The sequence below is a fragment of the Epinephelus fuscoguttatus genome, linkage group LG22, assembly GCF_011397635.1.
Source record: "Epinephelus fuscoguttatus linkage group LG22, E.fuscoguttatus.final_Chr_v1".
Taxonomy (NCBI): Eukaryota; Metazoa; Chordata; class Actinopteri; order Perciformes; family Serranidae; genus Epinephelus; species Epinephelus fuscoguttatus.
In genome coordinates, this window is record NC_064773.1 from 26,786,255 (window position 1) to 26,858,343 (window position 72,089).

Sequence of the window (72,089 nt, forward strand, 5' to 3'; positions counted from 1 at the left end):
CTGAAGAGTAGCGAAATTAATTTGACATGCCCAACTGGAAAAAGAAATTCTCAGTGGTTAACCACTTAACAGTTAACTGAAATTTTCTAGCGACTTTACTGCGCAGCTTTTGCTTTGCTTTGCCTATGATAATCTAAATATACATGAAATTTAGTGCATATGTTTAATCAGTAGTAAGTATAAACTAATTTCTGTCCATATTCCAATGGAGCAAATTGTTTATTTTTTAATTTTACTTTAGCGCTTCTATAGTTCTTGAGGATTTTTTCTTATTATTCTTACAGGCATATGGCTGTGTTTGACATGAAACTTTGAGTCTTGTGGAACCTGTAAAATGTCAGCCAGCACTATATAAAAATATAAAGGTTGCTTTGGTCACGCACACACACGCACACGCTTCTAATTCGGTGTCCTAATTCATGTCAGCAGGCTCGCTCCGCTGACAGACAGTGGCAGCATGCATGCAGGTCTGCAGCAACATGCGCCAAGAGCCATCTGTCCTGTTACAGAAAGAGCGGCGTAGATTATGTTGTCCAGAGAGAGAGAGAGACAGAGAGAGGGAGACAGAGTGTGTGAGAGGATGTGTGTGTGTGTGTGTGTGTGTGTGCGTGTGTCTACGTGTGTGTGCTAGAGAGAGAGAGAGAGACAGAGAGAGAGAGGGATAGCGCATTACGCACACCCTGATCCTCTCCACACAGAACCAGTGTGGCGCACAGACAGGCGGCAGCCCTCACAAAGTGGGAAGTTTTCGCCAAAGGATTCTGTCAAAAAATTAATCACCTTCATGTCGACTCTGTTGGATACTAACCTGCCGATGCTATGGTTACCTTTATTACGGTAGGAACTGTTCTATTCATTTTTATTTGGTACTTCGTGGAGCATTTTTGTCGCTTAAGAACTCTGTGGTTCTTGACGAATCTGACACAAGTGGAGTGACAGAGACTGACCCAAAGTGTTCAGTATGTTCAATTGACTTTAAAAGATGACAGGGACTCACAAAGTTGTACTTTAAATGCATCGAATTGTGCGATGAACAGCTATGGAGCTGCTGGAGTTACAACTTGCATAAACCGCTTTCAAAAGTTTTGGAAATAACTAAATTTGGCACCACAGACGCGTCTGAATTTAGTGATCCAAATGTACACTTTTCGTACAACCGAGGAATTGCATGACGTGTTCAGGGACTTATTTCTTCCTCTAAGCTTGAGCTTTGTCAGGTAAAACACAAGTAGAATGTGAGACGCAACGCGCCGTGCGCTGCCTCAAGGCAAACCAGTGCGGACAAACTCACTTCTCCTACCCGTCTCTCTCCCTCTGTGCACAGGTAGGCGAAAGGGTTGGGTCTCTCCCAAGCTCGCTTACGCTCACAAACATTAGAGACTCCTGCTGTTTTCACATGCACCCGGGAGCCTTGCGCTTTTCAAAGGCGTGTGCGGCGCGTTGGAGGGAGCGGAACTGGCTCAATGCGCACGGGAACGGTTCAGATGTGGTTCAGCTTGTATCTTTGGATTACCGATGCGCTAATTGAGCCTCGGCTCGCTGTTAGTGGGAGTGAAAGCTGATATGTCACAGTTGACTCCGAACACAAAGGCGGACTATGCATTGAATGGGCCTTCTTTCCCTCCCTTCTCCTTGCCCCGTGTGCATGTGTGCACATTTGTTTGTGTATGCATGTAAGCTATAGCCTACATGCGCATGAGGTGGAGAGAGTGAACGGCCCCTGTGCGCGCAGTGGTCCTATTCAACCTCTCTTGCAGTCCTATGCTGTCTTTTTGGACAAATGTAATTAAGTACATTATCATGGTTTGGGATAAGTGAGTGTCACGGTAATGTAGGCTCAAGTTAAATACTTATCCGCTTGGGCAAACTTTTAAGGTTATGCCAAATAAGATGTGAAAAATCCTCACTTTATGGGGCTGAAATTTTCTGTGGGGACTTTGGGTTAAAGTGTGTTTTGCATTAAGCTGAGTGCATGTGTGGAAACTCGTTATATCTCCCCAAAATGCGCAGGGGTAAGTGTCCACGCCAGACAACAGAATTTGAATGTTTGGAGCTGGTAATGGGATTAGAGCCAAATAGCCCAGTAACCCAAAATACTCATGCTGCGTGCGTGCGTGCCCGTGTGTGTTCAGTCTGATAACATAACGTCAATAACACGTAGTCAATTCTGCGTAATGGCCTTAAAAGTGCTGCGGTGCAGTTGGCTGTCTGACATGACATGTGGTCTTTGCAGCTTTGCGTAATGGCGCGCATCAGTGGGCGTCTTGAGCCTTTGGTGGATGCTTTCCTGCTGCTGTGGGAGTCCGCTTATGTGTGTGCGTGTGCGTGAGTTGGAGCATGTGCATGTGCATGCGCGCAGAAGCCGCTGGAGCAGCTGTTGCAGCGGTGGATTTGACGCAGAGCCCCTCCTGACATGCAGCACAAGGAAATTAGGACGCAAGGAAGGAGATGAGAGAGGAGAGTTCCATTCTGCAACTCCCTTTATGGGCACTTGAGTCAAAAATGGCCTCCCAGGCACCCTGAGAAAAGCTTTCTACTACAGCTGTGGGCTGTTGCGTGCATGTTAGAGCCCTCAGTGCAGTGCAGCTGCAAGGACTCTGTTTGTCAGAGTTCATTTTGTGTTTTACTGCGGGAGAGAAGAGGAAAATTAGGAGCGAGGGGTGTGAACAGAGTAGGGGCCGGGCTCGTGGGAAGAACATAAAGCAGATAAGCGTCAAAAGGGGCCAAAACAGCTCCCAGGTGGTTCAGTAAACTGATAATGTTACTATGGAGAGTTCCTGTAGTCCCTTTCGGCGCGGCATTCCAACCTTTTCGTGCCTTTGTGTGCATCCAACTCTCCCCGCCTCTATCTGCTTTGCTCTTTCTCTCTCATACCTGTTTCATTTGTTGCCCAAATTTATTTTACTCATGTTGCTGGACTTGTCTGGCAACACCAGATTACAGAAATAAACAACATCAATCTTAGCCTCAAGGTTTACAAAGCAGTTTAGAACTATGGTTGCTGGTTTAAATTCCCAGACAAAAAGGGGAAATGTGTGCGGAAAAGACAAACAAGTAACTATTGAAGTTGTGAGAATTGCCAAAAGTCAGAGACTAAAATATGTATTAAATGATACACACTGTATCTTGGGAAACAAATAAGGAATCTGGTTAATGTTCACTCTGTCTGGCGATTGAACGCTACGGCTTTTGGTGTTGAAACTGACTGTGATTGTGTGGAAGCTTGGTGGTGTAAAAATGTGGACCCGTCATGAAGGGATTGTGGGAAAATGCACTTTCCCAGAGGTTTAAAGAAACAACTTGTTTTAATGTTAAAAAAAAGTGTATGGGCTGCCTTAAATCTTTGAGTTGAATGAATTTAAAAAGACATGTTGAATCATTGCAAAATTATCTCAACTTGTCTTCTCAAATCCAGTCAACTTAAAACTTTAAGGCAGCCCAGACACTAACTTTTTTAAGTTAAAACAAATTGTTTCTTCTTACAGTGTGTGAGGTTATGTTTCCTTTTTCTTTGTCCTGTTTAATTTGTAATGTTGGTCACCTGTTAGAGCATCAACCAGGCCAGGGCAGGAACTTCACCGGCTGTTGTTGCCCCCGATCTGGCCTCGATGCCCTTCTGAAAGACGTATGCTATCAGCCACTGTGGCCTTGGTGCCATGCTCTCTGCCTGTCCCCCCACCCCCCCAGCCCTTCCTCTCAAATCGGCCAAATGTGTACTCAATTAATCAACAGTAGGGTAATGTTCAGTCACTCCACGCACCAGAACACACTCTGACACAAACTGGACCGTTTGTAAATCCAGAGTGCTGTTGGAATATACCAGGGGTGTCCAAACTTTTTTGAATGGGGGCCAGATAAAAAATCATGAAAATACCTGGGGCCAACTGATTCTCGCATCAAGTGGGATTAAAAAAAAAAAAAAAGTGAGACAAATGCAACCATTTTTATCTCTTAATGAACTATTACTACTTGATGCCTGTCTACAAACCGTATGATAATCCTATTATTGTGAGGTGAAGTGATCTTGCTCGATTAACCATTATTGTGTAAAGGGCCACATATGGTATATTCTGAAAGTCAAGCTGAGAGCCAATTAAAATTGGTCTGCGGCCCACAATTGGCCCCCGGGCCAGACTTTGGACATGCCTGGAATATACCAATGGTTATGGTAAATGGACGGTACTAGTTTCCGTTTCTGGTCTTTCAACCAGTCAAAGCGCTTTCACGCTACGTCACATTCACCCATTCCAATACCCATTCACACACTGGTGACCACGGCTACCATACATGATGCCACGTGCTACTCAGTAAGCATTCACATACACTCACACACCAATGGTACAGCCATCAGGAGCAATTTGGGGTTCAATATCTTGCCCAAGAATACAACATGCGGACTGGAGGAGCCGGGTTGTCCCGCTCTACCTCTGATCTACAGCCACCCCGTTATTCAGAGCACCGTACTTTCTGAGCAGCAGTGCTCACTCTGTTCACGCTGTCTGAGGAGACAGAGCAGCAGAGCACCAAACGCAATGAATGTGCTAAACTAAACCACTCGTTAATTCATGTAAAAATAGAACGCTCTACTTCTTCGAACAACAGCTCTCTCATTTCAGTGTAGTGTCAGGTCGAATTTTAATCAACACGTGTTGTGTGGTGTGACCAACAAAAATGCTAGCTTGAAAGAGCTCTTGTTTTGAAGTTTCTGACAGGCTGATTGTTGGTACTGTGGATGTGAAACTCTCAACACAGATGAAAAGGAAGAGCAATGGCTAACTTGTTAACTTCTTCCACCTTTAGCTCAGAAAAAAAAGTTAATTCAGAACATTGTTGATTAAGTGTTATTAACTAATATTACTGACTATTTCTCCATAGGAAACAATTCCATACTTAAAACTGAGATATATATATATATATATATATATATATATATATATATATATGACAAAATATGTAAATTACATACAGTGCTTATTCAATTCAATTTTAGTTAAAAAGCCCAATATCACAAATCGTAATACAGCTAACGACATCCCTCTGTCCTTGGACCCTCACAGTGGATAAGGAAAAACTCGAACAGGAAAAAAAAAAAGGTAGAAACCATATGTCTTTGTCACACATACATGCTTATAGATGTTTTGTAAATAGAAGTCACCATATATACTTATATAACTCATCAGACGGCGTTAAAAGATGTTAAAACTTCTTTCTCTAGAAGTGTTACAGAGTATATTAAAAAGACATTGATGCGTTTAGAAATGGTCTATTTAGTTTGTTTAGGTGAAATCAAAATCACCTTTTTTTTTTTTTTTTTTAAACTTATGGCCTTGATTCCCCAAAAAATTGCCACACACAGGTCAAGTGTCCTTGCACCTAAAATTACAAGCCTGGCGCGTATGAAGAACACTTTATGAGGAAACTGTGGTCTTTCATTAATTCATTAATTTGGATTCATTTGGGTTCATGTTTGTGTCTTTGAACCTCCCTGTTTCAGAAATCTGTTCACTCAACATGTGATGTTTTACATCTCTTCACCTCTCCTCATGCTGTATCATTACGTGTAATTCAATTTACACTTGACATTTCCTCATTCTGAGTAATTTTTTTTTTTTTTTTTTTTTACAATTAAATCTTCCCTAAAACAGTAAATACAGTTTGATAATGTCACTGAAAACACAATGTGACAGTTTGGCCAGGAGAAGATGGTTAATGTTTGAAAAGTGTGCTGCAGAATGAGTTGGAATCTGAACCTGCTGGACCAATTAAAAAAAACAACAACAAAAAAACATGTCAACATAACAAAAGCATTTGAGTGGCTGAGTATTTGTTTTTTATTTATGACAATACATGCATTATTTTTGTTTATATTGTGCTGACATGGTGCATATTACTAAATAAAGTTGCGTTTAATCAGATGACCACAAACTAAAGACCTTTACTTACTGAAGGTGTTTTTATTTATCTTTTTCTCGTGCAATTAATTCGCATGTTAACCTTTTTTTTTTTTGACTGTTGTTCTTGTACTTTCCCACAGAACCCTAATGTTAAGCGACGAAGAAGCAATGTATGTTTTTTTTTTGTTTTGTTTTGTTTTCCAGGGGGCATTTCGGTCCCCAGATTTTGCTGCAGAGTGAGTGCTCTTCGCTATTCTGCTTAGAAGTTGTGAATTTACAGCTCACAGCGACTAAATACGACACCTTCCCTGGCTTTTGTTTGACGTCTGGTGTCAGCAAAAAATGTTACACATTTCTGATCCATTGTTAGCACAGTTAGCCAGTTGACTATATCACGCAAATGCCTCCATCACATTAAACATCCCGCTAAGCACATTAAAAAAATGTATATGGTAAAAAATTAAACATTAAATATTCATACTGAACAGCCAAATCTGATTCGGCTGACATCATTCTGAGTCAGGTGCTGTTCTGTCAATGGGGGAACTGCCCATTGGTCCGACAGCCCATTGGTCCGACAGTCCATTGTTCCGACCATATTAAACTCATTGTTCCGAAGTCCCGCTGTTCCGAAATCATCATGATGCCCTGTGGTTAAGGTCTGGTTAGGTTTAGGCACAAAAACCACTTGGTTAGGGTCAGGAAAAGATCATAGTGTGGGTTAAAATGAAAAAGAAAGTGACAAACACATAAGCTGTGAGCCTGCTTCGCCTCAAGCCTTTCCCAGCTGACCCAGAGCCGGTCGCGGTGCACCATCAAGGTAGAAATACACCCGCCGGGAGCCGTTCAGCACCGCGGACTGTCGGACTAATGGGATGTCGGACCAATGGGCTGTCGGACCAATGACATGGACCCGTCAACAGAACAAATCACAGCATTCAACAAAAACCAAACAGCTAATTTTTACGACATTGAGCCCACATTCTCAAAGCTCTCAACTGGCCAGTGAACTACAACCTCAACTCCCTTTATTTTTCTTTCTTTACTTTTCTCCATATATATAGTATATCAATAGAGTGGTGCAGAAAGAAGTCCTAAAACCCGGAGCTGAGTTAGCATTTTAGCACTCACTGTTCCCCTGTCTTAAAGTCAGTGTTGTTTTTGTTGTTTTTTTTTGAATGGTCTTTTGGTGAGATGTCTGAAATAAGGTCTGTGGTTCACACAAGCTGAAGAGACTTCAACATTTTGTTTTACGACATAAAATATGTGTTAAATATCCTAAGCGTAAATTTTAAAGCTCTTATGTGTCTTACAAAAGCCCGTTGCTAACAAGTTACTAAATGAGACTACAGAATGTCATCACGCTGAACGTGGCTTTATGGCTTCGTTGTTATGGTGGTGATGTTGAAGTCATGTGACCATAGTCTAGTTTATTTATAGCTTAATGTTGTCATGTTACTTCTAGTGATTGCATTTACACCTAAAAAAAAAATCCTGAAAGTTTTTTTTTAAGATTATCTTGCTGAACAATACATGAAAGTATCATAAACGTTTGAGCTTATTTTTTGCACTAATCCAAAATCCAGTGGAAAAATCCCATAGGCTTTTTGACGAGGGAACCAGTGTGATGCTTACTTCAATGTTGGCCCACAAAAAACATCATCCCTGCACCATTCTATCCCTGTTTAATTTAATAATACATCAATGGATTTTGTTTCTCTGTTTATCCGTCAGTTTGTCTGCCTGTCTGCCTATCTGTTTGTCTTTATGTCTGTACATGATGTACTTTGTACATTGTATACATCATGTACATTTCCTCTATTCCAGAGGGGCGGTATCAACGGCTGTCACTTAAAGTGACGCAATTAGAAAGACAGAAAACCAATCAGAGTAAACGAAACGTGTGACGTAGGCTAGCACAACGCCACTTTAAACAGACCAGCAAGCAAGTGCAGCGTGCAGCGGAGATGAGCTGTGATGATGTCTTGGAAAGAGTGTTGCCGTCTTTGCCAAAAAAATATGTTAGTAAAAGGTGTACAAACTCACTCTGCTCCTTGTCCCTCCTATTCTGATGACCTGATTTCAAATAACCCACCACAAAGTAATAAATGGTTGTGATTGGCCCAGTAAGCCAAAACTGATGCCAGAATGCGCGTTTATGATTCCATGGCCAGACTGATCTGCGGAGCGGAATAGAATGAGCTTGCGAGATCAGGATGGTTTCACCAAGCTAATGTTTTAGCAGTCTGAGAGAATGGAATGAAGTGGATATCTCACAAAAATAGTCTCTTTGGTACAGGATTTCCTCCCCCTTTACACCTGATAGTGTTTTAGTGCTGAGCTGGAGTAAGGGATGGCAACAGAGCGAAGGAGTTCTGACATGACAGTAACTTTGGAAGATAATTACCTGGTTTGTATAACTTAGGCTTCTGAAACCTCACATTAACTTCAGATAAACTTTACAATGCACTCAAAGAGAGCTGTGATTTTTGTCCCCAACCACTTACTTTAGAAGCACACTGGAAAAAGATATCTTAATGGCCAGTACGGTATGAACATGAATAATTACAGCAAGCAAAACCGCACTTGACTAAGACAGAAAATGAAGGAAATTGTGAACATTTAGCAGAATTCTATAACCACACTCCTGTGACCCTAGGATCATCTGATGGATTGATCCAGATCCACATTGATTATTAGGCACTTTTATCTTCTAGCCATGTAACAGCCGTGCTGGGTTGAGAAAATCTAGTCTGACAAGTGCAAATCATCTGGTCATGAGCTCTGGATCGGATGTTTCTGCAAAGCATTTTAAATAGAAACACTGGCAGGGGAAAACCTTGGTGGTTGAGAGTGAATAAAACACTGGGATTATGAAATTACCTCAAACTGCCACAGATGTTTTGTATAGTTAAACCTATGACACCTTCAAAAAAAAAAAACACCAACAGTAACTTTTTTACATCCCTGCGGTCCACCCATTTCCGCCCATCACTCCGCAACTCCAAACATTTATTGCAGGTTGTTTCTGCCTTTTAAGACATTGAAGGGTTTTGTAATTAAAGTCAAGTGGAGCTCAAGTACTTTTCGAATAGATTTGTGTCAAATGTGGTGTTTGCAAGACTGCTGGGGTCAAGCACCTTAAGGGTTTGTATCGTATGGCCTTTCTTCCAGCAGGATAGTGAACATGAGTAACATTTACAAAAATTCTGGGCACTGAAGGCCTTTAAATGTGAACTTAAAAGCTAAACATTAAGATGTTCTGTGAGTAAACTGCACGTCTGTGAGGCTTCATTCCAAAAGGATGAGAGAGGCTAAAGATATTCAGCTTGTGTTTAGGAAGAAAGTTTGGATTTCTTTTCGTACTTCTTTCACTCTTCTGTGTGGGTCAAGCTGTTCCCTCAATTCTATATGGTCGCACTTTCACAGGCCTGCCTGCTCCGGGATGGTTTACACATTTAGCTGAGTGTTTATACACTGCACATTCTTATGGCTAGTTAGAGCAAAACACACCGTAAGGATTTGGATTAGACGGCACTCAGTGCTCTGTGGAAACAGAAACAGCACAGTGCAGAGCAACTCCGTGCAGAAACATACTTACACATGACAGGGCATTCATTAAGGGAATTCATTCCTTTAACCTGTAACCTAAACACTTAACCGTGATGTAAACAAGTTTAAATCTTAACTAAAATCCTAGCACAGAAACAAACGTGTCCCATGTTGTCTTTCCCACAATTCCCTGAAACACAGCAGATAAGAGATCATGTGGCTTTCAAGGTGAGGCTGGGCCTTCCCAGCAGTTCAGTCATATGACAGTTCAGCCCTCCTCTTTCTCTCCAATCTGACACGGTAATCTGCCTCTCTGTCTCAACGATTTTCTTTATCTCCCTTACATTCACTGTCTGGATCTTTATGTCCCTCAGTTTTCTCCTCTGTCTTTACATCGTATCCCTGACCCCCCCTCCCAGTGTGGTCTTCTTCTAAGAGGTAGACTCAGTGACCTCCTGATAACATCCCCATCCTGATACAGCTGATGACTGATAGTGACAACTGGGATTAATTACCGTACCAGCCTGTCAGTCGTTTACGTATATGCCTCTATAGATTTGGTATCTATCATCTAAATCTACATATATTTACATATATTTATGTAGTTTACAATTTAGTGATAGAAAGATCGATTGAGCAGTATCTGTTATTTCATACCTTCCTTAAATTTGTTGAGGGTGTATGTTATATGATGGCAAATGTACATGTTTTGCTTCTGTAGGTGGCAGGAGTGAAAATTAGTCATCCTAAATATTTGTTGTGTCATGGTTTCAGAATGATGAACAGCTGGAGAACAGATACAAAATACAGACTCTACAAGATGAGGTTTTTCCTTGGCAAGTATCGTGTTTTTCTCAAATAGATTTTAATTAAGTCTGTTATTGTGAAATAGAACATACTATATCTGCAGTTAACAGGAAAAAATCTCCCTAGGGGAGCATAACCCTGGACCCCCCCCCTAGATGTGGGTTGAGCCCCAAATGTTTACAATGGCCCTTTTACACAAAGATCATGCTATATGGGAGCTACAGAGTCCCTTCATTTCTCCTTTGCATTTTTACACAGAGCCACACAACAGTGCCATCATTCCACTCAAGCGTGTTGTAATTTACTACATCCCAGCATCCCCCAGTCAAAAAAGGTGTGACAGGCATGACTTGTAATACAAGAGCATGGGCCTCTCATGTGACATATGTGTTGGGAGCACTTTCGAGACAACAACAAGGGCATAACATGTCGATTACAATCATTTACCTTCTGTTATATGGCGTCTGATCTCATCCCCTGCTCAGAAGGGCAAGGAGCTCCTGAATTTCACAGTTTTCCCTATTTGTGGACATTTACGGTCGGCATCCTTCTTCGAGTTAGCTTCTAACTGCTAGCAGCTGCTTCTTAAATCTCTCACAGTGGGTCGCCAATATAATTCGTAATCAAACGAACCTGTTCCATTGATGGTCACATCTTTGCAGCTTTACGTTTTACACACACCTTGTTTCGGGGCTATTACTGCCTCCATTCCTGGCTCAGAGGCGAGACAAGTCTTTTCCCCTCTCCGCGGTCATACCTTGTAGACAGAATAGTGAGGCAGTATAATGGTGCGATATTCCTGTCTTGAGCAGGCAGTGTAAAAGTCGCAAATACACTGTTATACATTCTTAATCTGAAAAGTAACTTGTGACTACAGATGTCAGATAATGTAATGCAATAAAAAGTGTTTTTTCCCCATTGAAATGCAGTGGAGGTATATAGAAGTGTAAATCAACATAAAACAGGAAAACTAATAAAGTGAAGTAAAATTTAACTGTAATACAGTACTTTAGTAAATGTGCTTTGCCTACTTGTGCTCCTGTTGATAAGTCTGTCTGTCAGATGGATATCTAATCAAGTTAGCTGAGTCAGTCTATCCAAAGTGCTACTGGATTATATCAGATTTAGATCTGGGCCTTTATGCCAGTAAGGCGATTACCATTTTGTACTTATAACTATGAAACTATGACAAAAGTCAAGTCAGATTTATTTAAGATTTGTCAGTTTCAGCAGAGATTTACTAAGTCTGATTGATGTCCTGTTAATCTGCAATGCTTTCCAAATCTGCAAAATAAAAGACCATTGCATAATTGGCTGAGACGTGGATTTATTCTGTTTTGACCAACTATTTTTACTGTCTTCCACTTCTCTTACATCACTTCCATGAAAAAGAGGGGAAACCCAGCTTGTTCTTAAATGACTCTTGTGTTTCCTTCTTATCTCACACTGATGATTCCTTCACAGTTGTAATACCACAGAGGCAGAGAGTGTGGATCCCCTCTTTGATAACAGTCTGTAATGACTTACTGTGTCCCACATGGCTCGTCTGCAACCACCTGTTGTATAATCACAGCTCAAATATTCAAGAGCGGCCATCTTCATGTTCCCCTTATAGAAAAAGATGCCTATAGGTGATACCTGTGTGGACTGATGTGTCAGGCTAGTGGCCACCTTTGATATTTGAGCTGACAGATGTTCAGACTGCCTGAGGGTGAAACTTGCTCCTTAGAGTTTAAACCACACACACAAACCCAATCTCAACTTGTCCCCTCATTTGGTTAAACTTTAACCCTAACATGAGACTAATCCTAACTTTAATCTCTACCTTTAAACCAAAATTCTAACCCTAAACGTGGCCCTTGAGGAAATGAGGATTGGAGTTGAAAGATATCCTCAGGCATCCCAAAACACATATATCTATAAAAAACATGTATCAGTTTCAAATGGGGTCTTTTGCTCGAGTATGAGTATTTTCTAAAACATAAAGGGACACTTAATCCTTTAGTTTGCTTGCATAGTTTTCATTTGCTTTGTTTTGTTATTTTCTTGCCCCTATGTCCTTGTGTTTCAGTCTGTGTCCCCTCTCTACATGCACAGGGTTTTTGCAGGTCTGTGAATGCAACGGGTGGATAAATATTCAGTCAATCCGATCAGAGCTGATCAGATCAGATTGATGGATAAGAGAGGCAGCTGTTTGTGAAAGAAAGCAAACTTTTAAACCCCGCGCCACAAAACGTTAAGTTTCACTTTCACTGACGCTCTGCTGATCCATCTGTGCCCACACACTCTGAGCTCCAAGAGTGTGGGGGAATTAATAATCAAATATGAAATAGCATAACTAATTAACGGTCCAGTTCCAAAACTAGAAAATCAAAACATGGCGGCAGGTGTTTTAATCGTAGTGGGCCGCACAAATAAATGAATGTGCAGGGAACTCTGGTGTGATAAGTCATATTGTTGAGCTTGAAAACTGCTTAACCATCACATACAGTCCTGACAGGCAGTTTATACATAATGACATTATTAATGTATCACAGTATGACATTGTATTGCCTTCAGACCTTTATGTAACTGGAAAAAAATGCTTGTTAATGATGCACTTGAAAGCAAAGTGTGCTGTGCTGTGCGGTGCGTTCATGTGCTGGCTGGAGGCTCTGAAATCTGAGACTACAAGTTGTGAGAGTTTGTGGGGCGGTGGATGGGCCACAGAGGTATTTAAGTTGATTTCCAAAAAAACAAACCTTATCTCTCTTTATTGTTAAGGCAACATAGGTTGAGGGAGAAAAATTATACACACATCATGTAGGTGCAAAGCTTTCAAAATCCAGCATACATGAAGGAACAGCAACGGCTGCACATGTACTCCATGCCACAAGTTTTATGGAGATGTTTCGATCTTTCATGGATCTTCATCAAGTCAAAAGCTGAAATGCTGCAATGTGGTGCCTGCATGATGTTCCTACTGAGTATATGTATTTCCTTAACATTATCTGTACTCTCAACATGCTCCACTGGCATCAGAAGAAACACAAGTAGTCCATCTTGAGGTATCTCAGTCGCTGCCATAACCTTGATAGGTAGTTTAAGGAGTATTCAGAGCCTGTGCATGTAGCCATTGTAAGTATGGTGCAACTCCTTACCATAGAAGTGCTAATGGGGGTTGACTCAAGAGCTATTTTTGAGCATTTTTACTTCTTTCACTGCGTTTGACGTGTCTGTTTCAGCAATCTTCCTTTCATCTTAATATGGCCATTTGTGGTTTTACAAGCTCCTCTACTTAAGTACAAATCATTTTATTTGGAACCACAATATAAACCAGATTTTCAAGTATTATTTTGTTTCTTGTTAACTCAAACAATGAGCAATAAATGCTGAAATGGAGACTAATTTTAGAACTAGCTGGACTTTACTGTCGCAGAGCGGCACTAAACTGACAAGAACCTTATGTTAAAACAATTAGTGAAACCAGAGGGAAAGAAAACCGCATAATATCGCCGTGATATTGAATGGCACAACTCTTTACCACAGTGCATGTGGCAGGACAGTATTGGTTAGCTGGTTTACATCTAATAAGCATTGCAAAACACAAAGGGAAAAAAAGGGATTAGATGTGGGAAAAGCACGACTTCCTTTGTACTAAAAGTTCATTGCATGCGGCACATAGAGCTTAACAGAGCTGTTACTGTAACATCATGTGGATGCAAATGAAGCCTTCATTGTAAATTCAAATAGCAGCATTTATTCAAATGTAGGGTATGTAGGTAATGTACGGTAAACAGTGTCATGGACGGTAGGTGTCCAATGTAACAGCCTGATTAGTTAGCTCTTTCCGGTGCGTGTCGGTGCTTTCCCATGAAAAATATCCGTAAAATTGACAGTGATAAGCTGTAATATCATGACATAAAAAATATTTCTTGGTAGAATTTATTGGATTACTGTGGTTTAAACAAGGGAAAACTGTAATACAAATAAAAAAAATAAAAACAATACTGTTAAAATTACAACATAACAGTATTAGAATAATGTTTTTGTCAGGTATATTTTTATATTGAAAGAAACCATACTACATTTTTCAAATTCTGTCATGCTCTTAAGATAATATGTACAAATAAAAATAATTAAAACTCACAGTAGGTCAATGTGAAAAAAAAAATGAGAAGCTTATGAGCTCTTTTTATTGCCTCCATGATAAAAGAACTCATGAGCAGTGTAGCTAATAACCACTGGATTTTAAAACATCTGAGTGTTACACTTGAATGATTCTTAAAAATATGCACTTTTCTATTTATGATCCTTAAGATACAGATTTATAGCAGTCAAATGATTAAAGAGATAGCTTTTATTTTGGAAAGAGTTTTTTCAGCAGGAAAATGATTGGGGTAAATGAGTGCTACTTGGCATCAAACATTCCCTGATGATACTCTAATATTATTACTAATATACTTGTGCTGACGTGGAGCACATTTCAGTCCCTCGGCCTAAGGGCGCACCTACTGGTTTCTGTTATTTGCATGAAATGTGATAACTTCTGCGACAGAACATGTCTAACTTGGTAGGATGCAAAAATGTGTTTCTGATGGTGGAGACAGTATCTGATAAACAATGACAATATTTTTTTGTATGCGTACACTTACACACTCAGTCTATGGCATTCATTTATGTTTGGCTGTTAGGTGTCAGCTTTTGTCTTCATCTGCCTTTGTGTTTCCCAATAATTTCCGAACACATATTCAAACTGGAGAATTAAAGCACAGTGATGGTGGCCTTACACTGAACAATATTTCAAGTGATTTCGCTGTTGCAGAAAAATTTCTAATGTTGTGATAAAACCATGAGAGATTTACCCTTAGTTGGTCTAGGCTTTCATGATCTTGCTCATTTGGTGTAACTTTGTCATCAGACTCAGTCTGAGCTGTCTTAAGTCAGCCTACTTCTCATCTTGACATCTCCACAAGATCAAACATGTTTAATATTGCAATGATATTTAATATTATCATAAGTTTTTAATCTTGGCTCATGCAAATACTGAGGTTTACTGATGTGAACATAGTCAACAACCAATAGCTGTGCTCTTTCCAGCACCAAACAGATGGCAGCAAACTGGGTAGACAGTAAAGAGGCTGGTAGCAAGTTTAGGCGACAAAATTCAAAATGTAAAGTTCGTACACAAATACAGTTTATCTATGGATGATAATAAAGCTGAATTGACTGTTGACATATTACCAATTTTATCTTGTGTTTCTAGAGTTATGTGTTTTTGCAAACATGTACGGAATTGTTAATATGTAAAATTTCTTAAATGAGTGTGGTGTAATATTTTCCACCAGGAGCAGAAGGCGGAAAAACATTCTAAAGGAATCTAGTTGTAGTCTTGCAAACATTTTTGCAGTGACCCTTCAAGATCCCCAGTCTTTGCATAATCTTACAGAGTGTGACTACAAACTCACATGTTCTTTAGATGTGAGAAAGTGTCAGACTTTAGTCTTTTAAAACTCTTTACAAAATCTTTTAGTAAATGGTGGACATCAGAGTCTCCAGTCATGGAAGCCACTCACAATGATAATGCTAGCATGTTGATGTTTATTGAACACCAACATGCTAAACACTGCTTAGCAGGTATAATGTTTACCATCTTAGTTTAGCCTGTTAGCATGCTATCATGTGCTAATTGACACTAAATACAATGCACAGCAGAAGCTGATGGAAATGTTGTTAGTTTTGCAAAATTTAGCTGTAAAACACTCATTCATTCATTCATTTTCCATAATCTCTTATTCTGTTGAGGGTCACAGGTGTGCTGGAGCCTATCCCAGCTGACATTGGGCAAGAGTCGGGGTACACCCTGAACAGGTCGCCAGACTATCACAGGGCTGACACATAGAGGCAGACAACCATTCACACTCACATTCACACGTACGGCCAATTTAGAGTCACCAATAAACCTAACTTGCTTGTCTTTGGTTGTGGGAGGAAACCGGAGTACCCGCAGAAAATCCACGCTGACAAGGGGAGAACATGCAAACTCCGCACAGAAGGGCTCCCCCACCCTTGGTTCGAACCCCCAACCCTGGGTCTGAACCAGGTACCCTCAAGCTGTGAGGTGACATTGCTAACCACTACACCATTGTAAAATAGTAAGATAAATTTAAAGTTTGACCTGATGGTGCTCCACGAAAGGTCAGGGGAGTAAAGTTTCTAACAATCCGTCTCATAGATCTCAAGATATTTTAATCAGAAAATATGTTATGGTACAACTACAGTAAGAGTCTAGGGATCACCAAGGTCACAAGATTCACTACGAGGGAGGCATGAATGTTTGTAAAAAATCCATGGCGGTCCATCCAATGGTTGTTAAGTATTTCACAGTAAACCACAAATGTCAACCTCATGGTGGCACTAGACAAAAGTCAGAGGATCATCCAAGTAGGATTCCTCCAATGGGGACCATGCAAGTCTGTACAAATGTTCATGGCAATGCATCCAATAATTGTTGAGGTATTTAAGTTTGGACCGTAGTGGTGGACTAACAAACAGACATTTCCATCCCTCTAGCCATGCCACTAGCATGGCTTCAAAAAAAAAAAGTTTGCACATGCAGACAGTTCACTTTGGTCCATGTTCACTCTGCCCTGCATGTGACTCAGAGCTTGGTGTGAACAGAAATGAAACTGTACTTTGTATTTCACTTAGGACATCTTGTCTGTGTGTGACTGCGTGACAAAGCAAAATGCTAGTCGGATAAAGTGAAACCTGAACTAAGTGAACTTCAATTCAACTGAGCAGATTTGTCATAGTTTTAGCAGCTTTAATCGCCAGTGTTAGCACAGAGGAGAGGACAGAGTAATAAAAAGAAAGTCAAATAACAGCTTGTTTTTGGACAGACTCCTCACTTCAGTCTGAATGGGTGTATTGTAAACACAATGGTTATAAACAGAAATGGATGTGGGTTCTCAAATTTCTCTGAACTTAATCTTGCCATTATTCAAATTGCTTTGACGGGAGATGGACAGATGATAAAAGCCAGGCCGTGTGATAGTTTTATTTTGAAAGCGCCTAAGTGCTGGTTTGGACTAAGAACGTTTGCAGTATTTTATGTGAGGAAAAAAAAACATTCCAAGGCCGTTTGGATCCATCTGAAAACAGATATCACTCTTGTGAAGCGATAATTCACTTTAACATCAGGGAAAATAGGTGCTAGAAGATCGGAGTTGAAGAAAACATAATTTAACGCTGTGGGCAGTCGTCTTGCTGCCAAAACATTCATAAAACCCGCATCTTAGGTATCTAAGTGAAGACAGGTTTATTTTAAACACCTTTTCATAGTTTTATTTTTGAATAGTAAAACATCTGATTTGACATACTGAAAACAGTGTCAGGTAGTGTTATTTAAAGTCATACAGGCAACCCTTCATGTCTTTAAACACCTTGCCAGCACACAGCAATTTGTGGTACAAAGAAAAACATTACTGTGAGCAGATGCAGCACAGGGTGGCTGAGAAGCAAAACTGCTGTATTTTAGAAAACCTTCCATTTGCCAAACCAAAATAATCTACAGCCAAAAAATTGATAGGCCATCAGTCATCGAGCTTGTGATGCTCTCTGCCCTCAGAGATCAAAAAGCTGAAAGTGCCTGTTGTTTAGCAAAAGTTTACTCTGACAATGATGGAATGAACAAAGCTGAAACATATTGTCTTGAAAGGGTAATGGGTATTCTCAGGCACTAACTCATTGTATGATGAGATTTAGATCAGGATTTGTCTCCTGGATTAATAAGAGATCAAAGGTTTTATAGCCTTTCATCATACACTAAGTTTTCACCTGGTTCTGTTTGGGTGCCATGGCACTGTTCCGACAGCCCAAAATTCCAAAATATGTTCCACTGGAGCCAAAGCCCATTTTTCTCCAACAGCCTGTTATCTGAAATACAAATGTACATTACTCTGAAATCTCATTTCTCCGAAAATGCATAGTCCCTGCCGTTAGTTTGAGTTTTCCAGTGACGTTAAAGCCACCCATCCCTGCTGTTTTTACAGATACTCTGTAGTGTTTGTCAGTGACGTTTGACACACTGATCCCACACTGCAAAAACTCAAAATCTTACCAAGAATATTTGTCTTATTTCTAGTCAAAATGTCTCATTTCTAGTCAAAAAAAATCTCATTACACTTAAAATAAGACTCATCACCTAAAAAGTTACTTGTTTTTAGGCAATTTTCACTTGTTTCAAGTAAATTTTCACTTGAAATAAGCAGAAAAATCTGTCAGTGGAGCAAGATTTTTTTTCTTATTACAAGCAAAAAAAACTTGGCGGGAGCAAGATTTTTTTTTTTTTGACTAGAAATGAGACATTTTGACTAGAAATAAGACAAATATTCTTGGCAAGATTTTGAGTTTTTGCAGTGCAGGTATGTTTCACCACCCTGTCCCTGCATTTCCAGCAAATTTTGTGCCACCAAACGTGGGTGTTTTAATCCAAAAACACGACCTTTTCCTAACCATAGCCAAGTGGTTTTTGTGCCTAAACCTAACCACGCATTCACTATAACACTGTTGACAAATGTAACGTATCCGTGGTTTATAGGAACGGTAAATGCAAGTAGTTTTTCTGGTGACTAGGTAATCTAACCACAGGGAGTGTGTGTTCTCAAAGAATTGGGACCTCAGAGCAATGGTTTTTGTTTTTGGGATAACAAACTGTTGGAGAAATTGGCTTCCAGTCCAATGGGACATTTTTAGGACTAACAGGACTAACTAAAACCTGGTATACACTGCGATTTTGGGCTGTCCTAGACAAAAGTTGACCAACGTGAAAGAAAAGTTGCGACATCTGTGGTCGTGGCACTAAAACGGGGGTCCTCTATTACACAGTGAAAGAGGTTCAAGGATGGCCGCTGTTGTGGTCTTGCGATTAAAGACAGCCTGGGATAAAATTCTGACAGTGTCAGAAATTTGGGATGGCCATCTCACTGTGTGACAGTTGTATGGATCTACATCCACGAAAAAACCAATAGAAATGCAGCATGAAATGACGAATTGATCAGCGCCATATTGCTAAATGCTAGCAGATGATAATTAATACACTTTGAGCTCTTGGTGAAAAATTGGCATGCCAAGTTGGCCTCTTTTCCTATGCCATGACCACCTCCACATTTCTCCTTCTCACTTTTGCGACACCCATAAATGCCACTATATCAAGGGCTTCATTCAGGTTTGTTTAAATTTTTCTCTTACCACTACAGTGATGTAGATGCATGATGCATACTGATGACCTTATGTTCTTGCATTTTGATGTTGATGGATGTTGTCATTGTGCAGTCTGCATACATCAAATTTGATGCTGTACCCAAGTTTAGGCATATTGCAGCTGCACTAAACTTATAAGATTGCTAAAATCTCACAGTCTGTAGGAGGCTCAAGATGGGACTAATGAGATTTTGGACTTGTGGACTGTCGGAACAATGGGCGGTCCCTGTTGAATGAACACTCTGCATCTCATTGTGTGAAAAAGATTTTTTTTAAACAGGAGCCAAAATGTGAAATCTTACTTGAGCAATCAGGAATGACACATGGAGTGGGACGGAAGGCCCAACATGTGAGCTCATACTGCTTTCTATACTGGCAAGAAGGTAAAACAAAGTAGATGCTACCATTAAAGTTATGACTCATTGGAAGACCTTTGACTCCGAAATAGCCGTTTTGGGAACCTGAAACATCTTGAAATATTGATGAATATCAGGCAGTAAATGTTTTACACTGTAAACACATACATGTATAGAGACATATAACATATAAACTCAGGAATGCTTTTATCCAAAGTGCCCGACAGCACAGTTAGTGCAGGTGTTTTTAGAACTAGCAGCCCCGATGGAACACATGTACGTATGTTTGAGCGACTTATGACGACCTACAGTAGCAGCATCTTCACCCAAACCTTTACATTCTCTCAAACAAACAGAACACAAAGTGTGAAACATGGTAATCACTTAATTTCTGCCATCTGACCAACTTTGCTAACCATGAGAAACTCGGGCGATAAAACCTTTTAGGACTTTTGTCAGATGACAAATAGTGCCTGGGAGAACAAAACAGCTGAACAGATCCTATCGTAAAGAAATTCATCATGACATTTGCTCCGGAAGCTCAGTAATTGTCTGCTGTTGTTGTTGTTTACACCCTCGTAGGAACTTACTCAGGCGATTTTTGGTCATGAGCGCTGCATGTGACACATTGTGTTAATGACTCGTGATCCGCATCTAATCTACCATGCTTTGAGAGCTAATTAATGGTAATAACAAGATGGAGATATGCAGATTTAATTTGGCTTTCTCCCTCGTTATCAAGAACATCATGCTCTGTGCTAACGCAAACATTGATGTCAAGAGTTTAAAAGTGTACTGTTTCCCTGAAAAACAACGTATAGAATCATACAAAGGAAATGCGCCTCGTCATTTATGAACCGCTAAAATTGTGTGGCGGTATATTAATCTGCAGAGACCCTGCCCTCTGCCTGTTTTTTCTTATTTTCTACGTATTTTTGGGACATTCCTTGGCAAAATGTGCAAGTGAGGTCAAAACTTTATAAAAAGGTAGTGACCAGGTGCCAGACTACAAGCAGAATGCATCCGAGGCGAAGCTACAAAAATGACTGACACCACACTGAAAAAAAGCAAAAATAGACTTTTTCACTGGAATTGCATTACAGTGTTAATATAGTTAAAAACATTGTTTCTGGCATAGGGACATTCTGCAAGATCCGGCAATAAAGCAGAATGCAACTTGAAATTTGCACCTAAACTAGACCTACAGACATGTGCATCTGAACAAATGGCAGTACAACCCAGCTAAATGCAGGGCTTACAATGGTTAAGTCCGGAAGCTTTGGCGGGCTGAGATCGCCTCTGGCAATGCACATTAGAGATCTTCAGAAGTCTACCCAGACCCTAGAACACGAGACCGATAACATTTAGGTCCACGTTTTTTTTTTATGTTTGGTCAGGTCCGGGGCGGGTCCCATTCCATTAGCTTGGTTTCTGGGTCTATTTGTCATTATGTGTAATACCCGAGTGGATCTGTGACGACTCGTGATGATCACGAGAAAATGCTTAAGTGCAGTGCGTGTAATTTGTGTGATGATTAGGCTAATTTAGGAGTACATTTCAAGGGCAAAAGAGAAGTGGAAAAATACAAAAACGTTGAGCAGTAGCGCCAGCAAGTCGGAGGCAGAACGGAGAAAAGATGGATAGTTTGCTTGGCAAATAAGATGTTACAGCGGCTCACAGCAAAACAAAAACAAATAAATGACAACAGAATAAAATAAAAATAGTCATTTGAAAAGTTATTAAATTTTAGTAATAATTATATATAGCAAAATTGGTAGTAACAGTATGTTACATCCAACATGATAAATATGTTGATCCGTTGAACAGCATTTTTAGCAGCAGTTTAAATTCAGAGGTTTGTCCGGTCTATATTTTATAGTAATCTCTCCTCTCAAACATGCACAGGGTTGGGTCTATTTGGCAAAAACAGGTTGGGTATATATATTTTCTAACAATTATTAGTCATCAATTGGATCTCAAATCAAACTTCCCGTGTCCATTAGGGTTCAGGTCCGTCATTTTGTACCCATGAAGACCTATCATGCAAACTATCAAGATCTGCTCCAGTCTTAGCCCACAAGGGTCCACAGAGTCTGTCAGAACCTTCCCTGATAAATTATTTTGCACCTTCTTCATAGTTAAAGTGTCTCTGAGTTTATGTACCATACTGTTCTCTGCAATATGCTAAAATACATTCAGCCAGGAGCTTTTTGGGGGTCTTTGAAGCTCTGGAGCTCAGCGGCAATTGCCCACTTTGCCCATCTGGTAATCCAGCCCAGACCCTTGGATCATTAATCCAGGAAATACTACCATCATACACACACATACACACACTTACACACACACTGAAGCAAGGTCAAAGCCACTGTTGAGCCCTACAGTCTATTCCTGTGTCTGTGATTCTATTAGGCTAGGCACCGGATTAGCTTCCCTGATCTCTGCGGCTGATTTGGGTTGGTTATTATGACCCATTACTGCTCTGTCTCTCTTACTCTTACACACATGTAGCACATCTCTCACAGAGTGTTCGGATCACACACTTCTCATTTGTCAACCTGCTGCTGTGTCCCGCCTTTGTTCGCGCTCTGTGGAGAAGTTGTGGATTTCAGCGTTGGTGTGATATGATGCTATACTTGTGTGTAACTTCAAAGTGATTTCAACACACAAATGTTGAAACAAAAGTGCAACAAAAGATGCAGGAACTGGATGAAAGAGCACAAACACTTTGCTCCATGTGAGTGTGTGTTTGTGTTTGCCAGAGTGGACCTTTTCAGATGTAGGGCATAATGAAGACCACATCTAAGAAGTAAAGCATTTTTTTCCTTCACCCTCTGAGCAAATCGCTGAAATCTATCACTGCGGTCAGTCCTGCTGTGTCTGTCTGACCTGTTTTTAAGAAGGAGATGGATAGAGGCTTCTTTGCTCTATTTCTTCCTCTCTCTTTCACATGAGGGCTAAACAAGCGTGTGTCAACACTGCTGCACTCGTTTATCCAATAAACCGGGCAGGGACAAACATGTGCCACCGAGTCTGCACTTCAGCAGCTGGTTTAACTCATCTGCTGTGTTTGAAGCGTGAAGGCTTGAATAAACAAAGGTGTGTTTCAGTGACATGGTACTTGGTATGATGTTACCTGCATACTGTTGCCTCTCAGTGGGACATGGCAACCCGGCCATGGATCAGCATTGCACTTTATCTGTACATTTAATCCAGACTTAAAGCTACACTTGGCAAAACCTTAAAGGGATACTCCACTCAGTTTACATGTTAAAGTCAATGTACAGCTCACAAACACTACACTATTCAGACTATGAATGGATTTGTCAAGTGACATCACGAAAGACTAGAGTTTGTCTTCACCTGTCAAAGACAGTCTCACAGAATTATAATTTTGTTCATTTATTTTTTAACCTGATTCTTTATTTGTAAAGCCCAACAATTCTCAGACTGGCAGTTGAAATGCAGCCTCTTTTTTCCACGCCACACACATGCAATTAAGGGGGGGTAGCCCAGGGTTGGCCATAGTATGACTACACTGGAGCAGTTTGGGGGTTCAGTGCCTTGCTCAAGGGCACTGCGGTAGTGCCCATGAGAGTGAACTGGCACGTTTCCAGCTGACAGTCCACACTCCATACTTGGTCCATATGGGGACTTGAACCAGTAACCCTTTGGTTCCCAAGCCAAGTCCATACAGATTGAGCTACTGTTGCCCAGTATTTAGTTGCATTATGGGAAATGTAGGTTTAAGATTGGGACTAAAGGTCATGATATCTTGGCCCCTACTGGTCCAGGTCCAGTGTGTAGGATTTAGTGGCATCTAGTGGTGAGGTTGCAGACCTGAAACTTCTAACGTGTCCCACCAACTATGGTGGGTGACGTGAAAATGTCAAAATGTGGATGGCCCTATCCAGAGCTAGTGGGTTGAACTGTCTGTTCTGGGCTACTGTAGAGGCAACATGTTGGACTTTGTGTGAGAGAACCCACTGTGTATAGCCTGGTTCCAGACCATAGACCCTGCCCACTCAACTGAGTAGGCTTGCATCTCTGGTCTGGCATACTTCAATGAATTTGCGATTTATCTCGTCCAAACGCTGCACGGACCAGTGAACGCTGGGGGTCTAGCGATTAGCCAATCAGACCCACGCTGATGTCAAGCTGTACGCCGGTGGGTAACTGGTGAGGATAGCAACAATGGCGACCGCTACAGATCCTACAGACCACATTAACGATGCTATCAAGGTATTTCGCCACTACTCGCGTTAATGAAGGACCGAAGTAAGGAAGCTGCTAAACTGGATTTAACGACGACGGAGACATTTTAAACGGGCAATGCTTGCCCCGAGGCATGGATACTAGTGACGTCAGATTCTGGGTGAGTCGTTGATCTCTACTGATTGGTTAGGGAAAAATCAAATTCCCTCCCCCTTGTAAATTGCCTTCAATGAAAGCCATGTCAGACTGAAGGTTCTGGGAGCTTCAGTCTGACACTCAGGCTACACTGTGTATGTAGATATAAACGGCTCATTCTAAGGTAATGAAAGCACAATTCTTATTTTCAGGTAATTTGCACTAATGAAAACACAGTTAAGAATATTGTATTCTATTCTGCCAAAAGAAGCTCCTAAATCCTAGACATCGGACCTTTGACCTAGAACATAAATTAGGATTGGATCACAACATCCCTACTTTGCACTCATTTTCAGTCTGTGTTGTGTCACTTTTCTTTCCACAGAAAAAGCTAAATAAGCCATAGCTAAGAGAAAATTCAATTCTTTCAAACAGAATTGAAGATGCCTTGTGGAGTTTCTCAATCACATTCAGTATTACTAACGAAAACACACTGTGTGCATCCTCAGGCCCGACACGTGATGAATTAATTTCCTTCCTCATTAAACATTTGCAAAGGCATTTTTAATTTTTTTTGGCCTTCATTTTTATAGCTTTATCTGAGCTGACGACAAATGAGAGGGAGAGAGGGAATGACTTGACTCAGAATGGAGACATTGCGGTTTGCAGGCGGTGTCTTAACCACTCAGTGGCGCTCCCAAATTTCATCTGAATTTTGAAACCTGCGTCAATGTTTATTTGCCTACGGTCTTCTTCTTTCCTGCCTGTCCTTCCTGTCATTGCATCTCTTGGCATGTTGTAGATCAGTTAAGTAATGTTAATGCATCGGTGTGCATGTGGGCCCCCAAGCACAAGAACAAACAGGTAAAAACATTGCTCCATGGCGCTACTAGAGGTAAGAAACTCTCCAGGGTGCCTTTAAGTTACCTCTGTGGTGGACTTCATATGTTTCTCCCCTCACTGACCAGCAGGTTTTGTACTCAGTTTACCTGTGCTAAAGTTCAAGTGTTAAAGTTCAAATCTCTCAGTTACAAATTGTTGCCATTTGGAGCAACTAGGTTTATTTTCCCTGAGTTGTGAGGCGAAATCACACAAATGAATTTGAGTGGCAATTCTAAAATGTTAATCTTGTATTGTACCACTGTTTTACCTTGGTTCATTTGAGACCTATCATGGGTGAAAGCATGATTTATGAGGGGGTCAGTCCTGCAGGACAAATCAAGTTTGTTTGACACTTGTTATTGTGGGTTTTAGCTAATGGATGGACTTGCTGACAAACCGTAACCAGCAAGCCTCTTGTCCTGCCGGGACATCTTCTTGGCTCACCAAGACAATAAGTAACAGAACTTTCAGAAAGCGATACCCATGATTGATGATACGTTTCACTTGCTCCACTCCATGCAATTGCCCATTACTGCACCCAGTCACATTCAACTTTACAGATCAAAGGGGGATCACATTTGTAAACACTAACTCTTTAACTTTTCAACATCTGTTGCAGTCACAAGTATAGACACCCACTGGAAAAATTCTGCAAGCACTAAAAACCCTCTGTTCAGCTCTGACTTGTTGCCTTTAAAGTATAAATGATCCACAGTTTGTGTGATTTGATACGTGCATTGGTAATAGTGATCATATCTTTAGAGAATCAACAGGAATATTCTCTCTTTCTTCTCTCCCTGGTTATGCAGTCAGACTCGCAGCAAGGTGTGTGTTCTTGTTTGTTTCTCTGTCAGGTAAAGGAATGTGTACCTGTAGGTATGTACATATGTATGTACATGTACTCTGTGTTAGAACTTAACGCCTGTACTGTGTGTACACACACACACACACACACACACACGCGCGCACATGTGCGCTTTGACGTTAACATGTCATCTTTCCCTCAAAACCAGCTTTTAACCCACATGGCTCAATGCTTTAACACCACTTTCATTCTCTTAAAACATACTCACAAACGCACACCACACCAAAGACGCTTGCTTTTGCAACCACACATGTACACAAACTAGTTTGCTGGAGGGATAATGCTGATGACTCACCTGGCTGGAGACAGCAAAACATTTAGAGGGTAATTCAGTGTTATGATTGGAATTCTGCCCTTCCCTTCACTTACCTTTACACCCCGGGGCTGAAAAGAGAGCAAGGTGGGAGGTGGAGGAAGACAAGGAGGATAAGCCGCCTGTCTTTACAGACTTAATCACAAAGTGGGGTTTCAAATTTACTCTGTTCAAAAAAGTGTTAGCAGTACCAGTTAGCATTTTAGGAAGAACACTTGTCCTCTTGCAGAGGGTCAGATGAGATCAATACTTCTCTCATGTCTGTACAGTCCCTAAATATGAAGCTACAGCCAGCAGCCAGTTAGCTTAACTTAGCACAAAGACAGGAAACAAAGGGAAACGTTTAACCAAACCAGCACTTGTAATTAACATGTTACATCTTGTATGTTTAGTTTGTACAAAAACTCATGTGTAAAATTGATGTGTTGTGGTTTTACAGGTAGTTACTTCTTAGCTAGGAGCAATACCTTCCTGGAGTCTTGTTATAATGGTTATAATGGTTGCCAGGCAACCAGTAGAAGTGACTGTCCTTGGCCAAGAGATAGGCACATAACTCACCATAAAACCATAACATCGTGCTTTTATAATATGCTTTTTGCACAGTTTAAATGCTAAGCTAAGCTAACAGGCTTCTGGGTATAGCTTTGTATGAAAGTCGTGTCAATTTCCAAATCCAGCTCTCAGCAAGAAAGGTTATGAGCCTAATTCCTAAAATGCTGAAGCATTAGTTTGACACTGTAAAAAAGGGAACTGTAATGTTTAGCAAGATGATGATGGGGTTAATGAGAGGTAGGCTACAGGAGAAGGGGACTGCCCATTGTTTCGACGGCCAAAAATTCTGAAACCCCATTGGTCCAAAAGATGTACCACTGAACCGAAAGCCCATTATTCCAATGGCCCCTTAAACCAAACACCCATTAATCAGTCAATACTCCAAAATCCTGTTTCTCTAAAAAAAAATACTCCCTGCCTTCAAACAACCATAGTGCAATCATGTTCATGTTCACGAGAGGAGTCCGCATGAATGTCTCCCCATTGTGGCAGTCATGATCTTTTAAGTGGAAATTTTTTGAGCGCTCTGAGTTCACGAATCCACATACACAACTTGCCATATAAAAACAAGCTCAGGAGTTCCATTTGAATGCAGCATAAATTTCAGAGCCGATACATGAAAACTTTTCATTTCTTGACAACACTGTGTTAGCGTGTGGTTAGGTTTAGCCAAAAAAAAAAACAAACCCTACTTTTTTAGGGTTAGCAAAAGATCATGTTTTGGCTTATAACATCACATTTGGTTGCATAAAACCCACCAGAGAGGCAGGGATGGGTCCGTGAAGAACAACCGAGTTGGGTGGCTTGAATGACACTTGCAAACACCACGAAGGGTCCCGTTTTCTCCAAAACAGGACCTCGGAGCATTGCGCATTTGTGTATGGGACAAGGGCCATTGGAGAAATGGGGTTTTGGTTTAGTGAGACATTTTTCATACAAATGGGGCTTGAAAATTTTGGGCCGTCGAAACAATGGCATGGTACCCAGGAGAAAGACAGTAGGAGAAGTAATAAGAGATTTAATTGCAGACAGCGGGTGTATATCCAAAAGTCAGTCTTTTAAAATGTAAAACTGTCATGCTGAAAGAGTTCCACACCATGACCTTGCCACACCTTTCCATTATTTATAGCACATTAAAAGCACTTCCATTAGTTTGAGCTGTATATGTATTGGCTTTCTGAATATTATTTTCCATTCAGGTGTCTAATGTAACAAAATAGTGTGTCATTTTTTAAACTCCTTGATAATCTCTTGGCTTGCACCACAAGTTTCCCTTGTGTGGAATCCAATGTGTGAAAATTCCTGGGTGTTTTAGGAATTCCATGATCAGTGGAAAACCTAACTCATCTGTTTTTTCCTGATTCCCTCGCTCCCTCTCTGGGACCAGATGGTAGGGAGCTGAGATTAAATATCCAGATGGATCAGTTGCAATCAACTGCCTATTCCTATTGTATTGTCTCGTTTACACATGCTGAACATTAGAAATGTTTTCATTCAACTCTTAATGAGTTAATTTTACAAGAGTTTTGTAAATGATGCATAAACATCACTTTGACTTGAGCTGCATAAAGACACCTTGGCCTTCCACCATTTAGCAGTCAGTTCAGGACCACAGAAGCCAATTGTAAATAGTTGTTTAATTAAAAGGAACCAAACAGCATACCATTGATTCCAAGCATATCTGCACCGATTCAACAGATGTGCCTAGCAGTGTTACTCACGTTATTTCTGTTTGTGTTGATACCTCCTGCAAATCTCTTTGGCCACTCATGATATCCTCTTAAGTGTTGACATATCTGTTCAGTTTTTCTGTGTTGATGAATTATAATTTCCAGTACAAATTCTTGGCTGGAAACTGAGCCGCAGACCGGATCTCACTATCCGTCATTTTCACTCTCTCCCTCTCCGTGCCGTAACATCTGGAGTCAATTGGACAGTATTAGGGCTCAGACATCGTCGGGTGAAAATCCCTCTGGAGGATTTGCTGGTTTGGCACACTGCTCGCTAAGCCCCATCACTAAGCGCCCTGACTGCATCATCACCGGGGTCTCCACGGTAACTATGGCGCACACCGTCCATTGCCACCTTCTCAAATTTGACACAGTTGTGGTTTCCTAAGCCGGCAGGTTCCAGGTTGGAACCAGAAGGTCTTAACAAATACGTCAGGGGTGTATTCTTAGTTTTAGATAATCTTGCGTGATATTGATTATTAGTGCAGCTGGTAGGTTTTGAGTCAGGGTTTGACGTATATTACCTGATGTAATACGGATATGAAAGACCCTTTAATCCCTATTGCCACATTATTGTAACTGAAGCCCCACTATGTTTGGACTAAAGCAGTTTACGGCCTTTCAAGGAAACAGGCCACACACTGCTGGTGGTCCAGACTGGACAACAGTTTTGTCTTTTAGCTCCAGTATGTGTTTATCAAAGTCGGGTCAAGGGAACCTCGGGCAGTGATGCATGTCATTGGGGTCAGAATCAATATTTATAAAGAAGGCACGGGGCATTTTTTAATGATAGCTTTATTTTGTGATCTCCTAAAACTTAGCTATAATTAGTATTTAATGTATTCACTTTTTGACAGATAATCACATAATATTCTTTCTACAGTTCTTATTCTCCTCTTATTTTTTCTTTACTAACCCTTGTGTTTGCTGCATTTTGGCTTCTGTCTCGTTTTTGTATGTGTTTTTGTATTCAAGTTGTTGTCAAGACTTCATCAGCAGTGACTGTAGTGAGAGTTTAGTTGTTGTTTATCCTCAGCTTTCTCTGCTGTTCAAACACCCTGACTATTTGCTGGCTCAGTATGCAAAATGAAAGATGGCTGCTGACTTGTGTTTTATTGACTGTACATTGTAAAAATATAGAATTGGAGAAAACTCAAAGAAATAAGACAACCAGTTATTTACTGTTTACTTTAAGAAGATATAGTGTTCTATGTTGGGGTCATTAACTTAATCTTAGTAGTGTCAACATTTTTGTAGTAGACAAACTTAAGAAATTAAGTTGCGCCAACAACTATTCAATTGTATGACCAAGAGTTGTGAGGCTAGATTTCTAGATATTTTTTATTTTTCACCAGTAAGACCCTGAACAGACAGAGCATGTTTTAGCATCCTGACGTGGCTTGATGTATTTGTTCCAGGTGAAATTGAGACGGTTTGTTTGCTGCTGTCGTGTTGCTGTCTGCCTTGCTTTCTTTGGCTCTATGCGCCTCAAATTTTTGCAGGAGTGCTTCAGGGTGCTTTCAGACCTAGAGTTTTCTTGCTTTGGTCCCAGTCAGGGACTAATTTGTTACAAAGTTGCATGATTTCCTAGAATTGGTTCGTGTTCTCACGGCAGCATTTACAAGGGGACCAGATCAAATGCCTTGGTCAGAACTTCCATATTTTCTAATGTAACAGTGGAGGGAGAACTACGCAGGTTGATTTTAGCGCTGGTCATCGTGTACTATATTGCTGCCATTGTTCATTTTAGTCAAACCATACAGTTTGAAAACGAGGCACAGCTCCAACTAGAAAACAATGTTTTGATGCATTGGATGTGCTGAATATACATATTAAGGCAGTACAGGAGGAGGTGCACATTAATAATCCTCCAGGACTATAACATGCTCATGCTTGTTTAACCCTAAAAATGCATAATGCGTCTGCAGCTGGTTCGGATCGAGGTCAGAACATGTTTTCACAACAAACAAACTGCGCTAGAGTTAATTCATAACAGGACCCAGACCACCTCTTCGAGAAGGTCTTGGTCCGGTTGTTTTGGTGCACACGTGAGCGTGATTGCTGTGTTCACACCTGCCCAAAAGAACCACACTTTGGGGGCAAACAAACTTGAGTTTGATTGAACCGAACCAAACAGGGCAGGTGTGAAAGCACCCTTAAACGCCTTGAGCTGAAAGGAAATCAACTCAGGGTGGAAACGCACCCAACATCATTAAGGCTTTTTCCCCCTTTTACGATCAAATGAACTGAGAGGTGGGCCTTCTGTGGTAGTCTGTACAGGTGTGTTTTGGCGTTTAAGCAGTTTTTTGACTCCACTATGCACCACACTGCCTCATCAGCCCAAGCTAAACATGGATAAGTGGATCATGGTTTAAAATCTGTTATATTATGAAGGAGCGTGGGGAGCAGTTGAAGAGGACAGTCATTTACTTTTGCTAAAGTGAGACACTCAGCACTTAGAGTAAAAACTTTAGATGCTGATAATTTGTATTTCTCAACTGAACAACTATTTGTTGCAAATATTTTATGCTAAAGAATAATGTTTTTACAGTGGAGCTGTTTTCTTATGGTGGTTGAGGCTGATCTGTGCATAAACGCAGATGGGACTAAGTGTGAATTTCCTCAATCACACTGCTGCTTTGATCTGATCGTTTTTTGTTTCTGTGGTTTGTATGGGAGCTCTATGTTTGTTTGTTTTTAGCTTTGCTTAATCTAGCCTAAAATTTACACTTTCATTTCCATCCATACCAATTTGAACCACTTTGCCCTTCTTAAACACACTTGTAACACAGTAAGTATTCGGAAGTGCAAATGGTACATGCACCCCCTCTCCACAGCGTTAACATGACAGGTGTGATTGTTAAACCTTTATTGAAGGGACATAGATTGATAATATATGTTTTTACTGCTGCTCATACAGTTAAATGTTTACGGTTGCTACTTGTTTGTTACAAGCAGCTGACAATAAGCAGCTACAGGTGTAAGGTGTAATATTTAATACAAAAAAGAAATAGCATTGTGCACGGGATGCAAAATCAGCCCAAGGATAGCGTGCATAAAAACAAACAGGCAGTGATATTCTAGCAGGTACTACAGCAGTTGGCAGAGCCACTGTGAAACACATATAGCTGTGCTTCAATTAGTGGGAACCTGTTTGACTAATCCGATTGCGTTGCTGAAAGTGTCTGTTGTGTAACTGAGTCAATAGAACACCTGAAGACACTGAGAGCCATCAAAATCCACCTGAAAACATGCAGTGAACACAGGCTTGGGAGGTATTTTGTATCAAAGCAGGACAAGCAAAAAGTTAAGTCATGCAGAATTCAATGTTTGTTTCCACTGTTGGGATTTGGGAGATCTCTGCACTGCTGTACGATATCACGAGATACTAATTTGGTGCCAAGATAAATGGATGTAATTTGACCGCTCATGTCTGCCTTTATGGCTCCTTATTTATTTCCTTCTGGACTTTAAGATTGTTGTCTGAGAGACTAAAATAGAAGGTCAGATGTACACAAATCTGAGTGTATTTTCTTCCTTTCTTTCTGTGGTGTTTGGCAGCAGTTGGCTTGCCTTATTAAGCATTACTGCCAGTAGATTACCAGGCTGGCGTCCCAGTTACAATCAGTTCAGAGGTTAGACAGTGATTTGCTGGTCACTGTCATTTTCATCCCAACTTCTTAAAATACTTCAATCTGCTCTTACCTTTATTTCCCCCTCAGCCTCATTGTGCCTCTTTACCATATTTAAAATTCAAATGTCTCCTCTTCCTACCACCTTTCCTGATTGTCCTAGTAAATTCCAGTATGTTCATGAACTGTGAGGTGCTTTCTTTTCTTCCTCTTCTTTATGTTTCTTATTCTCATCATTATTTTCTCCCTGTTATTCCTCCCTATTCCCTGGAGGCTTCACAGCACACATATTACAGTACTTTTTGCAGGGCCGTAGTCACCTATTTAACGTTGGGGGGGACGGTTTTCAATCTATACCTTCTGAGATCCAACCCTCCAGCGTGGTCTGAGGGAGATTCCCTCCAGTGGAAAGTTTTTGAAACCTAACAGCCAAATTTACCATTTATAGCATTTGATACAGTAATGGCAATTTATACAGTTTATTTATAATGGTGATTACGTTTGCCACTGATTATTTTGGATAGTGGTGTGTGGTTGCTCGTCATAGTGTAACCATTGTTTATAGATAGATAATTTTTATTTATGTATTGGGGGAGAGATTGTTTCCAGTGAGATACTATGTTTATATAGTGACTTGCTGTTATAAACATTATTGTTGCTGCTCTAACAACATTTAGTTATATTTAAAATATTTGATGCTAATCCTGTTCTGCATTTATGCATTTGATCTCTGAGAATCTCTTTCATATTCAAGCAAAACTGGCATTGCAACTGGAATTTCCGTAATCGAAACGATTTTTGCAGAGAATAGAATTGAATTGGAATCGAACAGAGACCTTGTTAATTGGAATCGACTCTACTCAGGAAATTAGTGCCAATACCCAGTCCTAGGTAAAGGTATACTATACAGGAATTGTTGGTTACTGTTTTTAAACACATTTAAACTTGGCCCCTCCCCCATACGCCGCTTGTATGTACACTGCAAGCTACTGTTGTAGAAGCATAACGTGTTGTTTTATAAAAGCAGATACTTCAGCAAGCTAACTAAGCTAACCATTGGCACCTACACGTCAAACAGAAAATAGGCCAACTCTGCATCGTTCTTCATCCCCATCCTCTCCTTCTGTGCTCGCCAGCAAAAGTGAAAGTCAACCACAGTTTTTTTTCTTTTCTTTCTTTTTTTTTTTTGGCGCTGTGTCCAAGATTTTTGTAGCTTCCTCTTGAATGCGTGCTGCTACTACCTGATTGCTACCTTTTTATTACTGGCAATTCCCCCCCTCACATGAATGCTGTTATGGGCTGGAGGCTACAACCCAAAAAACATAATCAACACAGCAAAACAATAGAAAAATTAGGAAAAAAATGCAGAGGGCAGAGTCTCTACAGGTAAATACACCACCTCACAGTTCTAGTGTGTCATATGTGATGTCTTTACTTTGTTTTTGAAAAAAAAAAATCCTGCATGTTATTTATTGTATTTATTTTAATTAACCTGGAGGTCTCTTGAGATGGAAATCTCTTTTTCTGATGGACAAAACACCAGTTACAGGTTATCTTTAACCTTAATATTTAGATTGGTGCATTTTGAAGACATTGTCTTGGACCTCATGTGAAGTGGATATATGGATAAGTTTGTGTATACCTGGGCTAAATGCTCCACTGTGTTCCAAGGCTTTCTAACTGTGTCTGTCTGCTCTTTGGTGATGATCAGGTAGTAGGTTTACAGCTACAGCCAGCTTTACCTGCTACTGCTTAGACTGAGGTTGACGAAAGCTGAATTTGGGAACTGGAAAAAAAACAAAACAATGAACTAAAAGATGCTAAAATGCAGCTGTATTTTTTCCCTCCTTTTCTTCCCTCTTATCCTTCTACTCTCCATCTTGGCATATCTCCACTGGTTGGCTGCCTGTCTGCTGCCTCGCTGCCAGACATCAACCGGGCTGCTTCTACTTCCCGTTAATCAGACAGATGGGATGGTGTCTGTCTTGCTCTAACATGCTACTCCTCTACTGCCGGTAACCACCACTTATCCTTTTATGCCCTTTACACCAGGATGTAGCTAAGGGGGTGTGCTCAATTACTTTCGCCAATCAAGGGCATGTTATCACCACCACACCCCAGTGATGTTAACATCTGCACTATAAACTGTCACACACACACAGTCACATGGCCAAAGCACAAAAACCTCCTGTCTGCAAAATGATCCAGGAAAAGTGGGGGGAAAACATCCTATTAGCACTTTGCAGGCACTAATACCTAATCAGTATTGTTAACACATAATATAGTAGCATACAACAACAAAACTGAGTCTGAGCTTGACTCAAACCAGCTCATGGCGTCACCTGCAACTCTGCTGGTCAAATCGCCGGCAGCTGGCTTTAGAACATGAAGCATGTCACCTGTTCCTACAGCCAATCGGCTTGTAGTGAAGCCTGCTGGTCAAGTCAAAATGACTGCAGATAGTTTGTTCGCTTGCTGCGTCAGATGCTCCTCCCCACCGAGCCCTCTCTGTCATTCATGTTTTAAGAAACTCCAATTTATTTCAAACACAAAATCAGCCTGGAAATCAGATCAGAAGGGCAGAGTTGTTGCACAGAGATGATATACCGTCTCATCTAGTTGCACTAGTGTGAACTGGCGGGTTTTTAGAACACTGCAGAATGGTGCATTGCAAGTAGTTGCCTATTTCAATTCTTCTCGCCAGGAATCTTTGGTCTGAACTGGGCTTTTATATGTGCTATTATAGTAATTTTCCTTGGCACAGATGTGGAAGACCTGCTGACTGAGCTTAAGTGACAGGTGTGAAAACAGAGCATTTTAGACAGAGGGTAAATACAGGTATATTCAGGCAGACAGTATGAGAAAAAATGTTTTTTGAATATTAAAGCATGTAAACATGTTCCAGTAGAAACTCAAAGCAGTATGAACTTAAAAAGAGCATAATATGGGACCTTTAAATGTTACACAAACATCTTCTTTATAAGTTATGTGTATTCAAAGCAGAGATGGGGTGGAGTACCTTTAAAATGTACTACACTGAAGTGTTTAAAATAAAGGAGGACTAATGACACTGCCTTACTACAGTAAAGGTATTAGCATGTAAACTCTAATTAGTCATATTCTAAATATTTTCAGTGATCTGATTGCAGAAATATCAAATGTCTGTATTTGTCTTAAAGCAATGAGGCTGGTATGGTGTTTGTTTGAATTGGCCTGCAGTTCTATACTGTCTGTGTCCATCATGATCCACCATGCACACAAAAAACAAACACACATAGACATGCACACACACTAACACAAGAACGGATAGTCAGATATACGCACACAGCCTTGAGTATTGGTTTTTTTTTTTTTAGGTTCACTGGGAGGTGCACACACACACACACACACACACACACACACACACACACACACACACACACACACATCTGCTGTTCTGATTCATTTATTGCTCTATGGTGATCTTGGCTCCAGGTCTGATAAACAGTAGATCCAGAGAAATGTTGTGCATGCACTTGCTCAATAGAGTTACACGCGTTATAGAGTGTTTGAGGCTGCTCTTTCATGTCGTCAGGTTTACATTCCTTGTGGTGGGTCACATCACTCAAATGTTCAGATACATACACAGACTTAACATACCCCGACATGATCTGGCTTACATTGCCACAGGCGTCACTGACAATAACACATGCAACACACACTTTTTCTTTCTCGCTGCATGTAATGGTGTGTTGTTGTAGGAGGTTGTTTAAGTGATGTGATAACTGTGACTGAACGCGTTATGTTTTGTTATTGCACGTCCATAGGTCTGTACATCCCATTCTTGGAATGCCATATCTAAAAATCTTAAAATTTGGCACAAACGTCCACTTGGTCTCAACGATGAACTGATTAGATTTTGGTGGTCAAGGTCACTGTGACCCTGCGTCCGTCTTAATGTGATGAATGTGGTATTTCAAGAAGGCCTTGAGGGAATTTTCTCAAATTTGGCACAGATGTCGTCTTATTGAAAGATGCACTGATTAGATTTTTATGGTCAAAGGTCATTGTGACCTCACAAACCATATTTCTGGCCAACATCACAAATTCATTCACTAATTCTGACAAAATTTTGCACAAATGTCTAAAAGAATAAAATGATCAAGTGATGACATTTCATATCCAAAAGGTCAAAGGTCAGCTTTAATGTGACATCATAATGATCTGCCATTACTAAATATTATGTCTCAGGAGCAGACGGGGAGACATTTGGTCAGATACTGAATTGGTGACACTAATCTTGGTTGTCCACCTTGAAACTGCGCTGACTGTATAAATCCTCTGTGATGCCAGGTTTACGATGTGTGTGGAGCATCCATATTTTAGAATTTGTATCTTCTTTGCAGCAACATCCATATTTGAAGCCTTGTATTCTTTCATGGCTTCATATGAGTCTAGACAGATATGGACAGAAACAGTACTTGCAACTTGACTGGTTCACGGAGGCGTACATCCACAAGGTGGTAATTCTAGTTTTTCTTGGTTTGTGCTGAGATGTTTCATTTACAAAACATCACAACAAACTGGAATACAAACATGTGGTAAAGCCATGCTGCCTGCACTGCTACTGCACTGTTACCTCTGCATATTCAAATTCGAAATAAGCCCAAGTGAAAGATTAAAACAGAGGAAAAAGTTTCCTGCAAAACATCTTGATGATGGAGAGAGAGAATAAGGAAAGAGAGAGCAGAGAGCAGGAGGGTGGATTGGTAGGACAAGGCAGCTGATGGTGAAATACTGAAGGAGGCCGACGATAGAACTACACTGGATAGCAAAAGTACACTTGAAGATGGGGTTAAGAGCAAATACAGTATTGGGCAATACTGGATGATCAAGTAAATCTTAGGAAGTGGAAAGGGGACGAAATATCTAAGTCAACCTGACTTCAAAAGACAGGGCACTTTCACACCCTAATGCCTCGAAGGCTTTCATAGCTTTGACAGAAATAGTTGTGTAAAGTCAAAAACCGTCCACACAGCATCTGAAACTGTTAAGTGAGCCGCATGGTCCACTCAAAGCACAGATACGCCACCTCTTTATGTGCACTGTACACATATTGCACGACCTCTGATAGATGGGTATAGTGTAAACAGCAAGACAAAAAAGTTGGGTATACCCTGTATACCTGCGTCTACACAACACTACTGTTTAAAGGCACACTATGCAGGAATTGTAGGCTGCTGATTGTAAACAGTACCACCAGTGAAAGTGAAAGTGATTAACTCGTTTTGGAAGGAGCTTTGTTTGCTTAGTGTTTTGTTTTGCTAAACGTGCATATTTTTGGTGCTGTGTCAGCAAAATTTGTAGCTTCCTCTTGGATGCATGCTGCTTACCTGGTTGCTAAATACAGCACCACACACTTATGGTGGGTCATAAGTGATTGAGAGGGATTACTTCTGTATAAGGATTGTCAGTTTTAATTAAATTTGCTTACAGTAGCTCAACACCCAGTAACCGGTACCTAACTGTTGAAGTAAAAAATAAAGAAAATACAAGAGGCCTGAGCTTTAGCATCATATTTCAAAGCACTTTTAATTTAGAGGTGGTGAATTTTTAATTTTTAATGATGTAAGTTTCTTCCCTTTTATTTTATTGTCTGCTGGCTTTGCTGTTAGCCAGCTGGCTAGTCATGTTAACATGCAGAGACAAAATACCCACTGCACACCCTACACATGAAAAAGACAGAGTGAGTGCCGCCGTCCAGTACGTCAATGCTGAGGAAACCCGTCTGTGCTGCTGCTAAGACGCAGCCACACTGAGGCTGATTATCTGCATCAATCCGTCAGGAGTTAAAAGCTCAGAGGACATGAGCCCGCAGCTTCTACCTGCAGCTCTAACCGCATGCAAGAGATGCCATTTTGTGAATGCAACCTCATGGACCTGCTGCCCTCTCACATTTGTGTCTACTCGCTGTATATTTACATGATGTGCATTTTTCTGTGTTGCAGCTCTAAGCTTCAGCTCAGGCTTGCACCAGATTAACAGCTTCAGTGAACATGGAGAGCAGGTGAGCCAAGGATCTTGGCAATTTACCCAGCTCTGTTTGCTTGGGAGTGATTAGCGCAGGTATTTTGGACACGAGAGGGAAATGGGAAAAAAAGACTGATGGAGTAAAAGCTTAGGAAGTTACAAACATGCACACTTGTACCTTTATAAACTCTGTGCGCACTGGACTAATGATTTGGGGGCTTTCAGTGCTGAGCAATGTTTAATTTGCTAAGTGAAAAAAAGTTGCTTTCACAGTTTGGAATAAATCTCCCAAGCAAATTGACCAAAATCTATTGATTCTGCAAAAACAAGGATGTTATTAGAGTTGGGGGGGGGTCTGAATTACATAACATGCTTCTTGTTGATGAATAGAGCTTTAGAGGAGGATGAAAGGACGAGCAGATAGAGAAAGAAAAGAGGTGAAGTGAGGATGAATATGGGCAGATAGGCATGTGAGATGATGAGCGGATGAAGAAGGGATAATGTTAGCTCGGGGGGGGGGGGGGCTGGACACTGACCTAATGGGACTTGAGCCTTCAAAGCTGAACATACAGTATGAAGGGAGCAAAAGAGGGTGAGACAACACTGCTAACTTTGTTCCTCTAAAAATAAAATCTGGTTTTCACCATGAACATTCGTATTTCAATTTTAGCATTGAGGCTTCATTTGAACATAAAGTCCCCACAGATGTGATCTTTCTGAAAAGCTTCTGATGAATCCATTAAATACAACGCAGATTTGAGTTTTCTTTGTGTATGTAGCAGGTCGTTTCTGCATGTCTGACTGAGGTTACTGAATAATGGTGACTGATGGGGGGGGGGGGACTTGACAGAATTTAGATATTGTAGTAAAAAAGAGACATGAGGATGTAATGATTAGAGTAATAAAGGAAAAAGTAGAGAGGAAACAGGCTGAAAAAGAACAGTACACACACACAGTTCATGTCTGGTGTTGTACTTGTCATACAGTAAAAAAAAAGTATTTGCCCAGTCTGCACTTTTTATGTTGCACATACACGACATCTGTTAGTGTACTATATTAACTAAGTGAATAAAGTAAGTTCTGGTAACCTTGGCAGCAGGGCTTTAGCTTGGGGTGTATCCTCTTTTGTCCAAGTCTGGTTTCTAGGAAGTGCTCATCCTAAAATGCAAAGAGAGCAGTTACATCAGATCATTGTGGCATTACATAGTCCTATAGCGATTTCTACTCAGTGGAATGAGCTATGGCAACTCTTTTCTTTGTTAATAGTTACTGCTTTTAGTTTATTTACATCTTGTTGTTTTATGAAAAACAAACCCAAAAAAAGCCGCTATGTTTAATATGGACAATTAAATTCTCGTTTTGTGTAACATTTTGTATACCAAGATCATCGATATGGATCTGCAGTCTTTGTGTTGTAGGTGTTTAGTACTCAGTACAGTATAGTAACTAATACTTACCAATACAATGTGCATCTTTGGATCTCACAAGGCATCAATGACAACAAATTTCCTTTTAATTCAAAGGAAATTATCAGCATTTTGTGAGATGCACTTATTCACTTTCTCACAGACAGTTAGATGGTAAGATTGATTGCACTTATGTCTGCATTGTACATATATAAAGCCACTGTAAGCAGTCAGTTAGCTTAGTGAAGCATAAAGACTGAAAAAGTGCTAACAGCTGTTCACTCATTTTCCCAGCGAACAGTGGGCGAGATGCAGGGTACAGTACACCCTGGACAGGTCACCAGGGTATCACAGGGCTAACACATAGAGACAGACAACCATTGGTTGAATGTTGTAACATTTTAACGGTACTGTACGTGTTAGCTTGGTGGTTGGTCTCGTCGTTGAGTTCTTTTTCTGTTTAACAGTAGGTAGCAACTAGTGTGTAGTGTGTATTTCTATTGTAGATAATTATGTTGCAGTAATTATCATTATGTTTTATTACCTAGCCCTGTGTTACATCTTGTTTATTTAACATGTACAAAAACGAGTGCCATTTTACCAAAGGTTCTCGAAGCAGTTGCCAGTCAACCAGCTGAGACTCCATGAGGGTACTCGTTGAAGCCAAGAAGTAGTTAGGCACAAAACCTACATACACACGTTATATCTCATCAAACAAATGTGTTAATTGGTGAGCGTTAGAGGGGCAGGAAGTTGGGATTTTGTGAAAGTTGGACGTGTGCTTGCAGAACATGACTCACTTTGATTTGACTCATTTGTAGAAAGTTTTCCACATCAGAAAAAACAACTAGTCACACCTAATGACAAACCAGCGAACCAAATAATTGTCCTCATGATGCATCATTCAGACCTCTCCCTTTTATCCTCATCATGGTTTCTTCCCCTCCTTTCATCCATTTCTTCACACCTTACTTCCCTTCCTCTTTTGTCCCAACTACCAACCAATCATCTTCTCTGTCCCTTGCCACCACCTGAGGTGAACAATGATCCAAATGATTCTGACATTTGAATAAAGATAAAAGCCCCCTCTTTGTATAATATAGGATGATGAAGCTGACATTTTAAGTACAGGTACATGCTCTGACCTGTCCTCAGATGTCTGTCTCATGTGTCAGCGACAGTCACCCAAGCAGAACAAACACTTCATCCTTAGTCACGTGGTAGTTAATGAGCTGTCACAACATTAAAGTTTCGGGTATGCATCTCTGTCTCATGGTGGCTGAGATACAGGTCCAAATATGAGGGCAAGTGTCATGGTGAGGGTAAGGTGGTAAGGCACTGTAGGGATAATGTAGGGTGAGGTGGGGTGCTACAGCGACCACAGTGTTTCAGCCTTATTCGGACTGTTATGTTGAAGACTAAGCTGAGACTTCTTTCTTTCAATTTGCTGGTCAATTACGTTCAAACCCTCATCTATGGTCAAGAGCTCTGAGTAGTCACTGAGAGAATGAGATAGCAGATACAAGTGCCTGAAAGAAGTTATCTTCGCGTCTTCTTTTCCATGTTTAGCTATTGATATATTTGAAAGCTGCTTTTTTTCTTTCTGTTTTGTCTGCCAAGGCCACTTAACTTGAACTCCCAAGGTGCAGTTAACTTGAATGTGATTGGGGTTGAATTTATTAGGCCTACCACATGTTTATGAAATAAAAATGTGTTACAAGTGCTCTCACATGCAGGTTTTGGGTTGCATGTGATGCAAAGACAGCCACGACTGAAAATGATACATTATCACTGGCTATCAGGATACATGTACATGATACATGATTATAGTGAGGTAGATGCAGCATGATAAGCGTACAGCACTAGTGACATGTTAGCCTTTATGTGACCTCTGCAGACAGCTGGACTGGTTAAAAGAGATGCAGATCTATTCTGCCAGACATGCATGAGATGGCCGACTGAAAAATTTGCCTGTGTAGACACGGCCTCAGAGTCTACAGCCACACTAGCTGTGAAGCATTAGGTGCTTTGGGCTAAACGCTAACACCCGCATGCTAACATAATGCGCTCAGAATAACAATGCTAACACTCTGATGTTTTACAGGTAATGTTTATCATGTTCAACATTTTGGTTTAGGGCATCAGGTCAACATGACAACATAAAAGCTGTTCCTGGCAGGCTATGTTGCAAATTCGGGCTGGATTCTCACGTGATCATGTGATTCTTGTTATACTTTGTGATCTCTTGAATTCAGCTGCCTCACAAAGTAACGTGACTTGGGCAGACATAGAGGGTGAGCGTGAATTTGTATATAGAAACCTGTAACACATGGAATTATCTTTCTCATGAAACTTAAAACTTCCGCTTTGAAAGAATTTTAGTTGAACTGTTTTGAGTCTTTGGTGAGTCTTTGTTGTCTCTGTTTGTATGAAAGTTATAAATAAAAGAAGGCTGGAGACCATCTTGCGGTTGGATCACTTCAGCCACAATACAGCGATCCACGCCTTAAAACGAATGTCAGGCAGGGGCATAAAGTGGGGGTCCAATGGCCTACTCTACCTCCTACCCCCTGTACTTCCTAACCTTTTGCTCGGACCACACCCATCATCAAACTCAACCTTTATTTTGATCTCAACTACTCACCTGTAAAGTTTCATGACTGCATTTTGCATGGATGCAGTTATTGCATTGTTAAAATCTGTCCACAGACAGACAGACAGACATATAAACACCAAGCAAATACTGTATATTCTACTGCCATCTGTGGCAGCTCCGGCTGCAATTGGTGCCACCAGGACCACATTTCCCATAATGACACACACACAGAGACTGAAAACAATACCAGCTGTGGTGACGTTGTCACAGCCGGTAAAAATAGTCAAATATAATGGTATGGTTCATTTTAACGATATATCAATTGAATTTGCAGAGCAATTACTGTATCATCATAAATACTGTTACCCTGATATAAAATATATACCAAGATTTTGGCCACATCACCCACCTCTATGTCACAAGTCATGTCATGTAGGAACAAATCTAGTAGAGGAAAATTTCTCTCCTCTTGTCCTCTTGTCTTCTTATTGTGCCATTCATCATTATGACAGATTTCTGGCTGGAGAGCTGCCCTAGAGTTCTCATATTCTAAAAGAAGTGGTTAAGTTAAAATTAGTGGTCTGGTTTACTGGCAACAGAATAAGCCAGAGCATTTAGGCAATATTCAAGTTAAATTAACAGGAGTCACATGGGGCGCTGTGGTGGTGCAAGGCGACAAAGATCCAAAACCCTGCATTCCAGTTTCACCCAGATCTGTGACTATTTTCAGGCTACAGTACCATCTGAATGTCACATGAAAAATATATTTTCCTTGAGCAACTACCCATTTAAGTGTGAAGCACAATGCTCAGAGGCACGCAGTGAATTTTTTTCTTTTAAACACGCTTACTGTGATGACTTCCCTCTTGTTCGAGGAGAAAAGTCAGTTTAAGGAAAAGAGATTGTTGATGGTTACCTCTTCCTAAAACAGGTTTGTCATGGGTTATGAATTTCCTGTCCCAAACACTGAAACACAGAATCTCAGATGACTAGATGAACGTGAGGAATCCTGAGATACCCGAGGCTTCGGATGCTTCTTGCCTAAACCTGCTCCTGTCGTCATCTACAGTTTGCACACAGACCAACACGCACTGAATCAGATTCAGTTGAAGCAATGTTTTGGTGATTGCCACAGCTTTGAATGACATGGTCCTTTGTGGGCTAAGAAAAGGTTCTGACCTTTTTGGAACAATTTCAACCCACCAGAAAATCTTGAACTTGCTCAGACCTCAAGCTTGAGGCAACACTACTTTTAGTAATTCAAGGGAATGTGACATTTTAGAGTCACAAAGTTGTAAGCCAAGTTGTGACCTCATCAAATATCAGTTTCAACTGACAGCTGGGTCAGCAGTTACAGTGAGTAGAGGTTGGGGTATCCTTGAAACAGACTTGTTTTTAAGCAGGGTTGTTCAAACATGTCTAAAGGTAAAAGTGTTTATACCTGCTCCGAAAGGCCACATTCAAGGGTGAAGAAAAAAGCAATCGCAGAGGGAGGAGAGACATGTTGCATTGTACAAATGGGACTAACTGTGCACACTTTTCAAAAGTCTCTCCTCAAGGCATTCCTTGACAGATGCAGTTTGTGAAGAATTTAAAAAGGGCTCCATTTCAAGTGTCTCACACCTGGACAAAATCCAGGTTTGATTAATTATACTCTTGTTAAAATTTAGCCACATACTATCTATGCTGCCATATTAACTAAATCACAAATCTGACTGCAATCTGTCTTGGTTTTCCTGGACAGCTTAGAGATTTGGATTAATGCTACGCCAGTTCAGTACTCCAGTTTGGGACGTTATCAGTGGTGGAGCGAGGGGGTGGCGTCTGGGGCTCCAGCCCTGAATATTTTCAAAATACCTTCAACTTTGTGTCATTTACCTTCAGTCTACCTGACTGGACTGGCTAATCAGTGGAGCAAAAGTCCTATTATTTCTTTATTAGTAATGTTTATGTCAAATTTCTACCTTACCTACTGTATGTTGTGCCTTAAAATAGTAAAGTCATCCAATTGTTGGCCCTTTTAGGTGGCAAGTCCTCAACATTTGTAGTGCTATGATTTCACAATGATTAAGACAGTTGGTGAACAGATAGAAAATAGATTGTAGGCTCTACAGGATGTTTTCTTTCCTTGTCAACTATCATGTTTTTCCCATATGATGTACAGATTGTAAGGCATTCTATTTTCTCAAATAACTTGAAAAATAGTGCATATAGCTGCCGTTAATAGAAAAAAAAAATCTCTGGGGTGAAGCACACCCCAGAACCCCTTCAGGTTTGGGCTTTGCCCTGGATGTTTACCGTGTCTGGCTCCTGGACATAATGTTGAAAAATGGGACATTATGTGCATAATCATGAACATTCTTAATTAACTATATACACTTAATGTACTTCAGATTTGATATTGTACTGTACATACATATCCTTACCATTAACCTGTTTATATTTTTTGGCATTGTGTATTTCAGATTTGCACCTTATCGTATATTTTATAATTACCCACTTTACATATGCAGTCTTTCCTACTTTGTAATTTAATGCCACACAGCAATTTTCTTTGGGATAAATCTTATCTTATCTTAGTTTAGATTGTGGTGGTATCATATCTGAGTCTAGAGGGTGGTGGTAATGCACATGAAGCTCTGTCAAATACTGTTAAACAATCTAACAAGCCCTTCATATGAAGCATACGGATTCCTTTACTGTACATACACATACCTTGTTTGTATTTCCATCGACGTGTCTCCATATTCATGCTGCCTCCAGATCTGAGTTTCATGCAAAGGTCATCTGAAAGAAAGGGACAAAACTAAACTGAGTTTCACCTTGATGCCTTTGAAACAGGTGGACTCGTAATATCCTGACAATCTGTGGCTGCACACCAATATATTTTATTGCATTTTATCTTTCAGGAGCATAAACATCTGTCAGCCTTTTTCTTTCTTCCTTTATCTCACTCACACATACAGTTTGACTTTCATTTACCTCAAACTAACACCTAATTATAAGCCCAAACCTAAACTCTAGTCCTTGTCCTAAAATAACTTCTTGCAGAGGTGAGGACGGGCAAAGTGTCCTCACTGGGAGGGTGTTTCCTTATTTCCCTGTCCTTGTGCTGATATTTGTTCCTACAATAAGCATAGAAATGCACACAGCACACGCACACACACACAGTGTCATTGTCACCCTGCCCACTGAGGCAGTTATTGCTCACCCACTGTCTGTGCTCCGTTAGCCTTCAAAAGCCTGAATGTCAACATCATAAACTACAGTCAGGGTTTTTATGGCAGTGATTATGGCAGCAGGAAGAAAAATTAATTTGTCTCACTGGATGCAGTTTTCACGGGGCAGGCGCCTGATTTACAAAGAGATCTTTATTCATACATTTGGATTTAATCACCAAAGCAAAGGCAAAGAAATTCAGTGAAAACTCAAATGTTGTGTCCATGTCACATTAAGTGGCAAATGTCACATCTGCTTCTCTTAGCTGCAGGTTGTTTCAGGCTGAGGAGCAGAGTTGCAAGGGACAAACATAAAGCACACCAAATATTAATAAAGTTCACAGCATCAAGATGAGTTTTTAAAGGAATGGTTCACCCATAAAATGACCATTTGTACTCACCCGGTGTTACTTTGAATTTGTGAAGAAAACTGTTTTTCTCACATGGGTGCACAGTGAACGAAGAATCCAAAAACAGAGAAAATTCAATGTGAATTGGAGTAAAAGGGAGCCACGTTTTACAACAGAAAATCTAGATCAAAACATCATTTTACTGCACAAGTTGTTTGAGAGTTTGTAAACAGCTGTTTTAATATAGTTTTGCTGATGTTAAATACAACCCCCTTTTCTTTCAATTAATCAAGGATTTTCTCTCCTTTTTTTTGGATTCTTCGTTCAAAATTGATTTGCAAATTGTCATTTTGTTGGGAAGTGTTCCTTTAGATGCAGATGCTTTTTTTAAATTTTATTTTTTTTCTTAAATTCACATTTTATAAACTAATGAAAACTCTGCTGATTTAGCATGTAGGTAATGCTTTTGTGTCAGTGTCTGTGTCTGGGCTGCACAGTTTTATGTGTTTGTTCACTGCCATCTACGAATAAATTAATAGCTCACTAATAATGAATTTATCCTTAATATGTTCAGTTGGCAGTCATGTTGCATTGTGGGTAATGTAGGTGCCAGCTTTTGACAATGGATATATATATATATATATATATATACATACATACATACATACATACATATATATTTACATATATACATATATATATACATATATATGTATATATATATATTTTATATATATACACATATATATATATATACATATATATGTATATATATATATTTTATATATATATATGTGTGTATATATATATATATATATATATATATATATATATATCCTTGTTGTTTTCCATTGTGAGTCAGAGAGTACAATTATGGGCGTTGAACTGATGAACATTCCAGCAGTGTGTGTGTTATGCCTGTGTGTTCATATGTGACTGCTTTATGACACTGAGAAGAAGGGATTGTTTTAAGGTTAAGACTTACTGTCAAGGTTAAAGTATGTGTGCATGCATGCATTATGTCAGTGAGAATCCTGAGAGTGCAAAAGGACAAGTGTGTTTGTGCAAGTGCATGACTTTGTGCAGAGTTTCCAATAAATTCCATTAAAACTTCTCTTTGGACAGAAACAGAGAGAAATGTGCCACGTGTCTGTGTGTGTGCGCTTATGTTTGTGTATTTGTGCCTTTTCTGAGCCATTGATTGTAAGGTGACATTGCTGCTGAACAGATACCCCTCCCTTTCTCCCTCTGTCCAACAGCTGTACCATCCAGCTATAACATCGCTGATGGGAACAAATCACCTCTTTTTGTTTGTAGCCGTCTGTTTGTCCTCTGTCTGAAAGACATTTGAACCTTAACTTGTCCAGAGAGGGTTTAGTGAACATGTTTATGTGCACTAGATTGCAACATAGGCGACAACTTCCCCAAAACATAAAGCATGCATCACCACCTGCTTATTTATAGGAATACTATAATTACATATGACACTGGGGAAAAGTATGCCGATACGTCATTTTGTTCTTTGACTTTGTCATGGATTGTATACATTTTTCTTCAAGGGAATACTAGTGTTACTTAGTCAGGATGCTGGGAAACGTCAGCTAGGATTGACAGCCTATAACAAAAAAAACTATATATATAAACATACTGATAAGAGATATGTCATGTAAACTTGTATTCAAGCTAATACGGTATCCTTTTATCATCCTTGTTTTTCCAGAATTATACTCAATAATTATACTGATATTTACACAAACACATTTACTACATCCACTACACAGTTCCATTAGACAATCACTGAGCACACCTTGTTGTTTGTGAATTAGGATTAGCAGAGGTGGTTAAAGTTTTATCTTTTGTGATCACTTTTTTCCTACATGACTGCCTCACATGACCTGTGCTGTGAAGCACAAAGAAGCCTCTGTCCTTTTCGTGGTAGTTAACGTTAAAAAGAAGTGAAAAAAATTTGAGGCAGTTGTTAATTTAGCAGAGGTGGCCCACTCCTGCTCTAAACAGCTGTGGGAAACCTCTGCGGTTACACAATCATGTAGTGCGTCAACCCAACTAGTCATTTTGGCCACAATACAACATGAGAACAACTCATCTTTGAGGATCGTAAAGCAGCTGGAAAATGGATAGAAGAGTTGAAAGAAGAGCAGCAGAGAAGTTGAGAAATACTTTACTTGTATCTGAACATGATATCATCCCTACTCATCATATTTTGACGCTTGGGTTGAAATCAAGATACAATGCAAAAGGCTGCCTTCAGCATACAGTGACACCAGGGGGCAGCCTGATGTGTTGTACCTTGACACAGGTGATTGACGGTGAGGTTTAGGCAACAAACCTAGCCTAATTGGTAAGGGTTAGAAAAACATAACGTAACTAACGACTGACTAATGACTCAAAATTACAAAAAAACTCAACTTTGACTTGTAGTTCCACACAGGACAGTGGTCTCCTAGTCTCCTGGGTCAATGCCCTGTGCACGTTGGACCATTCACCTCCCCTACCGCCCACCTTAAGCAGACTTTCTTACCCTTTATACCATGTCCATTGCTCTAAACATCTAATAATGACAGAGGAGTTTACATTACAGACACTAAAGGGTGCATTGTGCGTCTGTACAATACCTGACGTGAGGGACCACTGCCCATGTGGCATTTTTTGACGCCCTGGAAGTGAGACTAGGTTGATGTACTACAGCTGTCAATATATTGCACATAGGCAAGTGTGCTTCACTTCATTCAACATGACCGACATAGTTCTCACAAACCACAAACACTAGGGTGACATTTGAAAGTTACCAAACATGTTTATTGTTCCTTAGTATTGCAGCAGGCAGTATCTTTTTCACGCAGCTGTATGATCAATATTTTTATCTTAACAATGGAAAATGTGCAAACTACTTATTTCAACGGGGGTTGCTCAAAGTGACAAATCCACAACATCATCTTTTAGCTTTTTGTTTTTGGTCCACAGCTTTACTGCATCGGTTCAGTCTCACAGCTCCTATCAGTATCATTTTCATCCACAGCAGACAGAGGTTTTCAGTTAAAAAGCTCTGTTAAACTTATTGTATGCTGCCCTGTCCAGCACCAAATGGCAGTCACATGAAGTAAGTACCTTGCTGGTGAAGCATTTAGCAGCTAAAGAACCTGATATTTCCCTCAGGAAATGGTGGAGACCAAAACAGAGCTAAAGTTAGCGAGAATACTGGATTTATATTTGTCAGGTGGCCACAAACACTGCTAATGTTGCTCTGTGTCTGCCTGATGTGCAAGTGAGGGAACTTGCTGAACTTTAAGGGGATTATATATCAGTGCTATGTGTACAGTTTGTTTCTGCTGCCCCAAGTGGCTGAAATATCAGTAATTGCAGGTTTAATAGTGGGATTAACAAGTGTCTTTCTATCAAACTATCTGATGGCCGACAGTAGAAGACAGTGCCTGCACTTGGGGGTGCTTACATGTGGAAGTTTATGAATGAGCTTTAGTGAAAAACAAAGCAACAGCAACAAACAGCTTTTCCGAGACCTGGGGAGTGACGATGTATCTTCCCTAAGGTTCACACCACATGTACATCCTGACCCATGCTGATTGGAAACAAGCATATGGTGCTGAAACATCTGCTTTTGTGCACCTGACATACACAAACATTAGAGAAATGCTTGCAGATCTCCTACTGATCACCGCTGGGGTTTTTAAACTCTCCTGGGAGTGGAATTCTGTGAAAGAGACAAACAAACTGAGAAAGCTGGAACTCATTCAGGTTTGAGCAGATTACTGAGTATATGTCACCATTCAGAGAACCGAGGCTGAGAGTATAACCTGAGCCAAGATGTACTGTAGTAAGAATAGACACTTCAGGTAGGGCTTGTCTCGGTAACATTTTTGGTTTCGGCTGGAGGAAGTAAGAAAAGAGCCATGGCTTGGGGTAATGCAATCTCCGATCAACATTTCCAAAACTACTGCAGAAAAAAGTGTATTTTTCATGTTTTTCTAAAGTATCTGTCAAGGAATTGTAAAGATAGCTAAACAAGAATGATGAGTTAGCTTGATATGGTTCTTATTACAGGCTTGAGTGTTGTTTTGTCATACCTTGACAGTTTCGATGACTGCTGTCATCATCAGAAGCGTCACGTGATGTTGCGGTGACGTGTCCTGTAGATGTTTTATCCAGGTTGTCAGACACGTCACCACATCACGTGACGCTTCTGATGATGATGACAAATGCAGTCGTCGAAACTGTCAAGGTATGACAAGCTAAGTGTTATAAGTAGGCTATATGAATTTGTTTAGACTAAGAATGATGAGTGTTCAGTGTTTCATATCTTAACAATAGAAAAATTACAATGTACATTTTCTGTTTTTTTTGCTAAAAGATAGGGCTGAATATGATGCCGGATACCTTTAAGGTATCGGCCAAATTTTGTGCAGAGCTCAGACTCCTACACCTATACTGAGGTGTGGTGAAGTCGAGCATGTAAGACTGACAGGGTTGGCAGTTCGGCCTGCCAAGATGCCATCAAAGTGTTTCCCATTTCATTCACATTATGGGTATTGCATGAAGTAATCTATAGGTATCTGTATCATTTTAAGGATACAGGTATTGGTACTGGTATCGCTGTTCAATATGAAGCAGGGCGTAACCTTTCAGAATCATCCTGCTGGTCCGAGGATTTCAACCAGGAACCTTTCCATCATAAAACTGCTGCTCCAAAAAGTAAACTACAAATACATTTTAAAAACAATCACTATAGGTAACTCATGCTTTTAAAAAGAGACAGACACGCTATGGCAATGCGACAAAGTGCGTGTGTGCCTTTAAGATGCTTGTGCCAGGCGTTTTCCTGGAATACTCTGAACAGAATTATGGGTGTTTTATGGCCACATGGTATGTTGTACATGTTGCAGCACGTTAGTTCCCATAACTGTGTGTTCTACCAAGACACACACACACACACACACACACACACACACACACTGCTGTTGTTATTTACAGTGTGGTAACTGAGTTCAAGCCAAACATTTCCACAAAGCCACAAATGTATGCTGAACTAGCTCTTAGAGGTTTGTGAGTGCAATGTAAACATAGATGTACAGATCGCTGTCAGTGGATTACTCTGATGCCAATGAAAACTTTGAAAGTGAGGATTCTCAAGCAAATTCTTAAGTTATGACTTTTGAGATCATTATATCATTAGGAAGTAAGTTATACTGAATTTATTACAGTTGCTGCTGCTGTTGCAACTGCTGACCGTGTTGACAAGTGGGCCAAATCAGTGGGCCAAAATACAGTAATCAACTTCCTGGGGTTTTTAGAAAAATGGCATGCAACCTTTCGAGTTTTACCTCATACTTTATCTTTGCCTCACCTCTCTCCCTCCACCCTGTAACACTCCTGTGCCCACTTGGGAGAGTGCACCTCACAGATTCGATTGGAGGAAAGGGACTAATGTTCTAATTCCTGTAAAGCACATCTCTTAATTTTTTTTCTCTTTCTTTCTGCAGATCTTACAGGTGAATCTAGTGATGTCCATCCTGTTGTATGTGATGGTCCTCGTGTACCTCTATGGTATCCAGGCAACCAACATGGACAGCAGTCGCCAGGGACAACAGCAGCAGCAGCAGCAGCAGCAGCAGCCAAGTCCCGACCCCTTAAACTCCCTTATCATCCAGCTGCTTCAGGCTGACCTGACGAGGGGGAAGACCCGGGGGAACCAGAGCCAACAGGGGAAAAGCAGGGACACTGAGCCCCAGGACACGCTGCCTCCTCTCCTCAGTGCAAACTTTCCTTTAGAGGAGGAGGGTGATGCAGAGCAGTGGGGGATGGGGGGTCGCAGTGGCGGGAGCAGCGACAGTGTGGTTGACCGGCAGGTGATGCTGCTAAACTCAGACTTTCTAAGGCAGCATAAGCGGTACAACTCACCTCGGGTGTTGCTGAGTGATCGGCCACCACTGCAGCCGCCGCCACTGTACCTCTCAGACGATTACGTGACCGATGGACTGGATGGCGGGGCAGCTGGAAACAAGACAAGAAAGAAGCGTCACGCTGAACACAGGAGCTATCGTGGGGAATATTCTGTGTGTGACAGCGAGAGTCAGTGGGTGACGGATAAAACCCAAGCAGTGGACACCAGGGGGGAGCCCGTCACTGTTCTGGGCAAAATTAGAACCAGTGCCACAAAGGACATCAAACAGTACTTTTATGAGACACGCTGTCGGACCCCCAGGCCTTTCAAAGGTGGCTGCAGGGGCATCGATGACAAGAACTGGAACTCGCAGTGCAAGACTACCCAGACTTATGTTCGAGCGCTGACGCAGGTTCGCAATTTAGTGAGCTGGAGGTGGATACGTATAGACACTTCCTGCGTCTGCGCTTTGTCAAGGAAACGTCATAGGACGTAAACAAAACAATACCAGCCCTGCTGGGGACTACATGTTTGGAATTCTACTTCCTGTATAGGATTTTATTTCCTGATGACAGTGCTCTCCACCACAGGAGTATGCGTCATGGTGGTGAAAAGCAACACTCTGCTATAAAATAAAATGATGCTTCTACTGAAGAAATCTTGGGTCCACTTAAATGATATTTCACATTGATGTGCTGCAAATCCACAAGCCGGTGCAGCGCTGCTGTTACAGAAGAACTCGTTTGAGAGGGGCTAGGGAGGGAGGGAGTGTGTGAGGGGGAACTGTACATATAAATTATTTAAATTATATAAAATGCATGTAGTTTATACATGTTTATCTATCTATATATGATGTATGAATATATTGTGTTATTTATTGAAAGAAGTCTTCTTCAAAAGGAAGAAAATGTCTATAAAAAAAAGGAATGAAACAACTCATTTTGAGACTATAATACAAAGCTGGGCTGCAAAGGTGCTCCACAGTAAGACTTTACATGTGCCTTGACCAGTGTGGCTGCAGAGCAGAGAGATAGGACATGGTAACTCACAGGCAGCGGTTGCTGCATATGTTCTGCGGGCAAACCTAAAAAGTGACTGGGGCCTGTTCTGTCCTACAGCCCAAATTCTTAGCGTTGCCCTGTAATGAGGTATGAGGCATCTTATGACCGAAACACTGATTTCAGATTTTACACTGCGCCCACAATTGACCATATTCTTACTGTATGTTGTAATACACCACTTACATCCATTCATTCTTCTGGGAGACAGTTTTGACCAAATAAAAAATAGGAATTCCTCTTGTGGAATCTGCTGGCAGTGACTGACAGTCATCAAACCACCTTGACTCTGTTCACCATGTTTTACTCTCAACTGATATCATAAGCTGTTTTTGTTTCTTTCCATTAATAAAAAAGCTATATTTCTTACAGTTGGAAACATCTCATTAACAAATTCCCTTTACAAATTTTGAAAAATTGTGACAAATAGTACATTACTTCAGTGATACTTTATTATATTAAGACAAATAATACAATCCTCCTTAAAGTTATATTTTGACCACCTGCTTTACTTATGATCAGAGGTGTGGACTTGAGTCACATGACATTATTTGATGACTTTAGACCTGAGTTAACAAAATGAAAAAAGACTTGCAACTGCACCTGGACTTAAACACCGGCGACTCATGACTCCACTTGGACCTTAGCCTTTTGACTTGAAAATATTTTATACCATTCCCCAATCCCAAGGACTACAAAAGCATCATGTTATTTCAAAAGTGTGCCACGAATCAATTCCTGAATCAGCTAACATTAACACTATTCATTCCCAGCAAGTCGACATGTAATTCCCCAGATGATCCTATTTATTTGACCCAATCCAACAGCATCCAGTCAAGTTGACCAGATGCTGTCATACAAAACTTATGTCACATTACTGAACGCCAATTGGATACCAAAGATACCAAAGATAACTTTGTTCTTTTACAAAATCTATGTGGTGGTCAACAAAGAATTAAGATGAAGATGCAACAACTTCCAATAAACATGTTGTAACAAACAGGTACAAATTTTAAAAAGCAGTCATGATTTTTGTAAATGTGTTACTCTTTGTTAAATGCCACATTTGGTGAAGAGCACATTATGGCTTGTTTAGGACTCAAAACTCAAAGTTTAGGACTTGGTACCTGACCTGGGACTTGTCTTAACTTTGGACTTTTTGTGAGACTTGTCTGTGTTGACTTGACTTGACCTGACTCGGCACTTGATTGCAAAGAGCTGAGACTGACTTGTGACTTGCAAATCAATGACTTGGTCTCACCTCTGCTTGTTACCAACTCTAAGATGGAGTACATGGGGTAAAAGCTGGCAAATTCCCAACAAGGTCAGTTATTAGTTATTGTAAAGCAGCAGCCATTACAGAAGTCCCTCACACTGTTACTGTCCTATTATAAAATGGAGTTGGGCTTATGCTGCAAGTGTGTGTTAAAGTTAAATCTCTCAAATTGCTACTTCTGAGGAAAAGCTTTGCTATTGGCTCTGTGACCATGGGATGTTTTTAGTTTGATGGCTTCTACATTTTACATGTCAAGTCTTTTAATTATGTCATCTTGCTGACTGAAGAATTAGCGCCACCTACTGCTTATTTAAATGAACGAACTGTCAATATTCACATAACAGTAGTTGATGGAAAGTGCATTAATTTCATTTTCTTTTGCTGATTTTCTGAAAATTCAGTTCAAAATTTGTGCAGCATTTGGATGGAAACCCAACTATTGACTGGTGGTGTCCCCCAGTTGTGTGTTTAGGGACTTCCAGGGAGTTCACCCAGGGAGAAAGAGTGACTACGTTTACATGCACAAAATATTCTGTTTTTTGCCCTTATTCAAAAAAGACATTTTTACTACTAAGCTGTTTACACTGCTAATGAAAATTAATGTTCCACTAATACTTCTGTTTACATGCAGCTGTGCATGCTAGTTGGTTTGTGTATATTACATCATGGATATGCGCAGAACTGACCATAAGCAGACAAGAGTCATATGTCCCAAACTGTTGTAAAAACCCCAACTGACACCTATTCAAAATTTGCTTTTTACATGACTCATATCAAATACAGAATATTATCATATATGGAATAATAGTGGAATATTAGTGTGCATGTCAACATAATCAGTGTTTGTTGATCAGAGGTGTGATCAGTAGTCATTTATACCATCAGATGTTTAACACTTTTTTTCACCAGTCGTAGCATAGAGAGAGAACAGACATACAGATGGAACTTTATGGCATGGGGTCAGTGGTTAAAAGACGCGCAGCTGATGTTGTAGAAAATGATGGAAAAGTGTGTTTCGGTGTGTGTATGTGTGTCCAAAACAGTGATGCTTAAGAGTCAGAAATTGCAAGCTGCCTGACATCATTTCACTCACATTGCATAAAGTATTGCTCTAGAGGGACTTCTACAATGGCTCCCATTGTGTGTGGTGCTAACCCACAGTATATGCAGAATGAACTCAAAGTCAAACTTCAGTGATGGTTATCATCTCGGCATCCTTGTTATCTGATATTAGTCACAGTACTTACAGTTTTGAAAACCCAGATGCCAAGAGCAAAGCAGCCAGAGTCATAATGTTCCTTATTGTTTATTTGCTAATATATAAAAATAGGTCACAATCAAGACCAAGTCATAGAAAAAAGAGCACGTCTTGCCTCAGAAACGGAAGTTTCAGACACATCCTAAGCAGTGAAAAAGAACCTGTAAAAACAGGGCAATTTATGTGACATTTTGCAAAGCTGAGAAACAAATCTGATTTCATGCCAACAACCTGCAGCCTCCATAAAAACGTCCTCATATCTGAGATGAAACGGTACAACCATCTGAGAGCAAAGCAGGAGATCAAAAAAGACAGAACGACATAAATGTAAAGAGACACATCAGAAAGAACAGCTGAGGAAAAAAAACAGAGAAACTGAAAGATCGAATTAAGCAAATCCCTAACAGTGCAGTGAGACAGAAACAGACCAGAGGCAATGTGATTGACAGAGATATGACTCAGTCATTATCGAATTCCTCAGAGGTCGCTGCAGATCACAGACTGTGTGTTTTAAGAGTAAAAGGTATGTTATGCATTAGATGGTATGTGAAGAGACAGGAGGACTTAGCCAATAAGAGGATACCAAGAAGGAGATGACTGCTAGCGTGATATAAAAACATGTCCTGGGTTACCATGAGGTATGAGTGTCAGTCAAAGCAATACGTATCACTTTTAAAAACATATTCCACTGTGTTGTTTAAAAATGGATGGATTTTCAGGAATAAAGTTTTTTAAAATGGATATATGGTGTTTGTGGTATCAAACAATTCCTTGAAGGGTCAGGGGACTGCTGCTGGGTTGAAGAGGGAATACTGCACACGTTTGCATTCATACTGTTATCTTGGGAGGATTAGCATGGCATGCATGTGATCTTTGTCAATGTATCTTTGGGTTTTAAAGGAAAAATCCACCCTTAAACACACCGAAACCATTAGACCATTAGACAAATATATGTCATCATGTTAAGATATTTCAATGCACTGCAATGAAGTTTTGGTGTCTAACAAACAAAATCTAAAATTAAGGGCTTCTTTCTAAAGCTGCCAACATACATCACTAGTTAACAATCAATCACACTGGGACAGAATCTGAAATAAACACATACCAGGCAGCAAATACGGGGAAGATAGGCACATCCTGTACCTGCCTGGCCTCGCATCTCACTCTGCTAGCTTATCATGACAGTAAAATTAACTGCTCTGTTCCAACAAAGTTAGGCTAAAAAAAGTGCATGCAAGCTGTGCAACTGTGCTGTTCTGTTGGGAGGTGCAGTGACTTAAACCAATGGTGAGTAAGAAACAATATAAATAAGACATGTAATTTCTTAAGCTATGACTAAAGGAAAATTCCACTAACTGCTAGGCTAATTTATACAATGTCACGTTCACCCTGCTTAAGCTAATAATAGGCAACTAGCAAAAAGCAATTATTTTGTCAATGAACCTTGACAGTTATTATTGAGCGAATTATTACACTTTTGTTAAAGTACGTTGCTGTTAATCTTAATATATGGTTATGTGTTGCACCCATACTTATGACAGCAATAAAATAATAACATAGAGGCTCCGTAGTCTGAAGCAAGACAGCAAACCTTTTATTCCCTTGTCCGGAGCAGCGCATTACAGCTACACTGCTTCCAATTCTTTTCCTTTCAAAATAAAAGCCCTGGATATATACACTGCATCACTACTTACCAGAGGGAACTGACTCACATACTGAGGCTGTGGTGATCAATATATTCAGGTAATTTTAATAAGGCCTTTTCTTTGAATTTGTATCAAAAATAATATGTTATCTCAATGAAAAACAACAAAACATTACGATCACCATTGTTATCTCAACAATGACACACTACTACTGATAGCCGCTCTCGTCAGTCTTTTAACTAAAAATTAACACTATAGAACTTTAAGAAGTTTTACTTTTGTCCAAATGTTTGCTGGCAGGTGACTGTGAGCTAGTATTGCAGCCAAACATTCTGTTGATCCACTAAAACTTAAATAACCGGTGGTTAGTAGCACCACATAAGCAATTAGGGGTAATGCTAACAGAAAATGGATGAATGACAGAACTGATGACATTAAATATTTGAGAGAACCTACTGATTGATTTTGAAAGTGATGGGAGAATGACAAAGAAGCCCTTAATGGAGTGAACAACACACTTAACATCTGAAGGTTAATTTTCCTTTAAGTGCATTACTTCACCTTCCTGACCCACATTATTCTATTCCATTACACCCACCCACAACAGCTTCTGTCATTTGCTGGACAGTTGCATCTCTCAGTTGGACTATGAAAGTGCCATAACATACAGATTCTGTACAGTCTATATAAAGGCCTTATGCAATTTTTATTAAGTTCTATAAGGCTCTAGGCCTTTGGTTATTATGACACAGAACTTTGTGAACTCAAAGTAGATAGACATATTTTCTGCAGCTGGCTGTGAAACAGACTAGAGCACTGGTTTCAGTCATTTCAAAGCACTGATGAACAAGTGAACAAGTGTGAATGTTTTGACCAGACATTACTGCTTCAGTAGTTATTGTGTACTGCAAAGTGTCAGTTTCTACAAGTCCAGTATCCCTAGGAAGTGTGTCTATATTGGATGATTTTGCATCTTATGCCCAAAGCAAATGCTCAGTGCCAGTGCATAGCGTGCTCCTTATGTAGCAAGGTAGAAAGTGAAGCACAAAGCCTCCCTTATTCTAACACCAGAAAAGTGTGGAGGGAGGAAGTTTCTGAAGCAATCTGACCAGCCAGCAAGCAGTCTTATTAAGTCTTATCTTATTACTGACACCTTAACCATAGCTTATCTGCCACAAACACATTTTTCCTGAAACATTTCATAGTTGTCGTGTGCAGGTGTTAGAATGAAGAAATTTGAAAACACTGGCATTTGATATTTAAAAAAAAAAAAAAACATACTGTACACACACAACTGAAAGTAATCCAGAATTCTGCAGAATCATTCAATATTGACACTCTGGCTTGGTGATAGGGTTGATTCTTACATGTTGTGCAAAACTTCTAGAACTGAAAAAAAGTATGACTTTTCTCTCAATCTCCAGCTAAACTTTGTCATGATATAAAGGCAAAGTGTGTCAGGTGTTATGTAGTTCAATGCTTTAAGAGCTGTTAAGGACGTGGAAAAAATTGTGACTTCCCTGGCTTTACTTTTTCATGCTGATGAACTCAAAAGTAGATGTTGTACCCTGACTGACACTAGAACTACATCTTTTTGGTACCACAGTACAACATACCAGAGGATGCTGTACACAACCCATCAGAACCCAACAGTTTCTCTTCTACTTCGGTGAATGCTTTACACAGATGAGACAGTTGTGTTCGCACACAAGATTATCGCCTTTTGAAGTTCTTACTGCGGCATATTTTGTTGCCAACTGACTTTGATGGGAATGATAACAGGCACAAAGCTTGGCAGTGATGTCAGCCATGTCATGAGGTCATCCGCTGCTAATTATCTCTCACCAGAGCTTGTCACAAAATGTGACAACATCAATTAGACCTCCCATGATTATCCATCACCCCTCTCTGCCTCCCTCTAACCCCAATGTCCTCAGGCAAGAGACAGTTTCTCCCCATTGTTTTCCCCCCACCTGGATGTGTGATCAGACATGCACCCCTTCTGAAGCCTATTCATGCGAACCTACAGGGGTGTTTGATTTGTTATTAATTTGAGGCCGGTAAGGAAAGCGGTAGGAGGGGAACAGCAGAATGTGCCGTCTCTAATGACCCAGGGGTTTTACAGAAGGGTAAAGCTGACTTAAGGAGATGTACATACATGCAGAGCTGGGATTTGAGGCAGTAATCTCCTATTCTAAGAGAAGCTTACCACTTGTCAGGCTGCAGAGGAGAGCAGATCAGCAATGCCTTCAATGTGCTGACTGAATGTGCACTCATATTTAAAGTGCTTTAGGTGTAAAGGGCAAATTTCAGTGAATGAAGCTTAATCCTTGGGTAGATTGGTGCTCTTGGGGTAGGGCTGAGCAGCAGTAAACATCTCTGTAATTACTAACAGAAAGTACTGAAGAACACAGTTTAGATGCCATTATTAATTTTGCCCTTCATAAATTTTAATTATCCACATGGTCAATGACTATTTGAGGATGAAGCAGCTGAGAGAGTTTAAGCTAGCAAATATTAGTGTTCAAGTAGGCAAACTTGATGTCATTCATCAATACCCTCTAAAAATCTGCATTTCTTCCTATGCCCTTGTGTCTCCAGTTGGCTCTTTCAGCTCTCTTACAGCCAGGACTGAAGGCGCACACATGGCCAACTCGTCTAATCTGTGATGTCACACCAACGTACAGCTCCAGACAGTATTAGTGGGGGAACATGGCAAAGGTGATTGTAAGAGCAGCCAGAATGATTACGTAGTTGCAAGGGGAGACATAGCTGAAAGAATATCTCAAAAAACCTGAGAGAATCACTTTGTTACCTTTTTGTTACATGTTCTGATTGAAAGAATCTTTTTTAATATGAGGATCATTTGAGGGTAAAAGCTTAAATAAACATCCTAGACTAGCTCTCTTAAAGGGAATGTATAATGCCTTTTCCTGTATTTTGAATACATCATTTTACAATATTGGATATTCATATTAAACATGGCCAAAATTCCAAATAATGAGATAACCATATGTAAAAGTAATCCCTGACAGTAAAACTCACAGGCTTCAGACCATTTTGAATACTGTAGAGCCTATATAGCCTACACTACTACATGTAGCCATATGCTAACATCAGAGAAACGTGCTATCTCTATAAACAGATTCTGTAATCATGTTTGAGCAGCAGGTAAACAGTTTGTGTGAAGAGGCGAAACACTTTGACTAAAATGCTATATTGGAACTCACTGGCTATCTTCTGATGGAAGCTTTATATTAGCCTTTTTAAAATTGCTTTTATACATGTATAAAAGCCAAAATTGCCAGTGCATGGAAGAGGAAGTCTATGCCCCGGAAATCTCTTGGCTAAACCGGATCAGCCCGAAATATTGGTCCACAGCCCCAGAGGCTTTATCTTTATCTGAAAATAATTGATAGGTTCCGAGATTGGGAAAGGTAAAATCTTGGTTGCTGATGTTATTAATTTCTCCCTGATTTTAAGGTCATATTCCTGCAAGAACATGTAAGATTGTGAGGACTTTAGAAGCTTTAATTGCTGATTAGTCATGGAAAAATGCTGCAATTCTCTGTTACAGTCATTTGGAGACGCTGAGATACGGAAGACCCATAAAAAATAGCCAGCCAGAGCAGTCTTTTTCAGGAGGGGGTTTAAAAGGTGATAAAATGAAATATGTTAGACAGAGCCTGAGGTGTTTTAGCAGAGAATGTATAAAAGAATGTGAAAAATTAAGTGTTATGTTAACATTAAGAATGGAAACATGCTCTAGTAGGAACCTAAAATACAAGTATGAACCTGAAAATGGGCCTGATAGGAGCCCTTTAATGGTTTTCTACCTTTAAAGGAAGTAATTTATTAATTAATTCGCCAATATTTTCTTGCATTTAGTGGCATTCCCTCCCAACAAAAAACAGCTAAGTCATCAGACCTTACAAGGAAAAGATCTGTTGCAAGTACAGTAAATTTGAAGCTTTTGTACGCATTTCCCCCAGCTATTACTAATATGCGTACAAAATGTTGCTTGGCCTGGGTATAAGGGCCTTAACCTATATCCCTGTTGCATGTTATTATAATTGGGAAAAAGGATTTTTTAAGTACAGGACAAAACCAAATTGACAGACATGGCCATAAAAAGAGCTTGCTGAACTTCAAGAGGGTTTTCCCTCTCAATCCTGTGTTGGTACTGTACCTGTAGGGGGGATTTGTAGAGAAGGGAATTCTGTGTCCTGGATCGGGCTGTTCGTGCGGAGCACTGCGTGAGATCCCTGTCTTAAACTAAGGCACTGAAAGCCATTTGGGTGTTTTCATGCAGTCCTAGAGCCTGCTGACAGCCAGCAGGTCACAGGTCACAAGTGTTTACAGATGGCAGGATCACAACAAGGATAAGAGGTGTAGACAAGATTTGGAAACTGTCAATCAAGCTCATTGCTGGTAGTGTATTTCTGACTGCAGTCCACTAGGTCTAAAGAATAGTAAACGGCTTCTAAGCCAACAATCTTAAAGCTTTGAAGAACTCTGCCAACAAAGTTCAAAAGAAGTTGCTGTTCTCACTCATATTTATCTGTTTGTTCTAAAGATCTGAAAAACATCTGAAGTGATATGGATGGAATTTGGTGCATTGGTGATAAGATGTTGGTGATATCCAAAACAAAACACATATTTCTTCCTGGCTGCATTATTAAGTTTTGTGGTGATGTGATTGTTGTAAACCAAGTGTTGACTGTTGGGTTATTTTATCAGAAAAATCAAAGATTAACAAACAAACATGAACCACTGTGAAAACATTTGTGCTCTCCTGAGTGTAACTGAGTTACGAAAAGTTTCAGGTTCATTTTAAAGATTAATGACTGTGCATAAGAAGGGATAGTGGATTTGGGGAGTCTCTGACGAGGCTTAATGATTTATATAGAGAGTAAATACAAGAAATGTCATTTAAGGAGTGGAATTTTAATCTTGCGGCATCATTAGGGCAAAAATCTGTGGTTGTTGTTGTTAGTGCTAATAAGCAAATGTTAGCATGCTAACACGCCTGACAACAATGCTTAAAATTATATCTGTATAACATCAACATTCTAACATTAATATTTTGAGCCAACCCCATCTCACAGAAATATGCAAAATGACCATAACCTCTTTGCACCGTATTACATGGTGGTGCCACTTGCAGTGTTAAAATTACCTGCCGGCACCACAGAAACAATATCTGTATACATGTTCAGATATCTGTTTATCTGTTTATAGAGCATAGCCAAAATGGTGTCTGGACCTGTCTTGAGTTGCTAATCAAACTGTTAATAATGACCGGTGCATGGATGAAGAAGTCTTGACCCAGATAATGCTGGCTACTCCAGATCTCCCAAAATATTGGCTGTTGCCCTAAAAGGCTTTATTGTTGTTAACGATAAATTGGTTCCGAGACTGCCCCACCCTCTCACGCTACACAGACTTAGGCCTCATTTACACTGCAAGCAATGCGTTTGCATAGCACTTGCCAACGGTCACTGTTTACTCGTGTTTTCATTTTGGAGAGCATGTTACAAGGTTTGAGCATTCACACCCTTCTCTACACCCTTCTATGCGCTGCTCGAGTCACGCTGCTTTCGCGAGCAAGCTCGAAAATAGAAGAGATGCCGATTTTTTGCGCGAGTTGCGAGCAAACGGTCACGTTATTCAACAAAAAACACAAGTTTGCGTGTGTTCTGACGTCTCTCAGCCACCGTAGACATCTCCCCCTTGACCAACCGAGACCTGACAGGCACATGTTTCATCTACTTAATCATTCTCCAAGTGCAAGTTGGAATAATCACTGGCACGCGAACCTGTCCACCCTGGGCTTTGGGTCCAAACTCACTTATTCTTCTTTGGGGTTTATTGGAGATTTGCAAACACGGTGCACTACCACCACCAACTGTTCGGGTGTAGTATGTATTTTGACGGGACAGCAGCAGTCACTGCGCGACGCGTCTGTTCGGTTTTGGTGTGAATACACATGTGCTGCCACTTTGCTTGTGGACCGCTTCACGAGTGCTATGTAAACGCATCGCTTGCGGTGTAAATGAGGCCTTAGTCGCTCTTTAAACTACCTATTGCAGAATTGTCCAGGAAATTTGTGTGTCTAATATGAAATGGGATCCTAATTGACTGGACTGGCATTGTTTTCATTGTGCAAGCATGTTACTTTAACATCCCCACTACGTAATGCTGTGTTAAGAGGTTGTTGTCTGTTATGTATTTCTATGAGACCAGGCTGTGTGAGCATGTTGGCTCATTCATGGGAACATTTACCTCACAGCTTTGCATACACTCAGCCTCACAAAGATTCTTGCACGGCTGTCAACTTTTGCGTTATTGCCTGTCTTGTAGACTGGCCCTATGTCAAAGATGATATATACTATATATTTCCATTGTAGCTTGTTCTGGCCATGGATAAGATATGACGGTTTACACACTGAATGAATTTGGGTCTCAGGATAATAAAATAGGCCATCTATTTATCAAACACTTGCATTGCACAGTTCTCAAACCTTCAAACACTCAAGGATTTTCATTGCGTGTGGGAGCCCTGTCAAACATATATTTCGCCTACCTCTCATGCCAGAAGCTCTGAATATCAGAGGATTAAATGGGACTTTACAGGACCAGGTCGTACCCAGAGCAAGTGCTTCGTTCAATATCAGACATTCCAAAACACGGCTTTGAGGGATCCACTAATACCACATTTTTAAACTCCGAGTATTGCAAGACACAAGTCCTAATATGGTCCTTAGGGGGGCCAACTCACAGTATTGCCTTAAATAGGTATGCTCTGCAATACATTTTAAATCTATGTATGCTTAGCCATTCTTCAAATGCCTGTTAATGCTGAGAGAAGTCACCCATCATGCTGCAAAACAGGAGCAAGTTTATTAAATTTGGTTTAAGGTCATTTGAAGGCTGCAGACATGTTTAAAGTCCAGGATACAATTTAATTTACAAATTGAGTTTATAGAGCTGTACTGTACAGCAACAGGTTTTCAGTGACATTTCCTGTGGGAGTTACCAGTCCTGCCTCTGATTTATTTTCCCTCCATGCTTAGAACAGTTTATTTTGACCTATTAAACCAAGAATTAGTCAGTGATTGATATCTATTGTCATCCCTGGATCAGAAAACTGAAGCTACCACACAGTAGTGTTTATAGTGTCAAACAAAACTTGTTCCTGAAACTGAATTGTACACAGTAATGATCCTGCAATGTGCTTTCCTCTCGATCAGCATGTCACACAGCGTTTGTGCTGGCAGAGGTCCTTGACATTGGAAGGCAAAAGAAAAACAGAGGCGTTGCCAAATGCTTAATCAAAAAGGGAAAAAAACTGTCAAAGTCTTAAGGGATTTTTAAGCTACAGTACATTTAGTGTTGACACTGGCAAAAGTTGAGAGAAACTGTCCCACATGGAGACATTTAATTGGGTGACAATGGGAGGCCTGTGTACACTGCAGAGGGTGAGTCCATATTGGTGAGCGCATGCGTGCACGCGCGCACACACACACACACACACACACACACATCAGGGGATTATAAAAGAGGAAATGGAGGAAATGAGACGGTGCTTTTTTGAGATGACTGACAGGTAAAACTTTAAGATGTGAGGCCATCTCTAAGCTGGCCTTCAGCGTGAACATCTGGTGTTAAACGCTGTATTGACCACCCACTGCGTCCATGTGTGTGTGTGTGTGTGTGTATGTGTGTGTGAGTGTGTGAGAGAGAGAGAGACAGAGACAGAGAGACAGAGACCACGGGGGCGAAAAGCATTGCTTTGTACAGCGATGTATAGGGCTCTTTTAGAGCATGGAATCCATAAGGAGTATTTTTTTTTTTCCTCTGTTATGGTCTCTCATTAAAGGAGGGGAGAACACACAGACACATAAGCAGCCCCTGAGATCTCCTTCACAATGTACGCCTATATGTTGTAATTTTAAACTGTCAAGTCTAATTTAAATTTACAGACCAGCAATCAAAAGCTTAACAGTAAAACAACACAACGGGACAATGGAATCAGTCAGATGGTAAATGCAAGGTGCAAACACATTTATCAACTATAAACCCCTGAGTGACTGTAACTGTGATTAAAAAAATAATAACTGGGGTGGGATTTTCCTGTGTTTACTTGACCAAAGTAAAAAAAAAAAAAAAGAAAGGAAGGGTGGTGGTCAGACTACAAACATTTCTCAAACGATAGCAATTTGGATAGTTTCCTTTGACCCAACAGCTACAGTATATTCAAAGAACCCCAATTTGATTTTTATCAAAATTATCATCACTTATCAGAATCCACAAAGCCTCTTTTGTTTGCCAGATTATGTGTGAATGGGGAGCCTAAGCTTTGCCTCTTGCCTGTGCTGTGCTGCTTTTTAATTCTTAATTCTTTTAAAATTCTTTTTTTCCCCCAGAGAATCCATTCATTGGACTTAAATGAACCACTTACTACCAGTTCTCAATGACAGGTTAATGCACAAGGTCACCACAATTGTTGAACATTTCCAAGGGTTCAACCATTCAGGGCTCAACCCAAACCAAGGGAGGGTCTTAGAGCATGCTCCCCCGTGGTGATTTTTTTTTCCCCAGTGAGGACACTATTTTTCAAGCCAACACATTCTCACTCCAACCTTGTCACATACTGACATTTGATCATGGACTTTCTGCATCCAGATATGATGTGCAAGGTACCCTGGGTGCGTTGGTTGTTGACATTCTGGGAAACGGTGTCAAGTTCGGCCTGTTACATTCATTGGCTTCTTTACAGTCTCTGTCAAAATAAACGCACTATGTTGGTAGAACACTGCGAATTGATCAACAAATGCATGTGGCTGGGTTTAGGCAACAAAAGTACAAGGTTAGGTTTAGGAAAAAAGAACAGGTTTAGCTTTAGAATCTTATGTGACGCTAACACTGCTCTCTTGAGTGAAAGTCTGTGGTTCTTGGACCCATCCAACACCCCTCCCACCCGGCCCACTCAGACTTATGCTGCCTTAACTTTTTGGCGCTATTAAACTATAACAGCGACTGGCCATGTATCATGCAAATGTTAAAGGATGTCTTTTTTTTTTTAGATTGCCCAAATGCCAGATTTTGATGACTTCAGAGTGAGACCAAGTTGCCATTTGCAATAATAGAACGTCTTAAAAAACATGACTGTTCCCAGGGGGAAATCCTCATCCTGTAGAACCTACACCCTATTTTGTCTGTATTTCCTCTCCAACTGTCTTCATCATTCTTAAACATGGTTTATTGTCAATCTGAATCTGAATCTGAATATTCTACCCATTAATATGTTTATATAAGTGTATAATCGCTATAAAATAAAATTTGTTTGGTTTTGTAGCCTTATAATTATGCTTATATATATATATATATATATATATATATATATATATCAGGGGCCTTGCTTTAGAGAGGTCGCCATCTTGCGCCGCTATGTATGTACGGCAGACCGAGCGGACAATCCAGCCAGCCAGAGAACGCGTTTTGCGTGTATAAATAAACCAACGAAGACAGCGGAAGGAAGGAAGGAAGGAGGAGAAGGAAACAGCAGAGAGTGTTAGTACTTCGTCGATAGAGAGTAGTGAAAAGTTTTTTTAGTTATAAAGTTTGCGAATGGACCACACTTACCACGCAACAGGAGAGAATGAACCCAAACCATCATCTGCGAGGAAAAGAAGACGCAGCTTCACTCCTTGTGATGCACTCTCTGCGGCGCTTTTCCTCCTGATGATATATCTCCCCAACGATGGTAGCAGTAGCACCGAATCCCATTCTGTGCATTCAGCCTCTCTTCTCGCCCGCTCAGCATCAAACACATGGAGTTCCTCATCTGTGTGCACCAGCTCAAACAGGTATGGCTCTGGGTCTGTGTCCGCTACAATAAACTCTTCAAAATCGCGTTCAAAGTCGTCCATTGCAGCTACTATAGTCCGGAGATATCGCTAGGCTAAATATACAGCTGAGCTCTGTTTACCGGCCACGCTGTCAGTCAGTGTGAGGGCTGGAGATTGAGCAGAGAGGGGAGGGGGGTCCCCACTCGGTATGGTAAACGAGTATGTGTGTAAAGTTATGAAGTGTGTCTGTTATGCTAGAAGAGTCAGAATTTGGGACGGAGTCTTTTACCCCCTGGAGTGTTACCAGAGTTTCTGGAGTGCTCAAATTAACTGGCCTTTTTCCCGAACGTTCCCCTGGTCTCCTGCTCATGAGAGATTCATTACAATATCGTAACATGGCTTAGATTTCTAAATAAAGATTCACCTTGTTGCTAGATAGACCTACTCCTGAAAAACTCGTGCGCAAGGCTTTTTGTCCCTACGAGGCCACCGTCATTTACCCGATGGGAGGGGTGAGCGAGTGAGCCCTGCAATCTAGAATTTGACCACCGATGTCACTGTTTTCAACCCATTTTACACACTGGCCCTTTAAAGCACAACACAGTTAATGTCAAAAATGACAAACCTTCACTCCTGACACATCAGAATTGTCTGATGTTTCTGTTCTCAAGTTAATTTTTTTATTTTTTTTTTTTAATTTTATATACTTTATTAATCCCTGAGGGGAAATTCAGTAAAGTTACATAACATAGGTAGGGTAGGAGTTTGGCATAAACAACATTACTAATAAAGAAGTAATAGAACTTTTGCTCCACCCATTTGCCAGTTCATTCAGAGAGACGTAGGGGAAATGACCAAAAAATGGAAGGTATTTGAAAAACCCAAAGCATTCAGAGCTTTTGAGAAAACATTCCGAGCTGGGGCCCAAAAAGCCACCCCCCTGCTCAGCCACTGGACGTTTCGTTATGCCCTGCAGCTAAACAGTTACCCCAGCACTGTTGTGCGCCTATAAACAAGTGATCAGTCACGCCACCAGATCTGACTCCAGAGCAATGAATGGATGTCTACTGCCTCATCTAACCAAACGTGTCTCTCCGACAGTCAGTATCAGAGGAATGTGCCAAAAGTAAAAAACTAATCAAAAGAGTCTTTGTGTGCTCCTCTCCTCACCACTCTCCTCTCACCCCCCCAAGACATTTACAGTTTCCCGCGTATTAAATTGATGTGACAGATTTCTATTTTAATAAAAGATGTTTATCTGTGTGGTGTTTGTTGTTCAGTGAAGCTGACCCTAGTTTGCTAGACTACTCTGTTAGCTGGTAATTCACACCTATCCAAATCCTTGTTTGTGTTGAATGTCCAGGGTCATGTTATGGTTTGAAATCCTCTGAGCATACAGATTGTGCGCTTTTGTTTTCCTCTGGCAAAGACTTCAATGAGGGTGAGTTCAAACTGCTGAGCCGGACCACGATATAATGGTTGAATCAACATTTTAAAATGTAAAGTGACCCAATGTAAAGTGACCCATGTCTGATGGAGTACGTGTGTGCAATACCGAGCTTTGATTTATTATATCCATTACTCTAAACTCCACAGGAGGAATAGGAACAACAAAGAATGGATGCCAGTAAAATCCCCGTTCTGAATACAAACACGCAGCTGCAAAGTTTTCGGAGTAGAATGTCCTTTTTCTGGTGAATCACGCAACAACTGAAACTTAAAATAATGCTGCTCTCCGGCAGCAATCAACTCATTTTCCCTCAAAGCAGACACACACTAACCAGTAGCCACACTGCATGCTATACCTTAAAAATTGATTTTTATTACCAGTTCAGAATATCAAAAAACTGAGATTCTTTTGTGAATTATTTTTTTCCTCATCCCTTATACATTTTGTTATTATCTCCATAAACCTTTGTCAAAACTTTTGATTGTTATTGTAACTTAATCACAGGTTTCAGTGATGCAGTTATAAGTTTCATAACACTTAATCTGTACAGTTCATCTACTGTTCATTCATGTTTGTAACATTTCAACAGCTTATCAATTGAAATTCAACAATCCAACTGTTTTGCCTTGTCTTCAGATGTTTAACATATTATCTATTGAGCATTCACATATGACAATTCATTGACGTAACTACATATTCTCAGAATAATTTTGTTGAACTTGAACTATTAATCTAATCTTTGCAGCAAAGGTTGAGTGAGTAATTTAAATTTAATTAAATAGTCTAAACATCTACTGACAAAATAAAACTGTTGAATTGTTGAATCTCAACTAATAAGCTGCAGAAATGTTACAAGTACTTTATAAAGTATCTGTAGGCGGACGAACTAAATGAAGTGTTACCGTAAGTTTTTATTGCATGCAACTATTCTGCCATTTTATTAATTTAGAAGGAGTTGATGTACAAGGACACTCAATCATTTCTAGATTCAAGGCAATTTTCTCTTTTGATGGAGAAAAATAACCACTTTCGATATTGTCATAATCGAAGTTGATTGAGTTTATCATTCACAAAGATAAACAAAAAATAAAAACAAGTCACAGATATTAGTCCACACATGACTAAGTAGTGGGGACTGCTCACATGATACCACACCGCATGTACTGAAGATAACACAGAAACTGTAATACTATGCTACACCAACCAGGTGTGCTCATACAAGTACGGTAGATAGAATAACTAATCAGCATAAATACAGCAGAGACAATACTTTTCATCTGGCACCATCATCAGGTCAAAATTTTAATCTAATCAAATTTTAATCCAAATGACCAAATATAAAATCCCAATAGAAAACTAATGCCATTCACATCGGCATCAGTTGTACTTTGTACTACTGCATTTCTTTTGTTTTGCTAGTGTTGCTAGTGTGTAGATTATGTGAGAGTCCTTGCCCACTGTACAAACTCATTCAGAACAGGACCATGTGTGAAAAAAAAGATTTGATGATATCTAACAAGACAATGTTGATACTTTGCCTGAGTGAAAATGAGGCTGTTGCCAAACTGCATGACAGCAAATACGATATTAACTTTGAGCCATGTGGGCAAGTTTTCTGACCACATTTAAGTAAAGCAATAATTTTAAAGGGAAAGTTCACTCTAAAATCAAAAATGCATATTTTTCCCTCTTACCTGCAGTACTATTAATCAATCTCAATTGTTTTGGTGTGAGTTGCTGAGTGTTGGCGATATCAGCCGTAAAGATGTCTACCTTGTCTCAAATATAATGGAACTAGATGGCACTCAGCTTGTGGTGCTCAAAGCGCTGAAAAAATAAATAATCAAATAAACTGAAAAACTTAACAGCAATGTCTCTTTCCAGAAATCATGACCCAGTTACTCAAGATAATCCACAGACCTTGTTGCGAGCAGTTTCATGTCAGAACTATTGTCTTTCTACTGAATGACACCCACCAACCATATCACCGGGAAGAAGGAAGCATGCGTCTACAGTACTGGTAGCTAGCACCACTGAGCTAGCTAATGTTACAGCTCAGTCGAGAAGGACACCATTAATATTTACATTCAACCTGGTCTCACTCCGAAATCGTCGAATACGAGCGCTTGGGCAGTGAGTTCTGGTGTCAGACACCAACAAAAAAAGCCGTCATTCCAAGTCACCTCTATTGTGTAACGGTGCATGGCAGCGCCAAGGGGAGACACTGTGGGACAACAACGCATGTTAAGGGGGCAAGAGTCTGAGAAGGCTGGGTAGGAGGGGTGGTGGCTGGGTCCATCAACCACCAACTTTCACCCAGGAGGCCAGTGTTCACTTCCCATATAATTGTAAAGCCAAACCCGTTCTTTTTTCCTAACCTAACCATGTCCTTTTGTTGCCTTAACCCAACCAAGTGTGTTTGTTAGTCAAACAAACATATGCATTTGTTGTTGAAGGAAAGAAACGTCTATTCGCGGTGTTGTACTGACGTAGGGCATTTGTTTTAAAAGAGACTATATGCAAATTGTACATTTCCAGTCAAAACGGAAATGTATTCTAAAAACACACTATGCATATAACAGGCTGAGGCTGACATGGCGACATGAGTAGATGCACTTTTCCTTCTAATTGGCTGATATCTTAAACATTTAGTAACTCATTCCAAAACAATCTAAGCTAATAAACAGCACTACCGTTAACAGGAAAAAATAAGCATTTTTGAATTTGGGGTGAACTGTCCCTTAAATGAGAGGCCCGTCTCACAGACCGCTAACAGCACTATTGCAGGCTAATACATCAAGGTGGACTTCCGTGATAGCTGCTACTTTACTGTGCTTAGGGAATTCAACGGCTAACATTCTTTTTCGTAATATGTGTAAAAGCCGAAGCACTGACTACTCCAATGTCTCAGATTGCCTTGAAAAATTACATTAAATACTGTAAATTGTTTTTACAGGAATCTTTCCTCCATTTCTTAAGCTTGTTATGATAAATTCTGCCCCCTACGGAACAGTTCTATTGTGTGCTTGTTATTTTTAAAATCTTTACAGCTTGGTATAAGGATTTTAAAAATAAAAACTTTGAAGTATTTTTGCAGTGTGTCATGTCCTACATGACCGGTCCGTTTCCCATGTCTAAGAGAAGACAAGGGTGTAAGATGGAAATGTGAGTTCTCAGCTTCAACGGAGAGACAGAGATCCTCTCCACAGCACTCCTGTTCCCATAACTCTCTGACATAATGTTATTTTAGTCCCTTTCAAAGTACAGTCATAACCCGGTCACTCTAAATAATACCTTGCCTGTTTCTCTCACAGCTTGAGTGCCCCAGTTTTGGTCATAAAACCTCATGTTTATCTTTCTAACTAACAAAAAATGGCAACCGGGGTCTCTAAAGCAGATGGATTACCACAAGAAATATCATTAATTTTACTGTGGTTCACAGAGGGATGGTGTCATTAATCACCGAGTCTGGCTACCAGACAAATCTGACTGAAAATGTATATTCTTCCTCTCACATACAAGTGGAAGATTTGTATTTTGGTCAAACAGTTTTCTGGAAGGCATAAACACACTAACTACATTGGTTAAGCTACATCTTACAAACAAGATGTTTTTACAGTCCCTGTAACTCTTGATATTCCATGGAACATATTGTCAGTTTTTATGGGGACTATTTCTTTGAAGAAAATAGCTCCAGTAAAACCTGTTTATGGTAAGGTCTGAGGATTAGCCAGGGTGACCAGGGCACTGTTGGAAAACATGTCACAGTTTAATTTGTATCCATGCCAGTGGCATGGCTCAAGGAATGGTGATATCGGTTGCAGGTTCTGGTCATGACTGAAATATCTCATCAATTATCAGATGGACTGGAATGAAATTTG

General features: G+C 40.3%; 1 protein-coding gene across 2 annotated transcripts; it reads left to right on the forward strand.

The window, feature by feature from the left end:
- The first annotated feature begins 695 nt into the window (after positions 1–695).
- Positions 696–52,420, forward strand: ntf3 (neurotrophin 3). 2 transcript variants are annotated; one of them, XM_049566712.1, is made up of 2 exons: positions 696–837; positions 51,266–52,419. In XM_049566712.1, exons 1-2 carry the CDS (start codon positions 820–822, stop codon positions 52,160–52,162), a joined length of 915 nt encoding a protein of 304 aa, XP_049422669.1. In that variant the 5' UTR covers positions 696–819; the 3' UTR covers positions 52,163–52,419. The 2 variants fall into 2 exon arrangements, with proteins under 2 accessions (XP_049422669.1, XP_049422670.1); XM_049566713.1 differs by lacking the exon at positions 696–837 and adding an exon at positions 28,781–28,866 and having other exon boundaries at positions 51,266–52,420.
- The last annotated feature ends 19,669 nt before the right edge of the window (positions 52,421–72,089 follow it).